At 39.5% G+C, this 71,914-nt stretch overlaps 4 protein-coding genes across 5 annotated transcripts; 3 read left to right on the top strand and 1 right to left on the bottom strand.

Moving 5' to 3' along the window:
• Positions 1 to 36,736: 36,736 nt before the first annotated feature.
• On the top strand, positions 36,737 to 48,754 carry sncb (synuclein, beta). 2 transcript variants are annotated; one of them, XM_026189521.2, is made up of 6 exons: positions 36,737 to 36,974; positions 37,979 to 38,109; positions 42,308 to 42,337; positions 42,598 to 42,683; positions 46,382 to 46,468; positions 47,909 to 48,754. In XM_026189521.2, the coding sequence occupies exons 2-6, from the start codon at positions 37,989 to 37,991 to the stop codon at positions 47,936 to 47,938; spliced, it is 354 nt and encodes a 117-aa protein (XP_026045306.1). In that variant the 5' UTR covers positions 36,737 to 36,974; positions 37,979 to 37,988; the 3' UTR covers positions 47,939 to 48,754. The 2 variants fall into 2 exon arrangements, with proteins under 2 accessions (XP_026045306.1, XP_026045296.1); XM_026189511.2 differs by having other exon boundaries at positions 36,800 to 36,974; positions 37,976 to 38,109.
• Positions 48,755 to 49,057: 303 nt separating this feature from the next.
• Positions 49,058 to 50,419, top strand: adirf (adipogenesis regulatory factor). Its single transcript, XM_080287920.1, has 3 exons — positions 49,058 to 49,218; positions 49,383 to 49,445; positions 49,887 to 50,419. Exons 1-3 carry the CDS (start codon positions 49,140 to 49,142, stop codon positions 49,988 to 49,990), a joined length of 246 nt encoding a protein of 81 aa, XP_080144046.1. The 5' UTR covers positions 49,058 to 49,139; the 3' UTR covers positions 49,991 to 50,419.
• A 153-nt stretch (positions 50,420 to 50,572) lies between these two features.
• Positions 50,573 to 55,883, top strand: gprin1 (G protein regulated inducer of neurite outgrowth 1). The gene is made up of 2 exons (XM_080287902.1): positions 50,573 to 51,840; positions 52,243 to 55,883. Exon 2 carries the CDS (start codon positions 52,273 to 52,275, stop codon positions 54,574 to 54,576), a length of 2,304 nt encoding a protein of 767 aa, XP_080144028.1. The 5' UTR covers positions 50,573 to 51,840; positions 52,243 to 52,272; the 3' UTR covers positions 54,577 to 55,883.
• cdhr2 (cadherin related family member 2) lies at positions 55,503 to 69,983 on the bottom strand. The gene is made up of 31 exons (XM_026189498.2): positions 69,633 to 69,983; positions 68,718 to 68,842; positions 68,369 to 68,425; positions 68,227 to 68,286; positions 67,984 to 68,123; positions 67,836 to 67,889; positions 67,663 to 67,752; positions 67,089 to 67,178; positions 66,875 to 66,997; positions 65,722 to 65,868; positions 65,398 to 65,473; positions 65,214 to 65,323; positions 64,097 to 64,312; positions 63,811 to 63,960; positions 63,525 to 63,686; positions 63,365 to 63,426; positions 63,036 to 63,279; positions 60,694 to 60,933; positions 60,520 to 60,589; positions 59,852 to 60,436; positions 59,688 to 59,762; positions 59,523 to 59,572; positions 59,280 to 59,431; positions 58,973 to 59,069; positions 58,785 to 58,873; positions 58,600 to 58,671; positions 58,283 to 58,418; positions 57,169 to 57,290; positions 56,970 to 57,083; positions 56,793 to 56,870; positions 55,503 to 56,512 (listed from the first exon to the last, which is right to left on the bottom strand). The coding sequence occupies exons 3-31, from the start codon at positions 68,421 to 68,423 to the stop codon at positions 56,335 to 56,337; spliced, it is 3,837 nt and encodes a 1,278-aa protein (XP_026045283.2). The 5' UTR covers positions 68,424 to 68,425; positions 68,718 to 68,842; positions 69,633 to 69,983; the 3' UTR covers positions 55,503 to 56,334.
• Between the last annotated feature and the right edge of the window lie 1,931 nt (positions 69,984 to 71,914).

Raw genomic sequence — 71,914 nt, 5'->3', positions numbered from 1 at the left:
ATTAAAGCTCTGAGCATTAATGATGAATTTGTCACATTATTTGTAGCGGTGTTAGAGAGCCGGAAAAACAAAAAGAATTCATCCAGCACATGAACACATAGTGTACCACAGAGGCTCCCCCCTTACTACAGAAACACTCATGTGAGCCAAATACATTATGCCTACAGTGACTGGTTTTATTAATCAAACTGATTATTCAATGAGTCAGGCACTCACAAACAAGGAAAAATAATGGGTTTGAGCTTTAGCCACCAAAAATGAAAAATATCACCCTTCTGCCTATTGTGATTTGCTGCAATGGATCCGACTAAGTGTCTGCTAACACCCCGGCTGGCTAATTGAGTTAGGTTTATAACGGTGAGTTCCGCGATGAAATTTATGCAACCCATCTGCCACATAAATAAACAATGTCGATCGAGATGAAGTGAATCAGTCAGAAGTTAACTGTCTGACTTTTCAAAAGGTCTCAGCTCTATTCACTATTTGGCATGCCGTCTCAAGACCCTGCCTTTATTCCTTTCACTCTCTGCTCCTTTCAAAGTCCCCCCCTCCTCGACACCCCCCCCTCCTTCTTAGCCTGAGGGCTGCGGAAATCCATGGTGTAATGTGAGCAGCTCTACAGGTTGTCGGCCTTCATCATTTCTCTCCTCACTTTCCTGACACGGAGATAAATGCTTCTCAAGTTATTAGTCGACTATGGCATTTTAGAGTCTCCTCTGTGGAGATCCTGAAATGTTGCTCTTTGCTTCCCGTCGCAATTCATGGTTACCAGGCTAATAAGCAGCGCTATTTTCATAGTGTTGTCACACATAAAGCTTTCATACGCATGCAATAATAGTGATTAAAAAGACTTGTGTATATCAAACTTGATATTTAAAGGCGCAAGAAAGGGAGTCTCATTTGATGGGGAACAGGAGATCAACATGCGCTACAGTATGAATGGCTTCACTGAAAAGGGTTCAGCAAAACTTCAAACCATAGAGGTAAACATAAAGAGCTTAACTCTGCTTTTAGCCCTCCATGATAATGTTTGATGTGTCAGCTCATTGCATTTCTCTCTATTTAGAAATGCAGTCATAGAATAAAATGGATTCCCTTAAGATGTCCCTGAGGGAAGTTCTTCATTTTTTTTCCCTCCTCCTCCATCTGTCAAACTCATAATCTCACTCCAATACACAGCCTGCGGAATATATGAAGCAAGAAGGTTGTCGTAATTGTATATCGAGCTTTTTAGAAGAACAGTTGACAACTACCAAGGGCTAAATTGCTCAGCTGAAGCAGAACCTGTTCTCAAGCAGGACGCAACATCCTCATAATCCAGGTCATGGACAGGAACAAATTCTGATCCACGGGGGCCCCAGATACAAATGCATGCATACAATGGAAAAAAGAGAAAAATACGATTTTGCAAAAGTAATTACTTTCCCTTGCAATCAAGGTATCCTACAGGCATATTGCTAGAAAGAAAAAAGAAATTTACATGGTTAAAACACAAACTGATTACATCTGGACTAATTGCTGATTAATGCAAACATATTTACCACATACTAATATAAAAAATAGACAAAATTCTATTTTGGTCTGTTTTTGCTAATGTAAGACTTTTCTGTTGTTCAAGTTTTAGCATCATAAGCTTATAATCTCTGTTAAGTTTTTGCACATTTATAAGAAAATCTGAAGACATCACCTTTACTTGTGGGAAGCTATAGCTTTGATACTAATTTTGGAAAATTTTAATGACCAAATGAAAAATAACTAATCATGAAAGTGATTAAATTAAACAATTAGGCATCCAGTGCAAGCCTTATTTAAAGATTAAGCTTTTTATTGTGAGCTAAACTGTTGGTGTACTTTGGGAGAGTTACTAGGCCTAGACTTACTAGAGAGAGTTGGGTTTCTTTAGCTGACCTTTTGTTTCTCTGCTGTGCTTAGATGTTTGCTGCCAGCCAGCAATGTCATTTTTTCGATGACTTGCCGGGTAGGCATTGCTAGTAAGTTTTGGCAGGTTGTGTTTTGGTTGTTACTTAAACCTCTCTTCATTGGGCGCACGCTCAATCTGCCTCGTCAATCAGCTTGGCAAATGTCCAACAAATCATGGGTAAACAATGCTTTTGCTGCCGCTGCATCCATGTGGGAAAGACATACCTACAGCTGTGCTTTGATATTTTCCTTAAAGCACTACATCGACTTTCTTAGGATGTGAAGTATGATAGAGATGATGCACAAAGAGCTAGCTTCCCTTGTAGTAAATGCTGGACAAGGTATACTCACCTCGTTTGACCACACTATCCTCTGTGCAGTCCTCAGCCTCCTTTCACTGTGACAGTCTCATCCCAATTCAGCTGACAGGCCTGTTTGCATCAGGTTGCGATCTATTCGAGGAGAGAGCTTTAACCTATCTCGCTCAAAGAAACGTCAAACTCCAGCTCTGCCCCCATCTTTCTCACTGAGTTGTAGAGGTGTGAATTCCCTTAAGGTAGCTTGGCCTGCTGCCCCATCCAGGGCGCAGTGCTTTCTTCCTTCCATTGTAGCTCAACTCTTTGTTGAACCCTTCTAAGATCCAACTATTACAGACAAGCAGATTTTACTATCACGCTAAATTCTTCCAATATTCCATGTCCTGATTCAGTCAGGTGTATGGTTAATGATCATATAGTTATCAGCTGAATCTGTCAGCTTTTATAACCCAGGTAAGCTTGTCAACATCAGAGGCCAACATTATTCATACAAACACTGCAACAGCTTAACAGGATTCCTGCTCACAGCACCATGGAGACAACATCCCTTATTATCACCTGCAGTGGAAGTAGTTTAGATGCCTGTACTCTAATAAAAATATCTAAACCTCAATGCAAAATCCTTGCCCTTATAATGCTCTTTCCATCAAAACCATAAAAACAGTATAACTAGATTGTTAAAAATATAAATACTGATGTATCAGTGTGTCAGCAGCATCCTCCCTATGTTTTGGATCATGGCTAATTAACTTTTTTTGTTAAATGTTGGATAATTTTACCTCTCTGGCTCCACACAGTTTAAATATAAATGTTCTGATGGTGTGAGTTGGATTTATTTACAAGTCTCACAGGACAATATGTACTAAATTAGTCTTTGAACAATGAATTGTGCTTTAGAGGATCTATTTTAAAATGAAATCATGGTCTGTAAAGTGCTGTAACTAGTCACAGATACAATTTATTAGGTTAAGGTACTACAATATTTCCCTCTGTAATGTGGATCAGAGGCAGAGAATAGTAAACATGAGCATGCTGAATCAGTAGGGGAAGGATTCGATTTGTGATATTAGAACCTTTCTGTGAAGTACTGATCAATCACATTTGCACAGGATTTACTGTAGCTGTATGCAGGGGCAGTCAGAGAGTAGGAGGGGAGGAAAGGCATTAGCCAAAAAGCAATCTTGAAGTCTTCAGCTACTGCCTTACCACAATTTAGCTTTTTATGAGCTTTTTTGTTTCTATAAAAATTATTTGCATTTAGAGTCAGATTATGAGCAATGACCAGGACTCTGCGTCTTGGCCCAGATATCTGTCTACTATCTGGACATCAACTGGCTGAAAGCCTGCAAAACATTAGCCACTGCCCTCAGAGGCTAAGTCGTTTGATGATAGCCAATCTTAATTCCCATGCTGACAGTAGCTTAAAATAAAAATTTACAAGTGCAATATAGGAACCCAAGTAATTTTCTGCCACAGTATTACATGTGTACTGCACAGAAACACATAGTTTGAACATCCATCCATCCATTTTCTTAACAGTCTGTCCAGTTCAGCACCACAGCCAAACTGGGGCCCATTCCAGCTATCATAGCCCATGACTCAACCATAGCTGTCACAGGTTGGGTCAATCATGGAAAACTTGGCAACAATGGTGAAAGTCCCCCTTTAACAAGAAGAAACCACCAGCAGAACCAGGCTCAGGGAGGCAGCCATCTGCTGTGAAAAAATAGCACACTTTGACATTATGCTACAACAAATCTACAACAAATTTATTATATCTATTCTTAAATTATTCTTTGTAATTACTGATTTAAATTAAACTTGAAACTCCACAGTGATTTAACTTGAAATGTCATTAGTAACTTAATATTAGGAAATCAATGATCTAAAAACCATATTATAAAATTAGGTTTCCTAACCATCCTCACAGTTTAGTTGGCAGCTATCTATGTTTACCTCATCATGTTTTATCGGTGATCCCAGCTGAGTGTCTCCAGACTCTCTGGGGTCTGTCCTTATTGAGTCACAATATGAACCCCCTTTTCAACCACTGGATGCGGCAGGTCTACTTGAAGTATCTTAAAAACGCCCTGTTCTTGGCTCTCTGCTTTGCCAAGACAATATTTAACTTTCATGCACTGTCAGTTCATACTTTCTCTACCAGTTCCCAGCTGGGGTATATGTTATGTTATACCCTAAATTGAGTGTATGAGTGTACTCATAAGGCTCTTAACCTGTCTCTTGCTTTTGATGTAGATGCTTTTTTCTCTCTTGTGTCTTTAGAGAGCCGAGGAAACTGACTGCATGGTGCACGGATTACACGTGAGGCACATATCAAGGCCCTCAACCCATGCAATCAGCTGTTTACTTGCTTTGTAAATCCGGCTCAAGGCAGCGCACGGCTGAAACAGTCTTTGTCCCTTTGGATCATGCATACTATTACCCCAGCCTTCAGTGCTAGGAGGGCTGATTGCCTTGCAACTCACACTCACATTTGCTCTTTTGGGAGGAAAACAACATCTCGGAATTATTTAAATGACTTTCATTGAGAGATGCCACTGATAAACTAATAACTGTGTTTCTGTCTAACACATTTATTAGATACTGGCATATGAATGTGAGGGGTCCCATTAACCTCTTTTTTCCCTGCTAAGCTGCTGTCAGCATTTGTCAGGGTATTACTTAATATCACCCACTCTGTGCTACACTGAACTGACCAAAATGGAGCATGAGCTTATCTGCATAACCCCACTTTGCAGAGACAAAGAAGTTAAGATACAACAAGTGTTGGCCTTCCACCATCCCAGAGGACTTGTAGCACTGAATTAAATTAAGAAATAGGCCCAAAGTAAGTATGCAGTGTGAAAAGACATTGCTTATGCCAGATGTATTCATCAATTCAGGAAAAATCCCAAAGGATTTAACTTGCAAGTGAGCAGATATTGTATACTGTGTAAATTACTTCATGGTATTTACGGGGTTACAGCAAGAGGATCTTGCACATGAAATAATCTGAGAAGATTAATGTATAGCCTAATGCTAACCCTGTAAAATGAAATTGGTTTAAGTGCGCTTGTCAGGTTGTCCTAGGTTTCAAGGATTATTAAGTGAATTTGCACTGTCGGGGCCATGCTGTACTGAGGCTGTTATAAATGGTGTGTTTCACTCACACCCCAAGTATCCTATCAATCTAACACTATAGACTATCATCAGTACAACAGACCTTGGTGTGTTCATCAGCGCAAAAGAATTGAGTGTCTTCCCTGCTGTTGGATCATAACGGTGCTTCTTTTCTTAGCCATCCATTCATTATATTTCTTTAGAAGTGCTGTGCTGTTTTGTCATATGTTTTCCCATCCCAGAATAGCTATTGTTGAATTACTCATGTAATTTTCCACCACGGCAATCCATTGACTAATGTCTTAATGTATAATACGTGATTTCTATGCTGCTGTTCAGAAAGGCAAAATACTTGTGTTTACTGCTGTAGAATCGGTTTAGTGTTGGATCTCAAAATAGATATTTCCTTTGAAATCCAACAGCAGTGCCTTCTGCAACTCTCCTCTGGTGAGGAGGAACATGTAGTGTGCACCCTGAGCTTAAACATGGCCTTGTGAAGATTTACAGTGATGTCAAGGTTGTTTTAATTCGCTGACCACTGCTGCATAAAAGGGCCATTTGCATCATTACTGCAAGAATAATGAATTAAATATGCAATAACTTAAACAAATACAAATTACAAATGTAAAACAGGAAAACTGCTCTAAATAGAGGATTCCTGCATGGAATTATCGGACTGAGACATTTGATCTTCCAGCTGAGCTTTGAGCTGGTGTCTCTTTGTACAATGACACTTAAGAGCGTATTCGTCTCTAGTGCCAGCACTTCCTGATGCTGTTTTTTTTTTTTTGTATTAGCGATGTCCTCTGAGTGTTAATTAGATGAGCTCCTGATCAATTGTGAGTGAATTGTAATAAAAAATGTGAGTGGTGAGCGTGCCCACACACTGGCTACCGCACTTTGTATCTCCCTTTAGATTGATTTCTGTTCTGTGCAGCAGCAGCAGAGGCAGCTAAATCTCACTGTAATGATCATAGTGTATGAATGTATGTCTCTTCCCTAACTCCTACTAGACATGTTAATCAATCTACATGAAACTTACCATATAAACTGCCTAGAGTACCAAGATTATCAGCATCTATATAGCTTTTAGGAATTGTTTTAATGACACTCAAATCCTTACAAATTATATATATTGTGTGTAGTGGCTGATATCAAATCAAAAAGTGATGTTATGTGTATGTTACATGAACTTTGTGACATTACATGTTTTCTACATGTACGTCGTTGTTCGTAAATACGTTTTGCTCAACAGTTTTTAGTGAAATCTTGTCATGCATGCCTGTAGTGTAGTTATAAGTGCAAATAGTACTTGTAATTGATCATTTTGTCTTGTCACAATAAACATATAGCTTATAAAGTCAAATCATGAAAATCAAAAGAATAACATGTTAAATTAACAAACAAGTCAGTTGTTCAGCAAAGCGAATAAGTGCCGCAGGCCTGATAAAAACCACCAGAACTGTAGATATCTGCACAAGTACGGCAAATCATGAATGGATATGTGATGAGAAGACTGGATTTCAAGCTGTCACTGCAGGACTTGCACATCTGTGCAATCAAGAAATTTCCTAAAGAAATTTTAGCCAAAAGTGAAAGACAAAAGGTTAGTAATTACTACAAAGGAGAAGTTAGATAGTTTTGTACATACTCAGATACAAAGGTGGAACCTTACCGAGAGAACTCTGAGGACAATGGTTGTGTTGCTGACAACACTTTTATCTCATAATGAAACAAAAACACAATCTGTGTTGCACCTGTTAGTGTGTTTCTTTTAATTCCTCTGTGATGTGACATATTAGCACCACAAGGTTTCAGTTCCCATGAGTTCACGATCAGATCGCTGCTGTTCATTAATGATAATTAACAGTTTGAGTTGGTATTCATGACACTTCTATGTGAAGCTGCATCACTGTAGTTGTTGCATGGATGGTAGCACAGCTGTGCGGGGGGAGGGGGGAGGATATGGCATCAAACTCTATGTCAGTGAAAGAAAGAAAAAAACTATGGCTTTGCTGCATGTGCACATAGTGTGATGTTCATAACTTCTCAGTGAAGTGAAGCGCAGAACTTGGAAAAACGCGGCCCTGCTTTACGACAGACCTTATTGATACAACGCTATGAATATCGATTTTTTGACTCCCTAAAGATGCAGTTCTTTGTTACACGCTTGAGAAACATGGACTCTGTTCCTTAACTGGCAAAGGTCCGAAAGAAGGCTGCAATATCAAAGGCAGACCGAGGCGTTTTGTGAATTCCTCCTCCACACTCAAGTGCCTTCCCTTGTTGCTGAATAGAAATGCTTTTGATCTAAAACTTGAGGCTGCAGTGTTCTCAGATGACAATGAATATTACATGGAAACAGCCTTGAGATGCAATCCGGCTTCCTGTCCTCTACGGTGATGTAGCATTTGTCAACAGGAGCCTAGACCACAAGCAGGTCTGCAAAAAAAAAAAAAAAGATTGCAAGACTTTCACAAGATTAGCACTGCTAATGGTTTAACTAGCCTCAGTGACAGCTGCTGTCATCTAATTGAATTCTGTAATTCATCATTCATTCTTGTTTACTGTTGGCACAACAGGTGACAGGCTGGTGAGACATCTCCAAAGAATTAAATGATAAATGAAACCTGAAAATCTCAGTGTGTGTATAGGCCCCCTGCCTACCAAAAGACAGGATGTCTGTGGAGTCGCTTACATCAAAGTCACACTGGAAGTAGCAGGTGAAATTACACAAATCTTTTGAAGCTGCTAAACACCTTATACATCCCTTTCTGCACAGTTCCCCATTAGGTCCCATGCCGACACAAAAAAAGAGTAAGGGGGAAGAAAAAAACCATTGTGAAATGCAATTGCAAGGTGCTCAGGGGTCCGAACACAAACAAATTGCGTAGCATTAGGGCAAATTTTATTTTGCCACGGTAAGTGGTTGCTTTTACATATTGCACTAAAGAGATAATATGTCGATACATTTCCTACAGGCTTTGACATCAGTTCACAGCAAGTGATAATGCTCAAAATCATTCATGCACTTGGACTCAGCCAAATCTAACACCAAAGAACTTTCTCATAGTGTCAAAATTTAACAGCGCTGCACCACCTACACACTAGGCCAATGGGAGCTGCTCAGCTATTGGAAACCCATGCCATGAAGCTAACGGTGCTGATGTTAATGCCAGGAGTTATTTACTCAGCAGACCACAGGCAGTTCTTACACACCAGTGTTAATTTCTTTAACCTATATAGACATCATTTTCGTCAGTGACCTTTTTTTCTGACGAAAAAAAATCACAAAAATGATGCACAAGGACAAATGTTCATGATCTTATTAAAGTCAGATAATAATATTCTGGAGAGACAAGAGCCAATTAGAAATAATTACGTATAGAAACAGTAGGGGGTGTAACAGCAGAAGTAGCTTCCATGCTCTCTGAAAACTCAACAAACTGTCAACGCTTGGTATAAAGAGTAGTAGAGGAGATGAGTGCATTTCACTGTTGATGTCAAGGAAAATAATGTAAACTTTGTGGATCAACTCTCACAAGTAAAAAGCAACAAGCTTTAACACTTTACATTTTAGACACTGTCTTGTTGCAATGGTGACATCTTTTAATGAATGTTTGCAAAGGCAAACTGAATAGCTAGGCCAGGCAAAAGGCCTGAAAACACCTGAATTCAAAGAATTCAGTGGGAAGAAGTGGTATTTCCCAATATTTTTGTCTATATAGTATACACAGAGACATGGATTACAAAGTTCACACAGAGATGTACAGAGCAGTGAGACTGACTGCTCTGTGTCCCAGCTAGCTATAGATGTATACTAATAAATAAAGAGATGTGATATTTGTATAATAAGCATGCTGCCACTTATTTAAATAGCTGCTCAGATTAGCTCACTGTGCTGTAATTAGCCTTTAATGTTGAAATGAATATTTGAAGAGCTTGTAAGGAATGCATTCAGTGCCTGAGCTCCACCTTAAATTCTAAATATAGACTCATTAATAGCACGCCTCCTCTTAGGCTTTATTCTTCCCTCTAAAGCTGTGAAGATACAGTTCCAGCATCTTGAAAGCATCTGCAAATGCAGTGGCACCTGATTACTTTCATCAACTCTTCATTAGTTATGCCTTAATCAGAGATCATAGCAGCTGATGCACCTGGGAGTGGAATGGTTCTAATATGGCTGCTGGCAGAGACGAGCTCTCCAGCTGTTTGCTGCCCTCCAAAGCTGTCAGCCCTCATTTGAGCCAATTGCCCTGTGGAACTCAATAATCAAACCTGTAATAACCTCACACAACCTGAAATGCACTCGTGTGCAGGGCCAGCCAGAGCACATCCCCTTCCCCCCCGCCCTCTTTCTCCCTCTCGCTCGCTCTGTCTCACTTTGTCCAAATGTACATGTGCATACTGAGCGTGATTAATTTCAGCCTCAGTTATTTGACTTCAAAGTGTGCACACCTGCAACTATAATTTTCAAGTTAGTTCACATGGCAGTTCAATGCAGCAAGGTATGTTGCCAAGTCATTAAAAGTAAGCTATTATGTAAAATAGAGTTCATTTGTGTCATCGGAGGCCAAAAGATACCTTTCAGCTTGCCCACTTTGGTGTACAGTAAAGAAACAATTTTACGCAAAAACATCTTTGTGAAAACCGCCACTGTACACAATCTCAGTAAGACACGGGTAACTTTTTATGAACCTGTTTGTGTACCTACCCTGAATAAACATCTGTTGTAAATCATGCACTAAAAGGATTTGTTTATCTCCAGAATGGTTTCCAGTAAAAATGTTATCATCAGCCTCAAAGCAGATGCTATAATGTGTATGAATGTGCTTTTAAGCACTAAATTTGACTGATTTCGCTGTCTGTAATTTTTCAGTGCTTCGGATAGAGAGAGAATTTATTGCTGCGAAGAAATAAAATGTCATAGTGTAAAAGTAAAATCATGCGCAAGGACTGCTGTGGGGGAGATAACTTTGAAGATTTCGCATCGTGCTCCTTTTTAAGGAGCGTCTCATTATGGTGATTTTGATGCTTTATGCAGCCATTACAGTATATACGTGTAGGGATGCTGTAATTCACATAGGAATTCTTGTAAAAGTTGAATGAAAAAAAGAATAACGAATAACTTGGCGCTGTTTTCTTTCTCTGTCCATTTCCCGCGTGGCTCCATGACTCGGAGGCTCCCTGCCTTGTCCTGTAGAATTCTTAATGAAAAGAGTTTAAAGCTAAAACTTTTCTGGACAGCTTCCCTTTTCTACTTTGCTTAACAAGCTAGGTATTCCATTTCACCTGGGAGCTTTCAGATACATTTTAGTCTCCGCAGTGTGATGAGGTGCCAAAACTACCAGGGGAAGGTAACTCTGTGGAGAGTCTGTCAGTATGCTGAGGATCAAAGCCATTTGCAAAGAGCACACACACATCAAACACTGCCATGCAACGTGTTACCTAGCAACCCAAACCAGGTGTTGCAGAGCGTAGGAAATATTAAAGCCTACATTCTTCCTGTTTACTGCAAATACAATTTTAAAGGAAATCGATAATGCTGTGAATGTGTACTGCATGCGAGAGGAGTGGGGAGGCTTTCTTTTTTTCTTCGTCTTCTTTTTTTCTCCTGAACTACGGCAGACAACAGGCGCGAGGAGAAGATAAGAGTGTAATATCAAAACCTGAGAGGGTTGGAAAGAAGATATGAAGTAGTGACGCATATCCTCTGATGGATAACACTAATAATGCCCAGTCTGTCCATTTAAGGACATATTCTTCAAGCACACTGAAGTGAATGCTGTAAAATTATGAGAGACACACACCACGCCAAGATAAGGAAGGTGATACGTGAAGCTAGAAAGGTCTAATTCCACCGAGTGGCCATGTCAGAATAGAGTAAGGCAATTATGTGTGATGCAGCATGGCTGAAAAAGGAAAGAGTGCTTTAAGCACTAAAGTAAGACCAGTGGGTCTTCACACAGCTAAGCCAGCTCTTTATCATGATTAGAACACATCTGTCATATTAGCAGGGAATTAAGCAGTGCTATAGCCTACTGTACAAGACTGAGCAGAAGGCATCCATGCCTGCTGCCGCTGCTGCTGCTGGCAACGACTTTACGAAACCGCTGGCAGTGTGTGAGGTCACACCCTCCCTCTCCACAGCACAAGTCAACTATAACAACATCATGCTATAATGTTGTTCTGGACCACATCATCGCTGCAGGTGCGGATGAATTTATGATATAAGGACATTAAAAACAACAGTGTCCTCGATTACTCGCTCCACTGTCACACCGAGTCAGGTTAGCTTTATTTACCCATAAGTGACGATGGTCATTGCAGGGTGCTAATGTGAAAAACATCAGGAACAATATGTGTGGGTAGCCCACACAGGAACACTTGAGAGAGAGCGCGCAGAGAGTGATGTGGCACAACAGCCGTCCCAGCTTGCCTGTCTTAGCCAGCAGAAACAGGTGTAAGCTGCGAAAGTGCTTGATGAATGTTCTCTTTAGTGCCGGTGACTGACTGCCCTTATTCAAACAGCAGACAGCTCCTCTGGCTAAGTACTCCGGGAGCAGATACTGTACATGGTTCACACAGGCATATCATGCAACCGGGCAGATGCACTCACAGATACACGAACACGTGTGCGAACAGACACATAAATACATTTTTGGAGCGCTGCTGTGTCAGGCTGTTTAGCCTGCTTCGATAAGAGAGACGCGTGATCATTAATTGATTTTTGTTTGTTGATGACAAGTGACAAGAGCGACCCACCTGTAGCCTCGTGTGTATGCATGTGTCCTGATAATTATTGCTCTTCAAGGTTGAATACGCCATGAGAGACTACAAGCCCCTTCACATGACAACTTAATAAAGCCTCAGAAGGACAAAAATAGGTTTAAAGAAGGCAAAAGACAAGTGCACAACATCTCTCTTTTCATGATCTATGAATAGAGTCTGAAACAAAAGGACAGCAGTAGATGGAAGGCTTGGATGATGAAGACAGACTGTTCCCCTCCGGGCTGAAGAGATGACTGACAGAAGCACGGGGTCGCGATCTGACTCCCCCTTGACAAAGGAAATCAAGAATTACATTTAAACAAAGAGCACATCCAAACACGGCTTTCATCTCGTTCACTCCGACTATGAGATGCATGAAAGGAAAACGTGAACACACACTTGCATGCACTCCAAAAGCACAGGCAAACAAGTCAGTAAACACCCTCCTTTAGAGCTGTGCATCCTTTATTATTTTTGCATTATTGCTGGCTTCTGAATCCATCTGCTCCGAACTTTTATCCTGTTTCCTTTTGATCTTTTTGATGCCACACGCAATTATTTCAGATGTATGAGCTAAAAGTGAACTGGCTGCAAAGTTGCCACAGCAAAGGAAAGTTTCCGCATGGAGGGCATCTGAAGGCATTGGCTTCTCTCGAGTCACCTGTGGTGATATTGATGAAGTGATCAACATGATGTGAATGGGAGATGATGAGGGCTTCTTAAAAACTGTCACTCGTGTGCTGGTCTGGGGAGTTGCATGTCTGATGGCCGCTTTTAACCTTTCAGTTGACACCCTGCCACATGTCCCAAAGAAACCAATTAGTCCCTTGTCTGAAGCTTCTCCCCAGCTCAATATGCCAACTCTCATCCAAGCACGCTTTGGTCCGAGCCAGTAGTTATTCACTATTAAACTATTTATTTCTGATTTCTCCACTTTATTTCTGACACTTTTTCTGGATTGTACTGTACATGACAAATATGAAGCTTGCTTTCATTTTCCCTTATGTGCTAACAAATAGAAAATCTTTCAAGACAAGACAAAAGACATTAAAAATAATAAGCAAAGCACAGAAAAACCGTCGAGTGCTTTACAATAAAAATAACTAACTATGGGACAACTGAAGCACAGATAATCTACTAGCACTGATATATAACTGGTTCACTTGGCCCAGCAGGACTGACATCGTGCACAGCAAACCAGAGACTATGTTGTCATCTTACATATGGTGTATACGTTCAGCATTCTTACGCTATGTGCATCCATGCAGCACTTCAAATAACAGGGTGGTGAGTATGCAGCAGCACAACTACGCACCATTAATCACACTTATGTCAAACTCATTCCTGACACACAAAGAAGTGTTTTCCCTGTGGGGTAGCATGAAAAGTACTATAACAGTAGTTTTTGCAGCAAATAAAGAGCTGCACATCACAAACAGAACACGATACATGCGCTAAATTTCATTGCAGTCAAACGCTTCTTGAGGCTGCAACACTAAGCCCTTTTGAGGAAAGAAATCTTCTTGATCTGTCTTCATTCAGTTAGCGTTGCACTGGGGAAAGCTCTGTATGCAAATTTAGCTTCGGTTGTCACAGATTTAAGAATTTTCAACCAACTGGCAGCATGCTGTTTGGCAGGATGGTCTCAGTGGGTGTATGTGGGTGACTTTGATTGTAAGCAATCTTTATAACTTAAAGAGGAACCGATACAGGTGGGGCTCAGGAAACTAGGTATAAAATGAACAGAAGCTGAGTGAATATTTGCTGATGTTACTGCCGCAGCTTTGAAGGAAGAGTCAACCGGAGTCCTTTTTTGTTGTTTGGTGTGTGGTTTGTGTACCTATTCAGCTGCTAAAGTAGTAGTAGTTTCAGGAATTCCAGAAAGAAAAAAAATGGGAACTACTAATATATATGCATACTTGTATTTTTCATGATGTCATTACATAATTAACACATCGTGGAAAAATCAGTGAAACAGTTTTTTGTTTAGTTCTAATGTTTGTTTGTTTTTTATCTAGTACGTTTGCATATGTGTATGTCTCACTTTAACCCTGTTACAGCAGACCTGGACATCATCAGGCCACATCCAGCCCATTGGTTTTTACTGATTAGCCTGTGTGTGATCAATACAAAATTAGGATTTGACAATAAATTATTATACATCATTCAGTTTGTCCCATTTCAGTCTTCAGACAAACTCTATCAGAGAATGGCTTAATGGGTTTCTTTGCCGTTTTGTGGGAATTCACAATACAAGATTTTTGCGTTTACTTTGAAGAGGACTGCTATTTTTTGTTAAATGTAGAAAATGCTCTTGTGTGCAACTGAATGCAGCTTCTCATGCAGTGCAGCCAACATTTTTGAGAAATGTGAGGTTGCTAGACCTGATAGATGTCAGCTCACATTCAAAACAGAAAGACTGATACAGAATGTGGAGTTTCTAGCAGGACATGGTTTTCTATGTATTTATTTGCTGAGGTCAGAGGTAAAGCTGTGTGCTTAGTTTGTGGAGAGCAGTTTGGTGTTTTTGAGGATTACAATTTGAATCCTTTGAATCCTCACCTTTATAAGACTAAACACGCAGAGAAATACAAGAACCTGACTGTTACAGAGCGGGAGTAGACATCTGAACCTTTGCTAGGAAAGCTTCAAAAGCTGCGGGACTTTTTACCAAGCTTTACACATCCAAGCAGTCAGGACCAGCTTTGTAATTTCCCACAAAATCACAAACAAACAGTAAGCCATTCTCTGATGGGGAGTTTTGGTGAACACTGCTGTGCTAATATTCCCGGAGAAGAAAGAAACGTTTGAGAATATGCCCCTCTCTAGGCTAACCATGAGAGGGGCATATGGATCAAGGACATTGTGGGAAATCTGCAATTTAAGTTGAAACAAAGTGGAAATTTTGTATTTTTTCTTCTTGACTTTCAACAAGAGCTATGATGTCCACAGCACAGCCCCGTTTTCTTTGTATGTGGGATAGCGAAAGAGTTTGAGATTACAGAGGAGCTGGCAGCAATGAAAGGGACTACAACAGGGAGTATTTTGTTCACGAGGGTAACAAAACACTCCCTGTTGCCCCATTTTACCCCCGTTTACCCCTATAGGTTGGGCCGAAATGGAGGAAACTGGCAGGTGGTGCAACCGATGACCATCTAAATCTGCCAGAGAAATATACTGGATTTTTCAAGCAGCTGCAAAATAAAGTGACTGAAATGAACCCAGAACTGTAATTCGTATTTTTTCAATGTATCATACACCAAGGGAGTGTGGTGTAAGTCACTTTTAAAAATGAACCCTTTTGTTGTTGCTAAAATAGTTAACTTCATCAGGGAAAGAGCACTGAATCACAAACAGTTTGTTGCACTTTTAATTCGCTAAGCAGAGCACTTCAAATCAGCTTCACTGCTAGATTTTTATTCTTTTCTCAAAGAGAAGAACTTTCCACTCATATGAGACATACTCAGAAGATGTGGGTTGTACAGCCTAGATTTCTCCCTGAATAAGAAAAATGAATAAAAAAACTGCAGATGAGTTACACTACAAGCAACATAGCGACAGCACTTTGTTAAAAGTTAAAAGTCTTTGAAATTTTGCAAATAGTTATAAAATATTCAAATTTTTACTTCCCGCTTTACATTTGCTTGCCTAACTGTAACATCTACTCATACCAGAAAGAGTTTTTAAACTGTATTTGGTATGAGTTTATAGGACAACATCAGTGAGCCAACATTACACTGTGAAACCAAAATGTTGATATAAAATCAAAAATATATTTCAGGTAAACAGATTTTTGTTTTTTTTCTGTTTCCTTTTACTTGTTGACCTTTCAAACAGCACAATTGTTCATTACTTCAGCCTTGCTAAAATCTGTGAGGCTTCAAAATAAGAACATCACTCCTGTCTGTGCCGTCACAGGAATTGACCTGCACTCCTGGTGTCACAGATTCACTGATTTAATATGAAGCAAACTCTGAAACAAGAAGACTTTGGCTGCATCTGAAACTCATGATCATCTGCCAAACATGTCATATATAGCTGTTTTTTATGGAGGACCAGAAGTCTATTTTATAGTTTATATTTTATGTACGCTTAATCCGATTACTTTTTTCAAGTATCGAGTAAAGTAAGGGATTACTATTGCAAAAAAGGTCATTAGATTACTGTTATTTTCTCGTAAGCTCACTCGGTTACTGCATTACTAAACCATGATTTTGTTTGCGAGAGTGTCTCATGACAATGACGCAAGCGTGTGCGGCGTTCGTGGTAACAGACGTTTGCAGATCAACAATGGATGATTTATCGAGTGTGGGAGAGAGCATCGCCGTGCAGCATTTAAAGCATGGAAATACTGACCTTACTTTGAGTTTGATTCCGTAAAACGTTACAAAAACATTAGCCTCTGCTGTACACTGCGTGAGAAGAAAACTTCTTTTTACAGTGAAAAAAACCCTAAACGTCCGAGCAAGTACTTAGCACGCTGCCACGGGAATGTGAAATTCACAGAGACACCCCCGGGTCCCGGACACTGACAGATGAGATGAGATGAGAAATCTTATCTTTTCCATACCAAAGGTGAAAACACCTCAGTAGTGCATACAGATAGTTAAATGTAAAAAAAAAAAAAAAAAAAAAAAAAAAAGCATGGTCACGCTGATTTTCCAATTTTTAGTGCTATAAGTTTTATTGTACATATTCTCATGGGGGCCTGATTTAGAGATAGTAGCTTAGGATCTTATTAGCTGCATATTGTGAAATTGCTTGTCTTCTTCTTTTTTGTGTCTTACCAAAATACTTAATGATAATTTTAGAATGACAATAAATTTAATAAAGAAAAATGTACTCTTTTAATATGAACAATATTACAAACTGACAGACAAATTCATATCTTCCAACCATAGATTTATATCTTCTACACCAAAGCTGCAGTATAATGTAAAACATAATCTGAACAAAAAAAGCACACTTGACCTCTTAAAAGAAAAATGACACAAGTATTCATCTTGAATTTGGTACTACTCACACTAAATAGACATTTCTGTTGTATGAATAAAGATTTTTGCCAATGCAAGTATTGCGTTTCTGTATTTCTGTGTCACTTGGGCAGAAGCACCAGTGCAACAACCCCAAAACAACATTTTTGTCTGTGAGCAGATGCATGCTTCATCAAACTTTAATCACTCCCAAGTGCTGCACTCTTTTAATCGAATACACTCAAGCCAAATGTCCTATTTGTCACAGAGGAAGTGGATAACGTATAAGTGTGATGTTTGACCCTCGTGGAATGAATTGTTCCTATATACTGCAAGCAATTTACAATTGATTTAATCAGTAATGTCTCTCATGACTCCTTTGTCATACTCTCTGTTTTCCATGATAAGCTCTCACCAGCATTTGACTAAAAAACGAACACAGCTTATGCTACAAAAGCACACTGGAAACCAGAGGGATTTTATTTCTTCTGAGTGACCAAGTGATTTATTGTCCAACAGAGAAGCCAACTGGCAACTTCATTACAAGCTAAGCTTTTCAGCTGGGTGAGACACAAAGCAACAAAATGCAGATGTGCACAATTTTTCATATTTTATTGTATAAAAGCTTTACTTTTTCCACATTTCTGCAATATCCAAGCCTATAATGTATATTTAGCATTAAACCTTCATCTCACACTGCAAGAAGAAATGTTTTTTTTTACCTTTTTTTAATTTATCATGATTTGTACAGGATGTACTATACCTACAGGCAACGATTTCAGAAACTCTGGGTAGCAGAATGATATAGAAGAAGGATGTTAGAAATCCATGTGCATTAATTTGACATGTATCAGTCACATCTTAAAAGCAGTCATACCTGATGGAGACTACATCATTCATTGATCAGTTTTAAGTAATGTTACATTATTCAGTTACTCTCCAGAAAAAAGTAATTTGCAGCACTATTTGTTTTGTCACTTTTGCATTACTCGTTAACATGCCCCCGAAAGACACTGTCACGTAATTACCACTTTACAATATAAGCCTTAGGTTACACACTGACAAATCCCTAATGAAGGTTCTAATGAGGACATGCATACAATCTTTCTAATGTTCAAACAACACAAAGCAAAGTTAAAAAACAAGCCTATAAAAGCCCACGAAGCAATCACCACCGCAATTCTTTGTAGAAAGACAGGTAGAAACCAGTTATAGATCAGGCTCTGACTGCTGGGATGGGGTCAGCATAGACTCAGCTTTAACATCACCCTGGGCTCTTGGCTAGCTTTGTGTTAGCATGCTAGTATATGTACATGCTTATAAAGAGCAGTATAATGCAGTTATTTCAATCCTGGAAGCACTCTGCGCTTTACTGTCGCGTTGCAATAAAAATAAAGGTGAAAAATAACAAAAATAAAAGTCATTTGTTCAATGCAAATAAAAAAGATGTAGGCCACATCACCATTTTCCTCCTTCCTGTACATAAACTGATTGTAGTGCAGGTTTTTCTTTCAATCCACCCAGCCTGCAGATAACTGAATACAAGTAATTGCATATTTGTAACTGTAACCAAATTTTTACTGAATTACCAATTTTGGCACGATAATATGTTACATAACTGTGTTACAAAAAAATCTAGCGTGACTGCTCTGCGTCTTCCTTAGTTTCAACATCATAAGAGGCAAGTCTGTTAACTTTGCTAATACTTAGAAAGAACCGATGCTGTTAGGGCCTGTTTGCGTTTTACCTTCTTGTCCTTTTGTGCGATAAAAAATAAAAAATGTGCAATGTTCATGTCTTCATATCTGCTCAAAAGTTTTAAAACACTTTATATTTTAATAAGTGATGTGATTATAGTACAGGAAAAGGGAACATTTGATGAGATTTTTTTTGCCCATCAGTGAGATAACTGAAGAGCTCATGTAACACAAGGAATGAATCAAACAGTCGTTTGATTAGTAGATTTATGTGTGATTACTGAACTTAGTAGAGTGATGTGTTAGATTGCTGCATTGGAGAAAAACTCACTTTGGAAAGTGTTACACACAATATCAGTCCAGTAAAAACTTTGTATTAAATGTATTTATTTGTAAACAGTAAATCTAATTTTGATGAATCACAAATATATTGCTATGACAATAGTATCAGACCACATATTCCCATATATTATCATAAATTCCTTTCTTTTCTATTTAAGCAGTTATAGAACTGAAAAAATGTCCAGAAATCGTGGCCAGAAAGTGTTCTTGTGAGGTCACAGTGACCTTTGGCCTCTGATCACCAAAATGTTATCAGCTTTTCATTAGGTCCAAGTCAACATTTAGCCCCAAAACAAAATGCCTTTCACCGTGGTCCTCAAAAGCGGCAGATCTTACTGACCCCCAAAACTAATTGTTGTCAGTCTTCACTGCAACTTTCTCTGAAAATATTGAGGAGGAAATAGGAGCCACTTGCAACTGTATAGCGGTGAGTGGGCTTCATGTGGCTAGTTGATTAAGAATGGTATTGTAATCTCTTTTGATGGTGGTTAATTGTGCATCGGTGCTAACTGTAAATAGATGAGCCACTCAGGACACAAAGACACACAATGGACATATGTGTGCCTCCCCAAGCCAAAAAAAAAGTCCAGCTTCTTGACACCGGGCTACATGAAGAAAAATAACCCAAATGGCCACTTGTGACCGTGCAGCGACACCGTACAATGTCAACAATCACGTCTGCATTATGCAAAAAGTGGGTAAACAACAGACTGAGGGACACAAATTGGCTCAGCACCAGCTGTCTAATTATCTTTGTGCTGCTCTTGAAAAGCAAACAAACAGTGAAAGCGGGACAGTCTGAAAGCCAGCCAGGCATCGGTTCTAAGTGCTCTGTTTCCCCCAAATCAGATGGGGCGCTCCAATTCTGCTTGCATAGAGAAAGAAGGAGGTTTCAGATAAGACATACAGATTAGATCATAAGTTAAGTCCCCAGAAGGCCTTCGCGCAGTTATTTTGGAAGCACTGTAAAGACTCACAAGAGGCCTAGATAGAATTTACATTTTAATGAATCCTTAGCTGATTGCTGTTATGCAGAGTATCTTGTAAGCGCCTTGTTTAGGCTAACATACATGCATGCACATATACACAAAAAAGCCTGCCTGATGCTCTAGCACAGGCCTGCAGATACAGGTTTGTATCCTTGTGCCCACTAATTTCCTGCTGAGAGACTGATGCAGAAACACACTGTCCTGTACACATAGCAAGGGAGCAGAGGGGACACAGGGGTGCATTACATGACAAAAACACATTCACACTCATGCGAGAATGTGTTTTTGTGGCTGAAAAATAATATAAAAATTGCAATATTCTTACCTGCTTTAGAAAATATACAAAGCAGAGGCCTGAAGCGTCATGTTTTTCAATGTTGCCTGTTCATTCTGATGTATTTTCATCAACAGGATATCTACTGAAAGCCTCGAGGGATTTATTTAAATTCGACACAAAAATGCCCAGTTGGACTCGAGAATGAACTGCTTAGATTTTGGTGAAATGGAACAACGATAAATGATCTGCACTTATACTGCTCTTTCTAATTTCTGCTAGGTCCCACAGAGGGCTTTTAAACATTCGACCATTCGGGATTCAGGACTGCGTAATTAGAGGACACCCCACTCGACCACATAAGCCCATCAAGGTCAAAGGTTAAGGTCACAGGAACTTTATGTCTTCACCTCAAATCCACATTCATGTCAACATGAAATCTCTGTAGCACCTTTAGGGAATTTCTTAAAATATGAAGACTTTATTAGATGTTAGTTGTCACCGGTCACTGTTATGTGTGACACCTATAAAATTGTTGGCTATGCATAATAGCCTATATGTATGGCATGTGCTGCCTGACTGGTTGATGCAGGTATGTCAGAATGGTACAACATTTTTGTATATTACACAGAACATTAGGTGATACAGTTAACTATATATTCGTGGAGCAGGGAATGGGGCCGTCTTTTTATGTTGCAACATCACAGTGACAGGCACATCACTGAGTAGCAGGAGCACAGTGACAAGTGGCACTGTGATGGGTGTTACTGACGAATTTGGCTCGTTGGAAGACGACATGTATCATGTCAGAATCGTCAGGACTCGTCACTTCACTGTCATTTAGCACCAGCCTGTGTGGGAGTGAAGACAAATCCACATTCCTGCGTCGTTATCAGGCACACTGCAGTCGGAGGCGTGAGTAACGATTAGTCACGTACAGTGGTGGCTGCTATTCACTAGTCAATACTAAAAAAGATGCCAGCAATGGCAGCTCCTGCCGTTAATGACATTTTTGGTGAGTGACATCAAACGCGCTACAAAAGGCTGATCCCGGCTGTGAAAAACAAATCCAGCTTGTGCCGTGGGACCCGGAGTGAAACAGAGTCCTGGCAGTCCTTACACTGCTTTAAAAATGATCAGTTCCCTCCCTTGTAAATGGCAGGGGCTCCTGGCATATCCAGAATAGGAAGCATCTTATCTGCAGCACCCCTCTTATCGCTCAGCCCCAGTGGAAACTATTGCCAGGTAGCGGGTTGTCATATGACACACAGCTCTGTGACAAGCCACAGCTCAACATAGTTTGCCACACCACTGGCAGCACCCATGTGATAAAACACAACACAACAGTACTGCAGGGTCTTGATAGCACTGAGGGGAAATATGAACTCAGTGATGATTTATATCTGTCTTATTAAAGAGCTGACCTTGACCATGGGGAAAACTGGATTAGTTGGATTTATTTTTAACAAAGAGATGGGATGTGTTATGCAGAGCCTCTTCTTTTTCACGCTCTCTATTATTTGCCTCACTCTTTCCCTGTCTTGTTTTTACTAGCATCCAAAAGCATGTTCATTGTCCTGTTAAACAAAAGGAAAGGCTGATGCAACAGTCCGTGGCCAGGCGTCTCTCGCTGGCACAACATTAACACAGCAGACACTGACTCGGCACTCGCTGTGGGGTAACACTGCTTGAGCAAACAGCACACATAATGCCAGCACGCTGCTTCATAGACACAGCCTGATGAAAGGATCCTGGAGGTGATTGAAAGGATGAGTGCACGCTCCACCTGCAACTGCAGGTATACATCCTGCTTTTTTCTTTCTTTGGCAGAAATGCAAAAGCAGGTCATTTCTTATACTGCTATGCATGGCCGTTATTAGCTGAGACTATAATCATTTAGATGCACCCGAAGAGGCATTTTACAAAAATAAAGTAAACTTTAAATGCCACTTGCGACACCTTTTGGTGTTCCTGAGCTCACAGAAACAAACCCTTGCTAACATTAACCTTGGCGGTGGTGACCGGGTACAGTTAAAATCCATTTGGAACACTAGTAAGTCCGAAATGAGAAATGATAGTCTCTGAGGATGAAGACCAGTTCTTGAATAAATGAACCGCAAGGTATTTACATCGCTGAATTGGCTGGGGGACATTGAACTGACCTTACATTATAAGGTCACTTCTCCCCTCTCACTTTTCCCACACTCAACATTAGTGCTCCTTAATCTCCTCCTTCTTTTTTCATTCCCATTTTCTCCTCCGCCCTCTACACAGCTCGCTCCTTTTCCCTTACCGTTAGACGTTATCTCAAAGACCAGATCACCATGGCAACAATTAGTCACATCGTCATCGCCCACACTTGCGTTTGATGGCTGTTTTTATTTTTGAGGGTTCGTCGATGCACCCCTACCTCACTGGCAGATCGCCAAGTAACCTGTTCTGGTGAAGAAGGAACAATGTTGCCATCTGTTGGATCCGTGTGTTTGCACACAGTCAGTGACACTGAAAAACACCCAGCATTTCCCGTGATGACTCATGACAGGCAATCACATGCCAATTAAGACCTTCGGCTCCAACCAGGAGCTGTGTGGCTCAACCGTATTTAACAAGTGTGAAACACATCTAGTTCCTCTTCGAAAAGGTCAGCAGACGTTGTAGTATTTTTTTTTCTGCCTTAAAAATAAGAGAAAAGAAAAACAAAGGCGCTCTCTCTCTGTCTCTCTCTGGAGTTCTGTTATATATTCTGCAGGCAGCCACACGCAATGGTGGTATGATACAAGTCTGACTCAGTTAAAAGTAGAGCATGAGTAGCCTGATGACAGCTTGGTTAATTAAACCTAGAAGATATTCAGGCTTACGACCAGGACTCATATTTATTTGTCAGGGCCTGCCATATTGTATATCTCTAAAAGAGCGCTCTCCTGCAGCAGGGTACCAGCTAATGTGAGAGATAATGTATTGGCTGAGATTTTGGCTGAGTGTTACCCTTGAAATCTTGGATCTGTTTCTGCTCTCTGGAGGCGCTAATTAAGTTTTTTTTTCTTCTTCCTCTTTTTTCCCCGAGTCTCACCGTTAAGTGATGTAATACTTCATAGTCACAAATAATTTTCCATGTGGGACAGATCATTGCTCTTGTTATTTATTCTGCTTTCTCAAATCCTTGCCAGGGAAATCTTTACCTCCATATCATGATTTCTTCAGCAGACAGTGCTAAGGAACACACTTCTGAGAGCTAAAGAAAGAGGAAAGAGCTGATTGTTCGGGTTGTAGATCACCCAATATTGGAGGTGGCTGAACTTGTGTCTGCTGGGGGCATTTCTACACTCACACAATAGGTAGGGACCCCTGCTGAGACACAAGCCCAGAGCTACATTTTAATTATTATCCAGCAGAGCTGTTTGGCAAAAAGATATAATTTGCTGTCTTTGCAGCGGGTTAGAATAGTGCTTGTGCACCAAAGATGAATTTTTGCGTCTCTCTCTGACCAGTCACTGGCACACAAGTCTCTCTGTTTTCAAGTTTGCATCAAGAAAAGACAACAGCTTTCCTGTTCTTGGACCGTAAAGCTCTGCTATGGCATGCCAGACTCTAGACGATAAAAGAGACAATTGGTGTGCAGATGCTCAGTGATATTCTGTAAAATGACTCACTATTGTCTTAAGCAGATCTGCTCAGTGAATTTTTTAGCAAAGTTTGCAAACAGCACTACATCCATCAGCCACAACATTAAAACCACCGACAGGTGAAGTGCAGAGCGTCTGTTATCTCGTTACAGCTTTAGTGTTCTGCTGGGAAAGCCTCAGGTCCCGGCATTTATGTGGATGTTACACTGACATGAGCCACCCACAAGAACATTGCTGTAGGCCGAGAACACTCCAACATACTGTTGAACTGTGGCACGAGGAACACAACAAAGATCCCAGTGCCTCCAAACGCTCCTAGATTCCAATGCAGTCGTGCAGCCAAAAAAGATGTGCAGGAACAAACTCCATTGACCCTGCGAGCTATAAGATTCACTTGCCAACCCTCTGCTACTAGGCCCCCCTGACAAGTTCTGGTGACACAGGAGGTACCTACACAAAATTAGGCAAGTTGTTTTGATGTTACAGCTTTGAAGTTCAAATTTTTTGAGAATGAATACTCAGAAAATGGATATTGGAAGGACAGATGAAAAAATAAAATGTGCACATTTCCAAAAACCTTTTTACTCGCACTTTAGATTCTGCATCCTTCAACTCAAAGCACACTCAGCTATTCGTCTTAGTTTACATTTGGATTCAGCACTGCTCCTTTTAAAATAAAAAGGTTGTAGAATGCTTTCCATTTCATTTAATGTCAAAGTATGCTGCATTTTTAAAGTTTCCAAAGTGCTGCTATTTTTGGCTGCATATTGTAACACCCCGCTGCGAGGATAATGATCCCACCCAAAAACCTTGGCTTAAAAACTGTGTGAAATATTTTCGCATTTTATGCTTTGCAAATTAATGCAAGCACCTCATTTCCTTTCATTATTTATTCATTGGGAGCAAATGTTTTCCTCTGTATGCATGCGGATGCTTTTTTCCCCTTCAGAGGACAAAGATACAGTAACCTAGGTAGCATTTCACAAAATTTAAAAAGAAAAATTCTAAAGAAAGACTTTTTCATGTTTCCTGTCCACATAACCTTCCTTTAAATACCAAACTGAAAGAATTATCTTGACAGAGAGGGATAAAAAATTGTTTCTGACTTGTTTTTCAATTATTGCTGAGTTTTCCATGTGAGGCCTCTTTTTTTCTCCAAAGAGATTTGCATAAAGTTTTATGGAGATTACAAGTACAAACACGCTTCAGCTGTTGATCTCTTGCGAGCCTTGCCAGATATCTTCAAACATCCTGAATATCACTGTGACATTATATAACTGATAGAAATCCACATCAAGACAGCTTTGAGTTAAACCTTATTTCGGTCCCCGAAGGTTACAAACATTCATTACTGTGCCAGTTTTTTGGGGGAGGGGGGGTTCAAAGTATTGAACTGAAGCTGATCTGAAGAATGAGTTTCCAAAACAAACATGTAGAAAATGTTTATGTGATTTTAATGAGCTTCCGGTCAAATTTGCATTCTCTGGAATTGCTGTGCTTGCCAATTATCTACAGTAGCTCGTCACACCAGTCACGAGACCGCACACAACTCCATTTAATTAAGTTGTATTCAGATCCATAGCCAGACTGCGCTCATTGTTAAGCCTTTGCCAAACCTTTGAATGTCTGTTGTACTAGACGTCCTCGAGACTGCATTGATCCTCTCGGGTACATTAACCTATCAATGCAGTAGGCACTGTGCATTATGATTAAGCACATGGAAAGGATCCTCGTTCCTCACTCAGAGGTCACAGAGAGGCAGGTAACACAATGTCCTGGCAGCAATATCAATGTGATGGAGTTCATGCTATGCCATATCTATCATGGAGTAAGTATACTGTGATTAACTGTGGCCAGCAGTATCGTGGGGGCTGTTAAACCTATATGGCAAATATGGTAAGTGGGTCTGAGGTATTGATAGGAACACATGGTTATATAAGGGGGGCGAGAGGACAAGGAAATGGCCATCCATCGAGATGCAGCGTAATTAAAGTGCAGGGAGGTGCTTGTGGTTATGACGGGCTCCTTGCCACGTTTCCCACTGACTTTCAACTGGATGAGGAAGGTCAGCACTAAGGTGTTTAGAGCGGTCCCCACAAATTGTTGGACTAAGGCTTGATAATCTCCAAGGCTTTAATGGATCTGAGATCTGTTTACCAAGTGAGTGCACCTTACAAAGTCGTTTGGCAATTGTTTTACCCTCTAACACAATAATAGAACTGGAATTGGCTTCTTGATCAATGACATCAGTGGTTAAGTTGATATATTCAATAAGCGCAACAACCTTGAGCTGCATAGAATCGCCACCCATGTGTGTGTGCGTGCGTGTGCTTGTCTCTGTGTGTGAATGAATCCATCGCGCGCCTGATCTGTGCAGAAGAAATCATAATATTTTACGGGACATATTTGTTATAAGTTCTCCCCAAAATGACTTTAAATGATTTTTGAGGGTGCCTCTCTTCAGTAGATTGACCCGTAGGATATTATATTTGTGAATGAGCATTTATTTGCATTCACAACAAAGTGCATATTGCTGAGTAACTACTGTGTGTTTATCTAACGCCCCCCCCCCCCCCCCAACAGCTGTTTATTTCATCAAAAAAATCTGTATTTCTGTGGGTGCAGGAGATTCCTGTGGTGAATCTACTGTATAAAGAGGATATGAAAAATGTTCTGCACTGTTTTTTTCACTACTAAAGCTGGGAAAAGGAAGCAGTTAGCATGAGGAGGAGAAGGAGCCCTGGCCTATCTGCCTGAGAGTGGATCTAAGGGCTGTAATGTTTCCTCCGGTCTACTCTTGGGCATTAATGGTTGAATGGATAGGATTGGACATGCCTGAAGACTCAACCAGCCTCTAGTTCCGCTCCCAGCAAATCTCAACAGCCCCCATCTTAAGCCCAGATAAGCACTGTGGTCACTGCCCTCCGTAGACTTTGAACAACTCCCGAGTGTAAAAGCCCTTTCTAATTTGTAGCTCATTTAGAAGATACAGCAGTTATGTGGTTTGCTAAGGCACCAAGAGACCAAAACGTGAGAGGAGGGAGCGAGGGAGAGCTTTTATGACAATAATTTTGTTATTGATATACGCAATATTAGAGCAAAACTAATAACTAATAGTTATAGGTAATTATTGTGTATAAGACTGTATGTTTTCAGGCTCTCTGGCTAACATAAAGTGAGAACAAAGGTGAAATGTCTATATGGTTTTATTAGTCTTTAACAAGAGCTACTTGTCACTTGTTATGCCGCATTGCAGCTCAGATGCAGTTGCAAAGTGTCCACTCTTTAGAGCCGTTAAGACAGATTCTTTTTTTTGCATGCCATTTCTTTGTCATCTTAATTTCACTGCAGTAATATCCATAATTCACAGAGAATGTCTCCTTGTCTTTCCCATAAGAAATGAAAAAAAAAAGTTCAGAGATGGATTCCCCCTAAGTTTCATGAAAAAAGTGTCAGATTCTCAGGCGAACAATGAGAACACTATTACAAGACTTGGCACAGAAAAGCCTCAAAGGCCTTGGCACAAAAGCCTGTACAAATTGAGAAGATAGAAGTGCAAACTCATTAGCTTACCAGGTTTCCAATCACAGCATTTTTTTATATGCTGTATGGCTCCGTCTGCAGAGCTCTCATCTGATGAGAGCCACTTTGCATGACTTCAAAGGACACAGTTATGCCTCAGAACTTAAAGGCTGATGTTTCTGTATTGTGTCAGAACATACAGGGCAAGGTATGTTTCACCTTAATGAAAACGTCCATCAACAGACCTTGACATCTTATTTCCATTTATGTGTGGGGTGGAGGGGAGCACAGAAAATGTCACATTGTCATGTACGAGCACTCCTTGCTCTGAGTCGAGTTTTTCTTTCTTTCTTTCTTTTTTGTGCTTCTGCTACAGTGTGATAAACTTCCTTCACCACACTTTCTTCAAGCACCTATGAGAGGGTGAATCTATCTGCTCCTATTTGATATTTCCCAAATGGAATACAATACAGCGCAGAAACAATACTTCACTTTGTGTTTAGGGGCAGAGACAATCGGAATCTCAGATGAATCAGGCAGGTTGATCTCACTTCTGCATGCATTTACAGTGTGGCAATTTTGAAAAGGCCAACTCGGAAATAGTAATGCGCTTCAGTCTTACTTTATATTTGACTACATAATGCTTGTAATACCACAAGCAATACTCCAGCAAAGCAAAGTGTTTGATGACACAGAAGTCGCAGTTGCAACAAAAAAAACTCTTTGTTATGCAAATGAAGCCATTATGGAGATTTTTTTTGGGGGGGGGGGCTCATCACGTCTGAGCATATTTGATATTTGCTCTGGTCCTTGTTTGGTTTTGGGTTTACTTTCTGCTCCTGCCGAATCAAGTATTTTATCTGCTGTTTGAATATTTTTCTTGCACTCAGTCAGAGATTCATTTGCGTAAGTGAGCGGATACAAAGCTGCAGCAACACACACACGCCCTGTGCTCCACTTTTAACCTTTACATACTGTTGACACTAAATTAATTTTTGCCACAAATAAATCTATTATCACCCACTATCATGTCCCATTATGTCTAAGACATGAAAATATATCAGCCACATTGATTTAACTACATGAAAATGAAAATCCCATTCTGGAACTTCTAGCATTCATTATGTAACCATGTGTAAACATTACAGCTGTTATCAACAGCTCTCTGATTAAGAAAAACCCTTCTCATATCTAACATGTAAAACACAAAACATAAGAATCTGTTTATTGCAAACAAGGCTGTGTGTTCACAGTGCATGCGTGTGTGGGACGTGCATGTATTTTTCTCACTCACTGAAAAGGCAGCTTATAATCTTATGACCCGCACAACCCCTCTTTTGATCTCAGTTAGCGCTCAGTGAGTTTAATCTCAATTAGCTTAAAATAAATCTCAGTTACATCAGAATAAATGGATTTGGTTTGTTTGGGGGGGTTTTTTCCATGTCAGATCGACAGGGCTTCAGCTTCCTGATCCACAAAAGCACAGAACCACTACAACTCCTCCTGGGAGTGTTGGTCCATCTTGTAGCTTTTATGGTTGGGCCCAGTCAAGCTCCACTGGCTAAAGCATGGCCACCAGGTGCTGTCCCTTGAGCACCCCGGTTACCCTGACCAGGGTAACCATGCCCAGTAATCTTCTCTTCTTCATATATTTTGTGAATACAAGTTAATACAAGCAAGATATGGACATTCAGGAGGATCTCAGAGATGGGACTCTACTCCTGCACATTATAAGGAGATGGTTGAGGTGGTTCGGGCTTTTGACCAGGACACTGGATCCCACCTTGGTTAAGGTTTTCAAATATGTCCTACTGGCAGGAGACACCAGAGCAGACATGGAGCAAGCTGGAGACATTATATATCTTGGCTAGGTTGGGAACAACTCAGTGTCTCCCTTGATGGATGGATGGATGGATGGATGGATGGATGGATGGATGGATGGATGGATGAAATTTGTTTATTTTTAGGTTATTTAGGTTATTATTATTATTATTATTATTATTATTATTTAACGACATTGTCGGTGCTTGTGCTTGCGGGTACAGATGTTGTGTCTGTGTTGAGTCACCTACTGACCTCCGTGTGACCTCTGTTCCTCATGTACACCATAAATGATCACTCCTGAGCTGTGTTACTGTCTCTTTCGGGATACCACATGACCCCACAAAGGCCATTCTCTGCAAAAACCTGGACAAACACAGAGGGAACACAAACACTTCTTATGTCAAGGTTCCCCATGACCTCTGCCACCACTGTCTCACAAAAAATACACACAAACCCATAAAACCACCATTTTCCTTTATTTGACTTCAAACTGGTGGATTTAAAATCCATATCAAAAGATGCAAATGATGAAATTCAGTCTAGAACAGCCTCGGTGTACAAAAATCTATAGCATCTAGACAAAAGTATACAATCTTTAATTCTTTTCATTTTTGTGAAATTTGAGGGACTTTGGTAAAAAGCCAAAACAAAGAAGAGATTTAAGATATTTTTGCTGCTGTCAAATATCAAAACATGTCAAATATGACCTGAACAATATGTAAGGGTTAATCTTCCCCTTGGGTACACCATATGGGAGATACTGAAAGATACGCTGCTGTCACTCGTGAGTCTGTCTATTTTTGTACAAATATGCCATCTTGCAGGGTGTGTGGGTAAGACATGATCCTATTATCCCATTAATGTCCATGCCTCAGAATCTTTAGCATTCATTTGCAGACTGCTCATCTCCCTACGCCACTTTCATGCTGTTCTGAGAGCAGCTCCTCCATGATGCTGCACTACCATCTGCTGGGGGAACCTACAGGCAGAGTCGATCGCCGCTCACTGTCCCTCTTGCACATCTCTCTCTCTCTCTTTCTATAACAGAGATTGATTTCTCTGTCTGTCACTGATGACATTGTACGACTGCTGTGTTTAAATTAGCGGCAGTCTGATAAGAGAATGTAAATGAATCAAATCTCCCCGGACTCAAAATCTTACAATTCATTGACATAATATATTGAAGTGCTGTAGGAGTTACAAAAGACCTATTGATATGGTTTGAGACTGACAATGACCTATGACAGCTTCCATTTACGATCAGACTGTTGTCTGGGACTGTATTCAAGGAGAGAGCTTGACTCTATGCACAGCAGAGACAGCCGATAGCCACAGCTGTTCGAGTCTTTTTAAAAGGCAGCATAACACATTATGTAATGCAATTATGCATCACAATTAATAGCAGGCAATTGTGCAAGCAACCAGCCAGCTGTGATGGGTTTATATAACTGCCCAAAATTGACAAGTCAAAAAAGGAAAGTGAGCAATGTTTTTCCAGTCAGGAGGAAAATTCACTCCTTACTGGAGGCAGTAAGGCACGCACGAGACACAAGTTCTCCTTTGCCGCTCATGTGGTCAGCCTGGAGACAGTTTAATAAATTGCTATGACATAATATTGCTTCCAGTATGTCACATTGTTAATCTGTATAGCTTGGCTTACGTTCAGGTGCTGTATAAGGAGTTCAATCATTGGTGAAAGTGCTCTCACACAGATTCATCGAGACCGGGCGCATAAAGAAGATGGAGAATTGCTTTGAGCACTTTGTATGTATAATTTGCATAATGCCTTTAATTTTAGCACGCCTGCTATTACACCCAAAGGATAGTTCAATCAGTCGACTATAGGCAGCGTGTGTGTAATGTACATAGTGAATGGGGGCTCGTCAATACAAATATATCATGTTACATAAATTAACACACATTATCAAAAGCATGGGTGTATTCTTAAGGGATATGGACAGCTATAGGTGATTACTGGCACAGTTTTTGTATAACAAACACAAACCTGTGTGATAAAAACAAATAGAACATAAACCCTATCCAAGAGCTGTAAACACGCCACAGTGTTACACTATGTGTGATATAAACAAAGCCATTTGAGCCGAAGGATGTGCTTTCCTCCTTCCGTCCATCTTGACTGTGAGGCAAGAGTTTATCTTGTGCCATTTTGGATGTTGACGCTAAACTTGCTGCTCTTACACATGCAGATGTGAGACACCGAGAGCCAAGGCTTTTCAAGGTGATGTCAGCAGCATCGCTGCCACATCTAACAGCTGCGCACCCTGGCTGCCGAGGACGAGTGGCAGATACAAGGAAATATTTCATTCCTTGCAACGGCGCATATACATTAGAATGAATCGATTCATGCATGTCCTGAGCTGATATGCTCCCTGGTTAGTGCCGGGAATAGTAATCACAGCCCTTGAGAAGACAAACAGTCTCTGCTGCCACCTAGAGGTGTTGCCACTCTGCTTCGTGGATTTATTCATCATTCTTAAAAACATCAAGCTTTTTTTTCTTGACTCAGAGACCCACAGCAAACACTCCTACTTTTTTTTTACTGACAGTTTGTGGCAGACTACAAAATATCCAATGCGGTAAATGTACACAGTCATTCACAGCTGCTTCAAAGAAGGAGTAAAACTCAGAATTGAAGACTTTCACATGCAGTCTTTTATTTTCACTCAGCTTGAGAAGGCGGATGCAGCATGTAGGCGCATGCCATAGGGAAATGACTTGCAGTCTAAACAGCTGTAAATTTCAACTGCATGGTGGCCTCAGTCTATGTCAACATTTTATTACTTAGATTGATTAGAATTATATAATGCTTGCCGTGACTGACTGACTCTACTCAATGGCTCTGTAAAAGGAAAAGCATCGTGCAGGAGCTGGAGTCGTAAAGAAGCCGGGTTCACTGGGGGCTGAAAGGCCCGCTGCCCACTGAGGCTGAGAAATCTGACTGTGCTAGCGATTTTGGAGCTGCACACAGAGAACATTTTATGTCACAATTTATTTCGCAGGATATAACGCATGGTGAGTCACCTTTATTTTTGGCCTGCTGGGTCTGTAGCGCTTGCACAGTCTACTTCAAACACGGCCTGCTACTCATTCACATAAACTTGTGGGCACTAAAGCTGTACAAACACAATGTTCTGCGAGCAGTGAGCATGTCTTCTGCAACATTTACAGGCTAAGGAGCAGATATTATTCAATTTCCACGATTCTGAATTCAGATAAACTGCAGCGAAGGATGAGAGCTGTTTTCTTGAAAGTGTCGTGCGAGGTAATGTGGTGTAGTAAAGGGGCATTTGTTAAATGGATTGGAAAAAAACATGTTCACAAAAGCTGAACACTGGACCCTTATTAGCAACAAACAGCAAGCTCCTCCTATTTAAATACGGTAAACCTACCGAGAGGAGACTTTACATGCTGCTGTTCATTAAAGTGCTGTTAACTGGAAGGGTTTTCAGAAGTTTTCACTGAGGGGAGCCAATCAGGGGTATATCCAACAGTGATGTGTTTACTGGGATAACTGAGCAAAGCTGGATTAACAAAAAAGCAAAACAGACACCTTCCCAGGGAACCCAGATCTTCAGGTTTCACTCCAGATCACAGGTGTACAACCCCTCACACTCAGTCTTTAATTGGTTCAATTTGCAGAAATCTAATATTAATAATACATTCATCATTTAGGAAGTTGCATCAGTTTTGCTATCAAGTAATCAAAACACGAAAAAACTCAGGTAAGGTCCTACATCGGGTAATTCTTTTCTTTTATATGTTCTATGTCTTGTTTTGTTTTTTGCTTGGTTGATTGGGGATTTTCATGTGTGTGTGTGTGTGTGTGTGTGTGTGTGGGGGGGGGGGGGGGGGGGGGGGGGGGGGGCTTTTCGGGATGAAAATCAGTCCATAACAAAACAAGTAACAATTGTGGAAGAAAAACATGTTAAAAGTTAATATTTTAATTTAAAAAAAGAAATTAACTGAAATTAACAAGTTCTTAATGTCATTGTGCCTACCTTATTGTGAGCTTAAACGACAGGGGCATCTGTGTCTTTTCCTGTATGGTTGAGTGGCAGGTCTTAAATCTCAGCATCCGTTTTAACAGTACGCCTACAGTCATTAGTCACCACGATCACAGATGTGAAATCTGTTCGCAGTCCCAGTCTGACTGTATCTGTTAGCATCACAGCTCAAGCGGCACTGATTAGCTTTTGTATTTAAAAATAATTAATTATTGCAACAACAGACCAAATCTGTCAAGTCAGCATGAAATAACAGTTGCTGGATGCTAATAGCCATGAACCAAACATGTTAGATTGATGATGAGTCATTTTAGAAGGTATATGAGTGTATATGAATCACTAAATGATCAGTACTGACATACATAGTTAGTAATGATCACCTCCATTGTTATAAGAAACATGTATCAGCCATATGACCTGACTTAAATCCTCTCTGTGCATTTTATTGACTGTGTCAGTTGATTTGGTAACTTTTATAAAGCCTTCAGGGACTTTAAAAAAAAGAGCCTTGCCTCAAATCTGCCAACTCCAACAAAACCGTCTTCTCTTTGAAGAGATGAATCTCAAGTTGTGCTGCTCTCTGTGTTTGGGGCTCAGCTGTGTCCAGTGGCTGTGATGCATGAAGCCAGTAGAAAGCCATAGAAACAGATGTAACTGCATAAACTGTATTATGAAAACAACATGTTCACTTGTTATAAACACTTAGTGTAAAAAAAAAGCCACCTTAATTCTTTGGTTTGATTTACCTGAAAGAACTGGATTTCTTTCTTTCTTTCTTTCTTTCTTTCTTTCTTTCTTGTTGTGGATATTTGGACATGAACTGCAAAATCTAAGCTTTTATTTTTACACACCACAGAGTGACATCTATTTTACCAGAACAATTTTTTAAAAGCTGCCTTCCAGTGATCTGTAACAAACTGTTAATGCTGAATGTAACTTGCTTACATACTTTTATTTTAAATGTACATGCTAATTATTCCTACAGCCTAGATGTTTGCTGCTGAAAATGTCCTTAAGACCACAAGAGGGCAGATGTGGCTTACATTTACAAACAGCCATGTGCTGAAACCAACATGTGAGTTCCTCTGCTCAGCCTCTGAGGCTGAAAGCAAAATGGAGAAAAAGACATCTGGGCTGACTGTATGTAAAAATTATTGAAGTCTGTTTGTGGATGATTGGAAGGGGGTTTATATCCTCTTTTATGTTGCACCACGTCCTCCGGGGCTGTGTCAATACTGACTGAAGCAGCTCAGCACCATGGACAGAGATTCCCTTCAGCACCACGGACAGCACCGTCCCGTGACTCTTGAACATAAGGACAGGATTTTATTTATTTGTTTGTTTTTTAAAACTGAGGAGTAGATCGCACATTAAATGGTGTAGTTCGTAAGTTGTGGGAGGAGATAACCTTACTGTTTGATTATGCGTTGCGGGCTCTTTATGGGTCACCTTCTCACACAAGCCACAGCCGAGAACAAACGTGAGAGAGCTGGACGATTCAAAGAGATGCGGCTATGTGGGATTTCCTCAGAATGGGGGTTGGGGGGTTCTCGGGATGAAGGAGGGGGGAGGAGGATTTCGCAATCTTTCTCCCATTACAACATGAATCGCGTCAGCGCAAATACGTCAGAAAGGGGGGTAAAAGGGGAGGGGTGGTGTTTAACCCCTTCCCCCCTAAATTGTGCCTGTGAATTGCCTAAATATAATATACTGCTCGAGGAAAATCACGAGTCCATCTGAGGTCATCGTGACTCTGATTGGCTGAGGATCTTTTGCTGTAGTCATAAAATCCGAACATCCATGATAAAATAAAAAATAATTGAATTAAATGGAAAAAAAACTGTTATACTAAGACACGCGTAATAGTCGTCCTGTTGAGTTACTTTTCACAGTAATTAGTTCTACATAAAAAATGTTTTACTTCTGAGAATATCATTAACTTTATTCTTTATGTTTCTGGTAAATAGGGCACGATCTCATTAAGCATCACCATGAATCAGTCCACCCCTACCTCTCGCACAAAGTGGTATCACCCTGATATCACACTCGTGTTGCACATAGCATGCCAATATGCCAAAGAAATGGTTAGATTACAGACAAGAGTCTAGTCTTATCTATCTGAGATAATCTGAGATTACTGTAAGTGAGCTGAATGCAGAAAACAGTTACAGCTGAAGTTGCAGAAATCCATAAAGCACAATATGTGGTTACATTTGTCACTTAAGGCATTTTAAATGGTTATATGCCAGACTGTGGTGTGCAGTACAGCAAATAAAACACTTCGGGTACATGTTATAGTTTAAACAGTACAAATAAGAGTACAAAGGCATGCACATTGCATAAGAAATATTTCGACATATTATATGGTAAATATTTATATAGCGCTTTACTAGTCCCTAAGGACCCCAAAGCGCTTTACATATCCAGTCATCCACCCATTCACACAGGTGATGGCAAGCTACATTGTAGCCACAGCTGCCCTGGGGCGCACTGACAGAGGCGAGGCTGCCGGACACTGGCGCCAACGGGCCCTCTGACCACCACCAGTAGGCAACAGGTGAAGTGTCTTGCCCAAGGACACAACAGCTAAGACTGTCCGAGCCAAGGCTCGAACCGGCAACCTTCCGATTACAAGGCGAACTCCCAACTCTTGAGCCACGATCATCCCATATATAAAGCTCATATATTAAAATGGGTCAAACCTACCATTTTCCGGTAAGATTATAGCAGATTCTTAAATTTGCAGGTTAATTGCATCCAAAATATATAAGACAATGGTGCCTCTGCTTAACATATAGAAAAAACAACAGATAAGCAAAAGTTTTATTTATTTTTTTTACATATAACTAATTTTTAATATTCAAATTGTATTTGATTAGCCATGTTATTATTTAATCCACTGAAATTTGCATCATATTGTCTTGTTCTTTATGTTAAAGATGTGTAATTTATAGGGGATTAAAAACATATTCTGGCGATTGTTAACTGGGTATTAATACAAGTCAGAATGGCTCTTGGATAAGTGGAAGGTGAGATGTTCCAGCAGTTAAATCAAAAATGGAGACCAGCTATAGAAAAACTGAGCTCTAGCAGTTTTTCATTTAATAAAAGTTCACAAACAGAAAGTGATAGATAGATAGATAGATAGATAGATAGATAGATAGATAGATAGATAGATAGATAGATAGATAGATAGATAGATAGATAGATGGATGGATATGCTCAGCAGAGTATGTAGTATGTCCAGAGAAGAAACGTAGATTTTCATGTATTTATTGTCCTAATGACACATGGTGTAACTATTGCAAAAAAAGTGGGCGAGGTAACGTGGAGTGGCCCTTTTTTCCTTGCTGTGACACATGAGGGGATCAATAGGCAATGGTGGAGAGAGGAGAGGGGGAGGGGGGTGTGGGGGGGCGTGATCGTCTCAGCCGCACTGTGAAGGGGGCCGTCCCTGTTGGTGGAGATCTGCCCGAGGAAGGCCCACCTAGTGATCATTTGAAGATATCTCCCATTTAGACGGTAGTTTGACTCGACTGTATCAGAAGGGGACAAGTCGAAGGCTATTTGTAAATAGGTAAGAACACGTTTTTCTACTGCTTAATCCAGTATTATTATTATTCCTGAACATATAGAGGTCACCTCCGTTTGAGAGCCATGTATGTGAGCGTCGTCACTGGAATGTTTGCACCGTGCTTGAAATACTATTAAATGCATTAAAAAAAAAATACTAGTAATGATCGTGATATTTTTTTTTCTGTGTACTGTTTGTTTGTACGTGGAAGATAATGCACGTACAAAAGACACAAAAGCCAGGGGCGGAATGTGAACGTGGGAATCGGTCGACGTGAACTGGTGCATATTTTAATCATTGTTGCATCCTTGACCTGCAGCATCCAGGATGGGACTCGGAGGGACGTGTGTAATGCCAGAATGAAGAATACCAGCTGTTAGTCTGCTTCATCGCGATGTGCCCCCCGCGTGTAATCGGGCAGCCTCGTATCGCTTCCACACCACACAATTCGTCGCTAAAACCGTTATTCGTGCAGAAATCCTATCTTACACCGCGTTTCCCTTCCCCCAGCAACGCCATGTAGCTCTTGGAAATAGATGCCACCTTCTATCGTAATACGCCGTGCAGTCCTTTAAAAAAGGGGGCCCGGCGCAGTCATCCTGTCATCTTTCTGCTACTAAGAGTAGCGTTACAGACGAGCAATAATTAATGAGTTGCCTGCTGGGTTAACCATTTCATTGAAATATTTTTACCTCTGAATATTTCATGCATCGAGGAGGGTGTGAGGGGGAGAAAAATGGGGTTGAATGCATGAGTGAACAGAAGGTTTTTACTACAGCCTGATGGCTGGAGTGTGGCTGTCACGATCCACCACAGGAGGCGGTGCTGCCTTCTCTTCTCATAATGTATGCTCTAATATTAGACTGGAATATATAAAGGTTCATAAAAAATGGATGGGAATAAAATAATTACCCTCCCGTATTAATAATGAGGCTTTAAATGTGTATAAATAAGACAAAGGCTGCACATTGACTGACATCAGCTAATGGTGCTTCTCTCCACAGTAGCTTGGCCAAGATGGATGTGTTTATGAAGGGTTTGTCTAAAGCGAAAGAGGGGATGGCTGTGGCTGCAGAGAAGACCAAGGAAGGAGTTGCAGTTGCTGCTGAAAAGACAAAGGAAGGAGTCATGTTTGTAGGTAAGATGATCACAAATGTATGCTTGCAGATTATTTGCATGCAAATTGTACACACGCCTGTTATCGTCCCGCTACATGCAGGAGCAGCTGTAGAAAAGCTCAAGGAATATTTTATGACTTAGATCATGCAGTATACATCCTGAATCAAATGCTTCAATTATACAGTAGCTCTTCTTACTAACTGTGTAAATCTCTTATACAGGAAACAAACAAGCAGGAGGCTGAACGCATTGTTCGCCTATATATGTTTGTCTTTGTTTGTTCTCAGTTCACAGTTAAGGGACAATATTACAGCTATCCATAGCTCATTGTGTGCAGAAAGTGCATCCAAGTGCCTTCCTTTGATAAATCCAGTGTCGTTCACTTGAGTGGCGGCAGTATAATGAACCAGCCAGCCTCTGAGCTGATCAATATTTTTGTTCTAATGTTGCAAGCCGATTTGGTGTAAAATACCACAGCGTATCAAAAATGAGTAATCCAGCCCTGACTCTCAATTTCAGCAGAATAATAGTAGTGAACTCTGTTTCAAAGTATTTCGTTGTGACGTAGAAGTGTGTGATACAAGGAATCTGGGTGTCCTTGTGGCCTGTCTAGGTTATGGGAAGGAGATGGAAATAGGAGTGGGGGTGGGGCAGCTGATGGTGGGAGCAGCTCCTGCAACATGCCTGTGGATTGGATAGCAGCAGATTGTAAAACAGTGTCAGCAGTCTCCTCCTAGGGACAAACAGACCCTAGGAGGAGCAGGCCTGCTTTTTGTGCTTTTCAGTGCTGGCTAACTTGTCATTGACAGCCTGCAACTAACGAGCAAATCTGTCTGCTGATTTAAAGTGTAGTTGTCAGATATGCAGCTTGCATCATTAACCCAATCTATATCACTTGGTTTCAATCATTAATTAAATAGATGTAGCAATGGAGGGTGATAATACGGTATTTCTCAACATTTAAAACATTTAAATCATTTTCTGTTATGCTGTAAAGGTAGTGCTAATAAATTACTCAAGTAATCAGTGTAATTCATTATGTACTGGTGTCAGTTAAGATTTAATATCCCAGCATTTTTGTTGATAATCTGATGATTTAATGTCTCAAAAAAATTAATCAAAAGTCACATTTTCAGCAGTTGTTCTTATTTTACTCATTTGAGTTGTACAGTTTCCATGATCTTTTATTCTAAAATTTACATTGGTGTCTTCAGATTGGCTGCTTTCTTTTAATCAACATACCAAAAACCAGAACGTGTTCTCTGTGTGAATACATAAGATGAGAAGAGCAGCAAATCCTCACGACTGGTAGAGGATGCCACAAGTGACTCGCGCTGTTAATCAAAAGAGTTGCTGATGAGTTTCCATTGATCGACAAAGTGATTTATCAGGTGCACTTCAGCAGTCTTTATTTGCAACTTTCCCCATCTTGTTTGTGATGACAAATAGTTACTTACGTATTAGTCGGGAGATCAGTGTGACTCAGGAGACGCGGAGCAGGCCTGCTTGGAATTTATTTTGTCAGCTGCTGAGTTGTTGTGAGAGGAACCAAATTTCCAGTGACAGGCCTCCTGCTTGTTTTACAGTCACCAGCTTGTATAATTGATTCCGCAACAATATGATGGGTTACAACATCGAGCACACATCCAGCACAGGTTGTCAAATGTGTTCGCATTTCGGTGGAATCTCATTATCTTACACATTTAGCATAGTGTCCCTGTCACTGATCAGCACCACCAAACGTATCAGACTGTAGTCAAAACATGTGCAGAACCAATTTCATCATGTCCTTGTTAACGCAATGGCAGGAAAGGCTCACTTCTGTGGTGTCTCTGTGGTTCTACATGCCGCTGTTGAATATGGTGGTGCCCTAGAAAGCTGTATGTGATATGCTTGACAGTCCCTCATGGAGGAGGGGTAAGAGTGATCTAATAGGACTGTGGCCCACCTTTTGACAGCTGCTACTGCTGCTGCAGCTGCAAACCACCCAACCACCTGAACTGAGCAGTCAGGCTGAGAAAGGCAAGCAGAGGTGGGAAAGAGAAACCCCTATAGTATAGGATGCTATTCATAAAGCATCTGTTTCCTATTTTTTTATGACAAATTAGTATTTTTTTACAGCATCACATTAAAAACTGTTTTTATTTTGCAGACCCTTGCAGTCACACAGCATCAGTCCGACCATATGGAAATTTAGTTTACACAGTTATCGCTTTTGCTAACATTTGCAGTTCAAAAAAATAGCGTTTATCTGTAATCGGTTTCAACTATATCATTTCATTAGTGCTAATTTGTTCCATCCTTCTTTTCTTTTTTTTACTTAAACACTACAAGAAATCATTATCAACCCTTTTTTCCTGATGATGGAAAATGTTGCAGATGTTTTGTTGAATCCGTAGTCTAAAAATATCCAAAGTCAGTTTGTGAAGAATAATAATTCTAATATCATTTGGCAATCACACCTGCAGCTATCTTCCATTTGTGCTCCATTGCGCAATAGCTGCAATTTACCAAAGCCAAACTTAAATGGAGGCATCACTCAGATGTACTGTATGCTTTGCTTTGAGGCTCGCCTTTTGAAGAGTGGCTTCTGTACTTCATTATTTCTGCTCTTTTTTTGTTGGTTTTTAAAGGCCCTCGGGGACCAATAAGTCCACTGACTGTTGCACAATAAAGAGGATGACAGGGCTTGAGTGATCAGAACTGGATGGGGCCTGCAGTAGATTGCCCCAATAGCATGATGGAGTACAGCGTGTAGATGGATGACAACTGCCAAAGAATATGGATCAGAGGACTGAACAGTGGCTTGGTTGTGGTTTAATAAGTCCTTACAATAAACCAAGAAGCCCGACTACTGTAGCCACCACTGTTCTCCAGGACCTGAGGCAAACAGTGAAAGATAAACAAAAATGATATTACAGTATTTATGAAAAGTAATTGGTTGGCGGTGATGGTCCAAATGTAATCATGTTAATTCAATTTCAGTTTATCACAAGAGGTTTTCTGGACTCTGGAACTTACTGCAGCTTTTTGTCATGTCGACATATAGCACTGGAGGAACAGTATATTAGGAACTGTGCTATCAGGTGGATAATGCTACACTCACAGTAGGAAAACAGTGGCTGGAGACTGCAGTGTGACCAAATTAGTGCAAGCATGTGCAGTGAACCTGTGATCTCATTGCCTTTGCAACAGTTGTGTCGACGACCAGCTGCAGTCAGTTGCTGTCTTCAAAGGGATCTTGGTGCATCAAGATGCAATAAAAAGGGAACAGGAGGGAGTCAGTGTGCTGCTAGTTTGCAAATGTGGTCAAGTTAGCAACTGTTTGCAATTTATTTGTTATAATTAATTAAATCAAATAAACAATCAAAAATCACACCTCTGTTGCCATGTACAAACACAGAGACTCCGAATCTTCCACAAATAGTGATGTAATTGCTGTAGAACCATGATTTAATTGCAAAATGATACGAATGATTGCTTCTGTATAGGAATATATACAGAGTACGGTCAGCTGGGTTGAGTGCCCTACTGAAAAGAGATGTGTTGCAGATGAGTTGCGCTCATCGGTGCTGATTGTAGCATGTTGCTTATCTAACTGCTTTTATTAAATAGATAAAAAATGATTTGCAAACAATTGCGAATCTGTCTGAGAGTGATTGCAGCCAATCTGAGTCACACCACAACTGTTTGGAGGGAGGTTGTTTACCACCAGCTGATCTGTGCAATCGCTATGTTATCAAAAGTTAAGGGTTTTCACACAACCACAGTTTAACAGTTGGTCACCAGTTTTTTTTATTTTGCCAAATGCAAAAAGAAAAAAAAATCAATGCAATCACTGGGCAAACACTGAGCTTACCTAGTTGCAGAGACGTTGCCCTCTTCGTTTTTGTTTTTGTTTTGTTGTTGTTGTTGTTTTGTTTTTTTTTTACTTTTCAGTAGTAAAGAAAAGTACATCGCTTAAAAATGACAAATTTTAACAAATAATAAGGGCAGTCAGATTCAGACTTGACAATCATTTTGATGATTTCATTTAAAGCCATTTGTTGCATTGCTTTTGTCATTAGCATCAGAGAAGTGTAAAGTTATAGCACCTACACACGCATGCGCACACACACATTCACACGAAGAAAACTAATCTCCAAACTTCAAATAGTTAATTATTTGTAAAAGAATCTGTGCCTTTTCTGACTACAGTTTGCTTTTTCTCAATTCAGGTAGCAAGGCCAAAGACAGCGTGGGCACAGGTGAGTTTCCCATCTGCTCGTTACCTCTTTAAATTTCTGTTAACTGGAGTTCGAAGCCTGGTTTCATTACAGTAGTAAAATACTACTGATAACTGGAAAACGGCTAATTTGTCATGTGTAAGTGGTTGTTATGTCCAGTAGTGACATAAGAAGCAACGGAGGACCACAGTCATGCATCTTTTTAATCTATCTGCATTTGTCTCCCTCTCTCTCTCTCTCTCTCTCTCACTATGTGTGTGTGTTTGTGTGTGTGTCTCCAGTGGCTGAAAAGACCACCGGAGCTGTCGGGAACATCGTCGCTGCTACCGGCTTGGTGAAGAAGGACGAGTTCCCAGCTGACATGAACGTATGTGCTGCACGTCCTTACAGTGTAACACGTTGCTTTGTTGCCTGCAGTGAGGCAGAATAGCAGCACTGCATAGTGTTTAAACACACAGGAAATAAATTACCTGTGAACTTGAATTAGGAGTACAGCATTGTTGCCTTATGTGGGATCAGTATTGCATTACAACAAGTGGTGGAAAAAAAAATTTAAACTATTATATGAATGTCATAAGTCTTTAAATTAATTTTTTTTTTCATTAAAAAAAAAAAAAACTTCAGCTTGCATAATTCCTGCAAAATAAAGCATAAAAAAAAAAGAAAATAACATTTTCATTTAGAAGGCATCCATTATAAGATTAATAGGATACACTTAAAACATTTATTTATGATATACCTTACTTTTTATGTTATTCTTTATCAAGCTTTATTGTTGCAATACAGCAGTTCATTTCTACAATATTGGTGGACTTAAGAGACTTGGACTTAAAAAGGAAAATAAAAGCAGAAGACATCATTCTAGTGTCCAAAAGTAGGGAAGCCTCAATTTTCCTATGATGCATTCTCTTATCCATGTGTGTCTGCCAACTTAACTTTGCTTTGAAAAACTGGCTTTTTATGGAAATTTGATCTTTGAGCACAAGCTGAGATTTGATATCTTTAGAAGGAATTCTGTACAGTTTTTACAGGTTGTTTGGCATTCAATGAGTAAATCAAACTGAACGTGCATTACTAGTAGGGTGCACTCTTAAAGATATTCATATTATGACAAACTACCCAGTGTGCGCTAACAATGCAGCAACTTACTCTTATAAGTGACCGGCTTTATTTAGGTCTGCACATGTGCCGGAAAACAAGTGGAAAACAAAAATCTGTTCCAAACGTATGCCTCAATTAGAGCTGGCAACTTGCGCCAAGTTGCACTCATAAAAGCCTGGATAGGATCGTGATGACAGCAGAGCCAGATTTAGACAGCAGGGTCAAATCTGATGAATCTGCATGTCACTTCAAAACAGAATTACTAGTGTGCATTTGGACTGTTTCATTCTGCCGCTGTCAGCAAAAGCATGCACTGTACTAAATGTATATTTCCTGTCTGCACGAGTTTGCTCGTGTCTTTGGTTTAGAGGAATAGTTTTCCATCTGCTGAGGATGAATACTACACTGGCAATTGCTTTTATACAGTTATTATAAAAGAAAAAAACTGGAGATGACTGAAATAGACTTGGGCTTTGTTGCTATATACTCATTTCATTGAAGAGGACTTCTCCAGTCTGCTCTGCACACAGAGCTGCATTCAATGATTATTAAGGATGCAGATCACTGTTCAGGTGTCTTATGACAGAAACAATCTCTCTGTGGGACTATCACCTCTCTTAAAGCAAACACTGCTTTTCCATTAATGCCCTACCCCCACTAACATCACCGAATGCTCTTGCCCATTGACCTCAGTGTCACCCCTTCTATCCCCTGCTTTTATCATTTTTTTTAGGCACTCTGATATTATTATGCAAGGAAAGGCACAAAATCAAGCTGACTTGACACAGCAGCGGTGAAACCTGCTTATAGCAAAGTTTGGACATTTGAGTGGCACATGCTGTGTTAGGATGCTTCTTTTCTATTGTTTTCCTTCCCTTTTAATGACCTGGAGATGCGCTGTCAGTATGTTGACATTTTGTCTATCTCTGTCAGACTGTCAGTGACACAGTGAGGTCCTCATCCGGTCCTAAGCCTTCATCACTCAGAGCTGGACCCTCTCCACTGACTCGCTAATCTAGTAAATCTGACAGCCTGCTCTAATAGGCTTCTCGAAGGCGTTATCTGAGTGATAAAGCTCCTCATTTCAGCACCCTCACAACAGACTGCTAAACTGTTGACACTGTGATCAAATGCACACAGCTACTTTTTGAGTTCAGTTTTGGCTCTGTTGGGCTCTAATCACAAAATTTCCCTTGCACAACCCATTCAGGTGTCACATTTTATAACATTTTATAAAAGCCTTGCCTTGTCTTATCCTTGACTGAATTAAAATTCGTGACCAATCAGAAATACAGATGCAAACAGTCTATTTCATGTTCACTTTTTCTCAGGCAATGATCCATCTGATTAGGGCTGTTCTAGCAATAGTTTTCCCATTGTGCAACCTCGACCATGCTAATCGTGTTGGTGGGCATACAGCAATAACAAGCCTGAGACAGCACACAGGATTACAGGCTGTTCTTTCCTGACCTAATTGACTTGATTAGTGCTGGGTTTAAAAATAAATGTGTGGTGCTGACCCACTAGCTTTGTTTCAGTGGAGCTTTATCTGTTTAAGAAAGCTCTCAGAAGCACTCATCACATGTCGTATGTCCACACAAACCATAGTGTTACACCTGTGTTATACAGATTTCTTTTCTTATTGCTGGTAAAGCAAAACAGCAATGATCTGATCTTACAAACAAGTATCACTCAGGTGTGTGTTCCCCACAGCTGAAAATAGTCCCCATCAAATTTGATATTTTTCTCCTGTTTTGTTCCTGTTTGAGTGAGTTTACTACTACCCACCATTGAGAAGGGCTGTTTTAGAAAGTGATTCTTTTTTGAAATTCACTTTTAAGTGGAAGAAAGAGACAGTTTTGTTTGTGCAAGCTGCTGCGGGGTGGTTCCGTAAGAAGGAAGTACTGACAGATTAATGGACTTTTCTATCTGCACACTGTGCCAGCCTTTTCCTCACACTCCAGTCCCACAGCTCAGTGTCTGCAATAGACTTGCAACAAGACCAAGACTTTAAATCCATACTAACAGCTCTGTATGGCCAAAAAGCTACAGTCAGAATCATGCCACAAACTCATATATAGCATATACTCTTTATAATGTGCTCATTTCAAGCAGTTGATCACCATTTTCGTTTAGGGTTCTTAAATGTTATGCTCACACTGTCAAACAAATCTCACTCAAAAATAGAGCAAGTCCCTACTTCACGGAAAACGCTGGCTAAATATGTTAACAGGACAAATGTTTTGTTTGTAGCTTCTGGCTGTTTGTTGGAGTCATTATATTATATTATATTATATTATATTATATTATATTATATTATATTATATTATATTATATTATATTATATTATATTATATTATATTATATTATATTATGAAGGTTCTGACTTTCCAGAAAGAGTTTTTTACCTTCAATACACTGTCACACCACTGTCACAGGGTTGTTTCATGAAGCACAGCATATGACTCAGATTGATGTTTTTTATGGGATTCTGTCAATCTGTAGGGGACAAAATATCTAAAGAAAACTCTATTGCAGTCCATTAAAAAGTTTCAAAGTAGTGAGTCAGGCAGAGCAATTGTGTCACCCATAGAGCTCTTCAGTTAGCTGAAATCCCACAAGGTTGTCTAATTGTTCAGAAGTGATTTCTAGACTCCTCAGAGAATTGAGAAATTGGACAAACCAAGAAATGTAGTTTTCTCAACCTTGTCTTTTGCAGAACAGACAACCAAAATTGAGAAAAAATGGTACTGTACGGCTATACTTGCAGTACGTTTTATGATTTAATTATTACCAGTTTAACTGTGCCTTGAAAGAGCATTAAAAAATGTCATTTTTGAGAATTCCCTGATGGTAAAAAAAAATAGGTTGACAGTGTATTAATGACGACGTATCTGTATGATTGCTTCTGTTTCTGTAAATCTTTCCTTCTCTGTATCTCTTTATGTTTGTCTCATTTTCTAGCCTGAGGAGTATGGGCAGGAGGCCATGGAGGGCCAAGGAGAGGCAATGCTGGAGCCAGAAGGGGAGACATATGATGAGTCCCAGCAGGTAATCAGCCTACAATACGCAAAGTGTACACATGGCTCTGCTCTGTCATCAAAGTATCACAAGAATCAGCTTTTGAATTGGACTATAATTACATTACAGATCATTTTTGTGTAAAACCCTTTAAAAAAAACTGTGGAGTAGTGGACATCAGGCAGAGATGAGTCCATTCACTTACCGTAGATTGAGGTTCATCAGTATTCACGAGCTCTGCATGGATACACATTTTAGCTGTATTGGATTTCAATGGCACTCCACTTTTGCCCTCCACTTGTGTCCCACACAAACACTACAGCTCACGCTGAGGTACTTTTTTCCTTTCTGTGGAAATGATAACAGAGGACTTAACAAGCCAATTGCCACGCAGCTAGTACAGTGAATATAGCACCACCTACTTTCACTGAGCGTTGGGTGTGTGTCCGTGTGCACGAAGGAGGTATGTGAATCTGACACAGATGGTTATTTTTGGAATTTGGCTGTCAGGGGCGAGACAAACTGTGCAGAACTGATGGCTTTGAGTACAGATTTTAAATAGCGATGGTAGCATATAAAAATATCATACAGTGTACATAATGTCAAAGGGCTGATCGTGCTAGTATGAGAGCACTGATCCTGTGTTATTGCCACTGAATATATACGTTTTCTGAAGCGGGTGAAATAAGATTTATTTTGAGATTTTATGTGATTTCCAATAATAATATATTCTGTGTGTTTACTTTAATAATCCTTAGCATCAGTGGAGTCTTGCACTAGTTGGGAAAAGGAGTAAACCCGAGGCGTTCCCTGAGATCCAAATTCAAAGTGAATTTCTCCACGGATGTGTATCATCCTTGTCCTCCTACTCCTCCGTGTCTCTTTCCCCTCCCCCATCTTTTGCTATACCAGCGGTGTGCAAGCTCGGTCTGAATGGGTGTGGTGATGACGCTCTCTGCCTTCATGCATTGTGGGTAATGTCAGGGTCTCCCTGCATTGCTGTAAATATGGAGTCTGAGTGCTGCAGAGTGAACGAAGCCATCACTGGGAGGATCTGAAAAGAAATCTGTGTCATCCAGTATCACTCAAGGCTTTGTGAATACATTAGATGACATAAGACTGTTGGAGGCTGTGTTATTTATTTATTTTTTTTATGATCATGTGTGGTGGAGGCGTGTGCAGGCTTGCAAGGATATGGAGAGTGTGCTCACGATGCGCATCCTCGATGTAAGTGCAGTGTTGTGCTGCCCTCTGCAGGCTTGAGAGAAGCACTGAAGGAACAGATGAGCTCAGCTTCAACAAAGTGACATCATTACCGTCTGCTGAGACTAATAAACTCTGTATCATATATTCTGCTAAATCACATTAAAGCTGAATATTATTTTAGATGTAGATTTACCTTTAGAGCTTCTGTGTGCTGCAAATTTTACTGGCCATCCTCATAAAAAAACTTGCTCTTCTTTTCCCCAGGAGAGCCAGGACTACGAGCCAGAAGCATAAGAGCATCAGTCGAAGCCACCGTCCAACCAGCAGCACAATAATATTTCTAATAATAAAAAGGACAAATGCTGAAACTATTACAATTATATTCCTGTTGCAAAAAAAAAAGAAAAAAACAATAAAAAAGACAAGCATTCCCACTGAAAAATGTTCTTCCTTCAAGACAAATCTTTTATTATTATATATTGTAAATGTCATGTTCTTAATGTAATGTGTTGGGTGTAGGTATTTATTGAGATGTAGGATTTGTCCTCACGGTCTCATTTCCTTGATTCCCTCCCAATGAAATGAGACCAGAACCAGGGCTTGTGACTTTGTACTTGTGTGTATCTGTATTTAGAAATGTGCAATAGATGTTCATCATCTTCCAATGAGACATTGGGAGTGGTAAAAAATAAATATGACCGGTTGCAAGCAGATATGAATACAATAATATCCTCCTAAGTGTCGACAATGCCTGTTTGTGGAATTCTATTTTTCTTTTTGCATTTCTTTGGAAGTTTAATTTGAACGTTTCTTGAAGTAAGAGTTTTTTACATTGTATCTTTATGATTGCTTGTGAAATCATTCCAGTAAACTATCTGTTAGAAACTGACAGAGTGTACACGTTTGTTTGTGTGGGTGTGTGGGTGTGTGTGTGTGTGTGTTTGTTTGTGTGTACTGAAGATTTTATCAAGTTAAAGTCAATATATTATGTCTTGGAATCATAATGGTTGTCATAACAATATGTGCTTTAAATTGCAGGACTTGTCAATATAAAGGGTTACATGTTAAGCCAGACATACAAATCCTCTGTAAATAAAAGGTTAAAAAATACACATTTGTTAGCGTTGTTTAATAATGTGCAAACTCATTTACTGCGCTGATCGCTCATCGCATTTTAAATCTTTTCTAAAGTTGACCTCAATAAGAATCTATTATGCGTCGCCCTCGCATGTTTATCTTTTTTGCTCACTCTTGTCTGGGGTTTGATTAAAGGATGTGTAAAATCTGCTGAGTAGGCTCTGGCCATTGGCACAATGGTGCCATATTTGGGATTCCAGTCTGATCGTGCCTCTTTGGGTGGGTTTTGTTTTGGTTAATCCAGCTGGAACGTGCAGGCTCGGTGGTGCCGGGCTCAAGCCGAGGGTATTAAACAGCTGCTCCTGCCGCTCTCAGGTCAGAAGGGTGTGTGGAAGCTGCAGGGACAAAGACAGGAGCCATGGCATCATTCAAGAAGTCCTTTGAGGGCCTGAAAAGCACGAGCCACTCAGCCGCTAAAGGAGTCACAGACACTGCAGGTACAGACCGGTGGCTACAAGGTGATACGATCGACATCAGACCTGGAATCAAAAGAGTTGTACTGCAATTAATACAGCATTTTATTTTTCTTTCTAAGAGATTTTGCAGTAAAATGAAGTTTAAAAGCTGTCAGTCACTTTAAAAACCTGTGATGCGTTTCCAGTGCAGGCAGCTGAGGAAGCCGTGCAGCAGGTGGCAGACTCCTCCAAAGAAACAGTCAACAAAGGTAAGGCGCACATTCATTCTTTCTAGCATCATATACTGTAATTAGTTGGTGTTTACTGAGGCATGGATGGCAGACACAAGCTGTCAGTCATATTACTGCCAAATTAGATGTTTAATTGCTAATAAAAGCAGAGCAGTTAAAAGGAAACATGAATTGTAAAAATGAATGCAGTCAAAATAGAAATATTGGAATTATTATAACAGTATGAATAAAATGCAAATTTTATATTGTTTAAAATTAGTTTTAGAAATAATTCCTCGGGTTATTAGAAAAATTTGAAATGTGGAGAAATATCATATTTGACAATCATACAAATGAATGCACTGTGAAAATATTAGTTGAATATTTTTTATTCAACTCTATCCAGTTGAATATTAGCTGAATATTAGAGGATTTGTTGCTTAGCTTACTTCTCTTCTGTTCTGCTCTGACTTATCAAAGCTGCTGAAGAAACCAGCAGGCAGACTCAAGCAGCCATAGGAAAAGCTGCGGGCAAGGCCACGGACACCATCAAGGAGTTTGGGCAGAAAATGGAATCTAAATGATCCCTAAAGAATGGACACTTGTAGCTGAAAGTTAAGCCAACTTGTCTGATCACCCCCTTCAGGCAGGGGAAACTGTTGGGATGGAATTATGCAAACCATATAAACTATTTTTAAAAAGATATAAACTATAGTTATCGATATATATATATATATATATATATATATATATATATATATATATATATATATATATATATATATATATATATATATATATAGAGATAGATAGATAGATAGATAGATAGATAGATATATAGATATATGGATACATATATAGAGAGAAAGAGACATATGGCTTTACGTAGCTAACATTCCAGAAGAAATGTTTATAAACTGTCTTTTCTAATTTTCCATTTGTGCTTTTTTTCTTCTTTTTCTTTTTTGCTTTCTGCCTGTTTTTGCGAAATAAATGAATTCCAACACCTCTTACGGGTTCGTAAAATGTGATATCCTGCCACACTCAGGAGACTTAACACTGTTAGTTGCTCTGCAGGCACGGTATCTATGATGCATCCTGTTTTGTTGCTCTGTGGAGCGCACTCATCAGTGAATCACCACGGTCATCATTATTACCAACACATTGCTGAGAAGATGGCCTTTGGCAGGCTGATGGCCCCTGATGAGAGTGTGATCAGAGCCCGTCTACCTTGGTCCTCAGCAGCACACCTCCCCTGCATCCCACTACGTGGTTGCCAAGCAACAGAACTCTGTGGCAGCCTTCGAATTAACGGCGAGAATACTTATGTCAGTACACGGTGTTCTGGCCAAGCCGCAGCAGCCCACTGCCATGCTACAAGCAAGTCGGTTAGAGATTCTCAAAAAAAAAAAAAAAAAGAAAGAAATGTCCCACTCAATCACTAGAGGCAAGCAGAATTAGAGAGGCTCTAGAGAAATATGTGTCGCAAAGCAGGGAGGTTGGAGGGGAATGACGAATGAGTATAAAATACTTGGTGATTTACAAGTGTTTGTTTGTGTGGGAGGCGAAGCTGCTGCTTCCAGGCTCCTTCAGCTTAAATTCTCTGTTGTGTCTTTCATGTACAGATGCTGCAGAACAACCACTGTTACTAATATCTCTCTGATGTTCTCCACAAGCTTTGAGTTTGCATAGACTTTTTGGAAGTCCTGTAATGAGCCTGTGATCATCTGTCTTCCTGAAGTAGGACATGTTTTAAGCATTTATCTATTTATTTTTTTTCTTTTTTACTAAGCTTAAGATTCTGTTAAACAAACAAACGGGCAAATGTGGCCTTGACGCACACATGTACATGCAGACATACACACACACACACACACACACACACACACACACACAGACACTGCTGTTTTAGTTCAAAACCCTGCTTCATTATTGCTAAGAGAAATCCCACTTCTGCATACTTCACCCTCCCTCCCTCATGATCATTTGTAATGACGTGAGAGTTTTATCACCAATTTATGCCTCCTTTAAAATTTCTCCAGATTAGCCAGTTCACAGGTTTATCTCTGTGCACGTAGCTGCCATTGTGTTTCTATGAGAACCTGAAGTTAATTACTATGATTTACTGCTGATTAGAGAGCTGTAGAGAGATTTTGCCATTACATTACCACTCACTGCCAGAAACCCGACCGTGGTTTCCAGGGAAACTGGAAATGTGAAGCTTTTCAATAGACACAGCCACAGCCTAAAGAGCGAGGATTGCCTAAGATAGATTCTTCTAGAGACAAACCTGTAGCCACTGCAATCAGCATCAATCACCGGGGGGAGATGCACGGACAGATGTTTGTCGCAATCGGTGCTGAGATTTGCAATGTTTGACCCAAATCTGAAGAAGAGTTGTGGAGTGGCTTCAGCCTGACTTTAGACTGCTGAGGTATGTCCTAATTTTCTGAGATCTCCTTTTGTAATCATGCTTGTTTTATAGTTACATTTTGAAAACAATTCTGAATTCATGTGCACGCTGTTTGTGTTATGTAATTATGGACTAGAATAGAATTCAGACAGGAGCTGATAATGAGATATTTTTGGGCATGAAGATTTGACTTTGTCTCTTTTTAAAGTATTTAAAAAGATAGTCCTGCGATATTAAAGTAAGTGTGCAAACAATTCTGATCAAGTAGTAGCAGTGATGCTCCTGTGTCTATTTGAATAACTGAATAATATCAATTTCGTTTCGTATCGCATGACAGAATATTTTTATCTTCCGCTTGTGCTTGTGCTTGTTCCCGATGATTAACTGCGCGGACACTTTCACACTGCTGTGTTATTCCTGCAGGTAATTCTAGCCCTTTAATGCGGAGACAGAATGGGAAGCCTTAAGGATGAGATGAGAGGTGTCACGGAGGACCACCAGCCTTGCGAGAAGACGGATAATGGGGGGCGTCCGGGAGGCTCAGATAGCACTGCTGCGCCTGAAGGACCTCAACTGTACAGGAGTCAAGAGTCAACCACTCAAGGGGACTATCAGCCGGCACTACAGGGGAATGTCAGCTCTGTTGAGGAGAAAGAGAAAAACCTAATATCTAAAGATCAAGTGCTTTCAGGGGGGGATTATAGCAATGCTGACCTAACAGACACTGAACGAGTTAAAAACTGCACACAGATCGATGCCATGCCTGCAACAGAAGAGCACAATAAAACAACGACAGCAGCTACAAATAACGATGCAAAGGTGACGATCAAGTTTCTGAGTGATGGAGATGGAAAACCTGAAATTCAAGAGGAAAACTTTGAAGATCAAAATCTCAACAGAGGAAAAGATGCAGGAATTGAGAAAATCTCAGTTGCTGTGCCATCAACTCCAGACCCTTATGACCCACGCTCCCCGGCCCCTTTTGGGCAGCACCACATGCGCACACAGGTGAGCCTCGAGGTGGTCCAGTGCTGCTCGGCAGCAACCAGCCCCATGACTCCTCCAGAGGGCAGCCATTCCTTCTTCTTCCCAAGTTCTTTTGGGAAACCTCAAGCCGTGGGCACTGACACTAAAGATGCAGAGTTGCAGGTGGGTCAGAAAGTGGAGTTCTGCTCTGTCGCCACATCCCCCATGACCCCCAAATCCCCATATAGCATGGCTTTCCCAGAGGTTATCGGGAGAGAGCCAGTGCAAAGGGACGAGAAAGTGAAAAAGAATGAGGAGCAGAGGGAGAGTGGTCAGCAGGAGAAAAAAGTTTCAGCAGATGCTGTGTCAGAAACAACTGAAACTTTAAAATTTACTACATCAAAGGAGATGACTGAGAGTTCCACCAATGGAGTGGATGCTGAGTTAATAGGCGCACATGTAAGTGTGGAGGGTAGCAATCAGCAGTGTAAGCAGCAGAGGATGGGAAGTATGGATCAAGACATTACAATCTTGGTGACCCAGTATGGCAACAACGAGGAGGAAGAAACGGACGAGGCTGAGTCGTTTTTTTATTCTGTTGAACCGGAGATGGTCAAAATAGATGAAGATGAGGTTGGAGAAAGCTGCAGTGATATAAAGAGGAAGGAAGGAAAGTCCTTCAGTGAAAGTGTTCACAGGAGCACAAACGATCCACAAACTAAAGTACCTTCTGCTGCTGTCAGCGAACATCCGAAAACATGCACAGGATCCGAGCAGTCAGAGGTCGAAAACAAAGATGCACGTGAAGAAGAGAGAGTTGTTTCTGCAAAAAAATCCCCCATCCCTGAATCACCGGCTCCCTTTGGCTGCCATAACATCCGCACACAGGTGAGCCTGGAGGTAGTACAGTGTCAGTCTGTGGCCACCAGCCCCATGACCCCACCTGAGGGGGACCAGGCCTTCTATTTCCCCACCTCTTTTGGAAAATGTGGGGCTGTGGGCACAGAGACTAAAGATGCTGAGTTGCAGGTGGGTCAGCAGGTGGAATTTCGCTCTGTCGCTACCGCACCCATGACCCCGAGAACTCCCACGATTATGACTTTCCCTCAGGTCATGAAGGAGCCTAGCATAGAGGAGAAGATAGTGGAGGAGGAAGAGGAAAAGAAAGAAGAGGCAACAGAGGAGAAAGAGGAAAAGAAAGAGGAGGCAAAGAAGGAGAAAGAGGAAAAGAAAGAGGAGGCGACGGAAGAGAAAGAGGAAAAGAAAGAGGAGGCGACAGAGGAGAAAGAGGTAAAGAAAGAGGAGGCAATGGAGGAGAAAGAGGTAAAGAAAGAGGAGGTGATGGAGGAGAAAGAGGAGAAAGTAACCCAAGAGAGAAAGGTGGAGGGAGTTGAAGAGAACACAAAGGAGGAAATCAACTGTAAGGAGAAAGATGAGGAGAAATGCGAGGAGCCAGTGCAGGAGGTGAGCTGGGATGAGAAGGGGATGACGTGGGAGGTGTATGGAGCTGTGGTGGAAGTAGCCGTGCTGGGCTCTGCCATCCAGAAACACCTGGAGAAGCAGGTGAAGAAGCAGAAGAGGCAATCCTCCATGCCACCGCCTCCTCCGCTCAACCCCACAGCTACACCCCTGACCCCCGAGATAGCCCAGGGGGGTTCAGGTAAGGGTCGTGCAGGGAGAAGAGGGGAGCATGATGGGAAAGCGGGCCGACGCAGAAGAAACCCCTTCCGCCTGCTGATGGAGAACATGCAGCAGCCACACTGTTGCTCCAGAGCTCATACCACTGAGTGACAGGAGAGAAAGTTTACATGGGATCTGATACACGTGGTTGTTATCCAGTGCATCCACTGAATGACGTCGTCTCGATGGTGTGAGAAAAAGAAGGACAAAATTCACACCTTCGCTCAAGACAAGCAAGCACAAAAGCATTTAATATGAAGTTTGCGCCGAGAAGCATTAACCGCTGAGAAAGCAGCCATAAATTATGATTTCTCTTTTTATCCCCCACACACCCCACCCTCGCTGATTGGTATCTTATTCACAAATCTCTCTGCACACACCGACAGAGTGATGATGGACGTTTGGGGAAATGAGAGCGATGCGTCAGCGTCATCATCAGCCTGGCTCTCCTCCTTTAGTGTTTTTCGCTGAAACCATCCACTGACTCATTTTAGCTGTTGGTGCTTTTTTTGTTGTTGTTTTTTCCACTCACCTCACACAATGTGAAGCCATGGCAACCAGCTTTTCTCCTGGTTGCTAAAAAGCTTGTTAAGCTTCGACAGAGAGAGAGAGAGAGATGATAGTGTAATGACAGGTTTTGAGTGTGATTTGTGACCTGGTGGCCTGGGGGATATTTAAATCGATTAAGTGTTGCCTTGATCTCTTTGTAAGAGGAGTCTCTACTGTCAGTGCAGGCTTTTGTATGTCTTATATATTGCTTTAGATTTGGCAGTGTTTTGACTTGTTTGTATTGTGAAAAGTGTAAAAAAAAAAAAAAGACAAAAAAACTGATGACGCGTACAATCACCTTTCGAGGAAAGTAATGACTCCTGATATCAGGGTATTTTTAGTCATGAGTGCTCACAGTATTTTAATGCCATAATCTGTGATCCTGTTGTAAATTATGCGAAGGCAATGATTTTAAGCGTGTTTTAAACAAGCGGTTGTTACAGTGTCAGTGAATGTCCGTGTTCACCAGCATTAACTTCAGGTCCACATTCAAAGGATCAGAATTTATTCATGGATTGCACTTGTGTTACATTCATTTAGGTGTCAGTAAACAGTGAATAATCTTTTCAATCTGCTGCTTGTTGGAAGTCACTCTGCATGAGTTTTTTTTTTCTCTTCATCAAGAATTTCATAGCAAACACTGACAAATTAAAACAGGGAAAGAGAGAGCGAGATTTTGTCAGACACACAGTTATAAATAAGGGTTTCATTCATACACTGACATTTTGAAACCTTTTTTTTTTAATTTATCTGTTTTTCTTGATTTCTGTGTTGGTATAACTTTAAGAAACAGTTTCTTTCAAAAGCAATTCAAACCCTTTTTAAACCACTGCTTATTATAATAACAAAAATAAAGTGATTCACATGTGCATCAAGCAAGAAGTTTGTGTGTTTAACCACTGCTGCTATTCATTTTTTTATACTGCATGGATTGAAACTGTCTCTACAGAAAGATAAAGGAAGAGTTTGATATTTTTAGGCCATCGATATTGATTTCACTTTCATACCTATGTACAAACTATGAGGCTACAGCAAACAAGCAGTTCGCATACTTCAGCTCTCTGACTGGATTGGAATAAGGTCTTTGAAATCATTACACTTTTATACAATTAGATCTTTTTCACAAAATAGGATCCCCCTTTTGGTTCAGTTTTATGCTTGTAAAGGGTGTTTAGGCTTCAAAGTTAAATCTGTAATACAGAAATGGCTATTTGAAGATGAAGTCTTCATCAAGAACTATATAATAAGTTTGATTTGGTATGCCTGATTACAAAGAAGCTACATTTGTCTAGCTGAGGCATCTGGCCTTCACTATTTACATTACAAATCTGTGGTGTCAAATACAGGGTTGCTGTACCCCATGAGGGGGTTGTCAGTGCTTTGGTTTTGGTCAGCCAGGGTCAGTGCTTCATGCAAAGGCTCAGTGTACCCTGGTGGATCCTCTTTCGGATGTCGAGCACTTTCCAAGTCAGAGTCGTCGGAGTTGAAGCTTAGATGGCTTTGGTGGAAAAACAAAGAGAAAGAGGGAGACAATATGAACAAATGATCATTTCAAGGTTTTTGATTTAAAAACAACAATCACATGGCATTGCTGGAAGCACAGAGCCAGCTCTGTCACAACATGCTGTAGTGGGCACAGCTACAGAGTGGTGAGCGCAGCTGCGTTTCACCGTGAGCCACCTTATCAAACTGTGTTGATCAAGCCAGTAACTGCTCTCTGTAGGCAGTGGACCGATTTACAGACAGGGTTCTTTGTTTCCTTGTTGTTTTTGTTTTACCTGTGTTTGTCATCATCAGAGCTGCTCTCTTCTAACTCGATGGTTGTGTCGATGTTCAGGTTGAGCACAGGATTAGCACTATCAGAGAGAAGTGACACATGTTAGAAGGCAAACTTATACATTAGGTTTCATACCATTGCCTATTTCATTTATCTGAATAAGGTTTTGTCTCCTCACCCTTCCATAGTGTACTTGTTGGTTCCAGGTAGCATAAGACCATTTTTCTGGTTGTCATAATTCATACTGGATGCAGATTCTGCAGCTTTAGCAGCCTTAAGCTTCCTTCTGTAGCTGTAGGGTGGAATGATGAGTGGTCAGTACACAGACTCCCTGCTGGTCATAGTTGTTTGAAATCATAGGTATCACATTTTCTTACTTTCTGCGAGTGCAGAGGAGTGAAGTGGTGAGGACAAGAAGTACAATGACAAGGCCTGCCACAATCCCCAGCAGGACATATTTTACTGTGTCCACCGTTTTTTCTTCCTCGGGAGCAGTCCCCTAAAAACAGAGGTTTCAGGTTTCGAGTTTCATATGTAGATTATATTTACACTAACCTCACAATTTTCACATGTCCTTTAATACTGATCAGACTTATCAGACCTCTTACTAATCTGGAGTTAATTGTTTTGTAAAATGAACCAAAGGGATTGCTACTGCTGTCTCCTTTAACCAGATTTTAAATGTCTTTATCCCTGTAAAATATATTTTACTTTACTTTTCTAAATCTACATTAAAAAATTGTTTTTACACCCTCAATATACACAAAGCAATAATTTTGAGTAAAATGCAACTGTAATATATAAAATTTATAAAAAGGTTTATTTATTCAAATAATTAAAAAATGTGACTTCATTTGACAAGATTCCATTAAATGTAGCATTTTACATTGTACTTACGTAATAAAATTCCATGAAAAAATGTACATGTAAAAAATCAGTTACATTTTTTTTTGGGTTTTTATTGATGTTTTTTTGGGGGGGTGGGGGGGTCAACACTGATATTAAAGTAATTTAATATAAGTAATTTTTCCATATAGCCAATATAATTCAAATGCACCATCCCTTACATACACTGTAATGTTACATACACTGAGTCATTAATCTCAACGTAGTTACGGCTGTTTCTGAAGATCACGTGATCCACCTTTATGGGAAATCAAATGCCTTTTAATATTTAATAAATATAAATCCTAAATTATTGAAAATTAGGCATGTTTTTTAAAAGTGATACACATGAAACAATTCTGAATTTAACCTGCTGGTGGAGCCAGAGTGCTTGTTGGAGCACACATTGAACTTGGTGAAAAGAATCAGTGAACTATCCCCTGCCCCTGTGCTGACTCTGAAATACTTTGTATTAGACTGCCAACAGCAATTTATTAAAAAAGAAGAATAAAAAAAATGATGACAAAATGACCAAGAGGATATAAAGAAGAGGCAGAAAAATAGTTGTTGTTTTTTGCCGTGTTTAAAAAATAAAACCGTACTTACAATGTTATCTAGCCCAAGCTCTATCAGCTTAGGAAAGTGTTCCGCATCAGAGAGCATTATTTCCACTTGAACAGAGGTAAGGGCCGTTCCATTGGCATAGACAAAATAAGCTACCACAATAGTTTTCTCTGTAGCCCTGAGAGAACCATTAAAACACACACACACATACACATAAATTAAATCAACACATTTCAGCTGTTTAAAACCTAAAACCTGGAGTTGCTGCCATTGACATTTTGTCTACATGTGCAATTGCACCACCTAGTGAGGAAAAACAAAGCATAGGAGTAAGCAAGGAGATATGAAAGGGAACTTACCTGGATGTCTCACTGTTGTAAGGCCTAAGAGCAACAATTTCAACAGCAGCCTTAGTGGCAGTCATAAGTGCTCTAAGAGTCCCAGAAGATGACGGGGGGAAGAAAATGGGTAGATTTAAGTGGTGACTGAATGAAAATTAGCAGATTAGATCAGATATAGTCTTTACTAATGATTCAGACATTACCTCTTGATCTCACTGAGCTTTTTTTCAACCTCAATCTGATTATTTGCAAACCTGAGTTCGACTTTGTAGGATTCATCGACTGTGAAAATCTGCAGTTATAAAAAGAATGCAAACATTGGTGTGTGCTGCAAGTTTTACAGCCTGTTTTCAATATACAACACAGGGTAAGCAAATCCCACGTCACTTACATCCAGCACGGTGCTAGAGGACAGGCCGCCGGGATCAGTCGCAGAGACTGTTACCAAATACTTCCCCTTCAGTGTCAAATCAAGTGTCTGTGTAGATCTGTGGATAGTTGAAGGGAAGCACACCCATAAGAACCATAAAAATGCACCCATGACAATATCATTTTGGAAAAAACAACACGTGCATGGGCTCCTATTATCCCTGCTCGAGTATAAATGTAAATATATAAGTAAAAGTAAAAACACCGACACTTGTGAGAAAAACCAGAGCAGACTGAGTTGTGACTGCAGGAGACAATTTTGTACTCACTGAATAATCCCAACATAGCGGTCATTTTGCTGTGTGGTGACAGCCTCAAACAGTGCCCCCTTGTCACTTATTTCATTGTTGGTGTTTTGGAATTTCACATCTGTCACTTTAAACTCGATCTGACTGTTTATGCCACTGTCACGATCTGTAGCCTATGAAAGACATGAAGTAGAGCATCATGCTTCATGCATCGTTAACATGCCGAAATGAGGTCAGGTGTTTTTGCTTTTCAGTCGTACTCACAGTGACCCCTGCAACTGATGTCCCTTTGCTTGCACTTTCTGACACCACAACTATAAAAGAAGAAGAAAAAAATCAGCGTTGGACTCATATAATGTTTTAAAAATTTAGGGCGATATGTGAAAGAACGTGGCCCTGTTGGTAAGTACTGCAGACGAGAGGACTCACCAAACACCTGACTGTCTGAGAAAATGAATTCTGGGGCATTGTCATTGATGTCTTCAATGTTGATCACCATTAGGCCTGAAGAGAAATGACAGTGAACCAGCTTTTATGTAAGCTGTTTGTTTTAATGGCTTACTCTTATTATCAGCAAACAACCCATTACTGACCTGTCGTGGCGCTGTTGTTATATCCCTTCTCTGTGTTAATGTCCACCACCTGAGCCTCTACAATCGCCTGGTCGCATTTTTCATAATCCACCGTGAACTTAGGGTTGACCCTGACCTCTCCGTTTGGATCCAGGACAAACAAGTCGCAGAAATCCAGGCTGTTATTGCATCTGCATTTGACGGATTCCAGCTCAAAGACCAGAGAATGACTCCCGTCTTTATCTTCCGCTTTAAAACTCCCAACAGCTTCCACTACTGTGGTGTTCTCCTTCACTGTCATAGATGCTATTGGCGTGAACTCAGGTCGCTCATCATTTACATCAAGTACATCTACGTCCACCATCACTGTAGCTTTATTTGACTCCAGATCTGCTGCCTCTACCCTCATATTAAACTTTTTGGGGCCTTTCTCATAGTCCAGCTCAATGTCTGGGTCCACAGTGATGTTTCCCATGAAACCTCTTGTGGCAGCGAAGGTTCGAATGATGAAGTTCCCAAAGCTCCCATCGACAATGCTGAAAGAGATGCGATTAAACTCTGCTGTTTGGTCCAAATCCTCAGCTTCAACAGAGCCAACAAATGCACCTAAATGAATGATAAATATGAATTAAAACCCTGACAAGTTAAGTTGTAAACACTTAAAACATTTTGCGGTGTGAAATACTTGCCTTTTTCTCCTTCTTTAACAGAGAATTTGTAAGATGGGGCAAAAATTGTTGGCGTGTTATCATTGATGTCCTGAAATGGATCATAAAGAAGAAGAAACACTGGCAGTCATCAGCTGTACCAGCATTTATACCATCTCTTGTAACTTGGTACTGTCAACTTGCTAAAATACCTACCTGTACATTGATGGTAACTGTGACATTGGTGGATAGCGGGGGTTCACCCTGGTCTGTAGCAGTCACTACAAGTTTAATCTCCCCTTCCAGCATTGGATCCAGGGCCTCACGATCCAGTTCAACATGGTTTGTCAAAACACCGGTTTCAGGGTCTATAGTGAAGTTCTTACTGTATGTGCTTGACACGATACCATACACAATTTGGCTGTTTGGAGTATTGGGCTCATCTCCATCAGTAGCCTGTCCAAAGCAGAGAAACATCAGAAGAGACACTTTTAGGAAGATGATTTTCTTTGCTGATACTGCAAAAATGCAATAAAGCCTGAAAACAAAATTTATGGCCAAATGCTGAATTTAATCCAGTAATGCCATGTATCGTATAAACTTTTAAGGCTACAAAAGTACAATATTGACCAAAACCTCATATATGTAACCTGAAATGTAATTTCTTTTTTAATATAATTTGTCAGAAGGTCCAACAAACATTCCAGTTTCAAAAAAATACAATTTTCTGGAAATGATTTCATGGATCAGCCTTGACAGGGTTAAGTCATTTGATTAAATGTACATTTTTGATGTAATGTTGTTACATTGTGTAAAACAGTGTAAAACATTTATTGGAATCTGGTCAAATGAAATGTACCTGATTGGTATACATCTAGTTTATACCAAGCATATTTTCCTTAATAATTAATCATTTATTTCAGTCACATTTAAATTATTTTAAATTAAAAGTGATGTTTCATATTTATGATGACATGTTTTGACTGTGTATGCATTTGAAAATTATAACTCCCTGTCAATTTCTTGGAAAGTTTTTTTAAAATAATATTTTAGTCCTGGCTACACACTTTATTCATGTCACATGACAGGCCATGATATTGGGTGATGCAAATTTCTCCAGAAATGTATGTTTGGATCAGACTTCACTAGACTCTTATACATATGCTAAATCCATATTTCTTAATTTTAATGGAATTTAGCAGATTTTAAAAATATATATATGTTATTAAAAAGCTCTGAACTAAGAGTTTAAGGTCAGATACAATGCACTGTAAAAAAAAAAATCCTAATATAAAAGTATTTTACTGTGTATTTTACAGTTTTGTACTGTTCTTCTAGAATATCATTAAATCTGCATCAATAGACTGTGATTTCACATTTCAAATGTAAATTAACGTAAAATTACTGTAATGTAATAAAACATAATTTTCTTGTTTTTTAAATGTATTTGTCTGTACATATGCATATTTAGATTGTTAAAATACATTCACAAATATTTGTCCGTTATTTGAAAGATTGGACTGTTAAATTCAAATGTAATGCTATGGAAAAATATATAAAATTATTCTTATAAACTTTTTTTAGAAAGTTGGCAGTTCGCCTTGTAATCAGAAGGTTGCCGGTTCGAGCCCCGGCTCAGACACTCTCGGTCATTGTGTCCTTGGGCAAGAAACTTCACCTACCACCTACTGGTGATGGCCAGAGGGGAATTATAAAGTGGAATTGTAAAGCGCTTTGAGGGTTTCAAAATGCACTATATGAATGCAATCCATTATTATTTAAACCAACTCTTAACTGTATATTTCTGTACATTTAAGTATCATTATTCATATTGCCGCATTCATTGACCTTGTTTATAGGTAATTTCATTGTTTAATCACATTAAATTGTTCCTAATTTAATGTTTAAAAGCACTTGAAAAAAGCAAAATCCCATGTAAAATTAGGGCAACAAATTGTATTTTCATTACTGGAAATAACCGTATTTTTATGAGTAAGTTATTTTCTGTTATTTTATGGTATTGTTTTTTGGCGCCCAGCTGCCGGAATATTACTGTTTTTTTAAAGATGTTTTTTCTAACAGTGTGACTGTTGTTCCATATAAACCCTTCACTTTGAAAATTATGACCATAGCTGCAGCCTCATGAACTTTTTGCTGTCTCTGCCTACCAACATTAACATGCACAATAAAGCGCTTTTCATTTTTCAGCAACATGAAACCTGTTATTTGTGTTCATGTCTTCTAGGCTCTTCAAAGTAGAAGTGATAAGTAAATGTATGTATGAGAAGTCTTGAGGCAACTGTTGTTGTGATTTGGTGCTATATAAATAAAGTTGAATTGAATGGAATGGAATTGAAGTCATTGCCTTTAAGCAGTTAATTCCTGCCAGCCAATGGGGATGCCTTTATTAATGCATATAAAGACTATACTACACTATTATTTGATAGCCCCACCACCACCACCTGCTGCTGCTGTTTTCCCCCCCAAAATGAAAAAAATAAATTAATCAAAATTAATTTGACAGCTATTGTCCTTAGTGCTCACCCTGCCAAACTTACCTCTATTTTGACTTCAAGCTCTTGGCCCTCTCTAACAAAAGCCACGTAAGAATCTCTGTTCATGACTGGAGGCTTGTCATTAATGTCAGTCAGTGTGATCTCCAGTACTGTAGAGCCAGGCTTGCCATCTGTGTCTCTGGCCTGTAGGGTCGCTGTATACAGAGATCTGAGCTCACGATCCAGGAGCTCTTGGCTTTTCACATAAACTTTGCCTGTGCGTGACTCCACGTCAAAGTAAGGTAATCTGAAACATAGCATAGACTGTTGGAGAGGTGTTGCGTGCAAGACAAAGACAGAATTACTGCAGCAGGCCACAAGTGAAGACGTACATGCTGTCGGGAAAAAGTTTGTATGTCAGGTTGCCTTTATCCATTGTGTCTGGATCATCTGCCTAAAAGAGAGAAAACAAAACAACGTGTGAGAGTTTCTGAAACAAAAGAATAAAAGCTCCGGATGTCTGAGAGAGAATTCAGACTGCAAGGAACTTACGGTGATTATGGCCAATTCTGTCCCAATGGGTGAATGCTCTGACACATTTAACCTGTATGTGTCCTGTTTGAAGGTTGGACTGTTGTCATTGGCATCCTTGATGTTTATAGTGACTTGAGCAGTGGAGCTGAAGGCGGGTTTATATTGATCTACAGCAGTCACCTGCACCATGATATGAGCAACTCATTGGAATTGTAAAGAGTTTTAAAAGTCACAAACATGAGTGGTATTGGCACATGCAATGGTTTGTATGTATATATATGGCTTATTTTAATTACATTTTTACCTGCAAAGTCATTTGCCGTTTTTTTTCAAAATCCAGATTTTCGGGCTGCCTGATCATGATCTGAACGATGCTGTCTACAGTGGTAAATTGAGGTTCCACAGAAAACACGGCTTTGTCCTCTCCATCCAAGATTAGCTGAGTGTTGGAAATCTGTAAAATCCCAGGACCCAAAAGTTTTATGTTTGATCCATAATGTTACACAGAGCTGATATTGATGGGGGGGGGGGGGGGGGGGGGGGGGACTGGAGACCTCATCCTATAGATGATGAATGGTCTGTTTCCTTACCTTGTCGGGATCTTTGACAGTCATGCCGATGTTAATAAATCCCAGTGAGTGCTCCAAGATCTCACCAGTGAATTCAGTTGCTGTTACACAGTCGTCCCCTGAGTCTCCACACTTGTAAAACTCTGGCTTATTGTCATTGTCATCAAGGATGTTGATCTGCACAGTTGTTGTGACGCTGGCACGAACCCCGTGGATGTTTTCTTTAGACTCAGTGGCCTTAAATAGGCCAAAATGAATTTTATTTTTTCAATATTCAAGATATTGTTAAAAAGATTAAATATATTTAATATTTCTCAATATTTTTTATGATTAATTATAATAATAATATTAAATTAAATGGTCTAAAGAAGAAGATCATAAATGTTTTTGTGGGGGGTTTTCTTGCATCATTGAGAAGTTGCTCCTGTGTAATGGTGGGTTCCACCATGACACCATCTGCTCTTTGTTTTCAGCGACCCTGAGCTCAGCCTCCCATTCTGCTCACACCAGTTCCCATCTGTATTTTGAATGTGCTCTCTAAGGTCACTGTAAACACCTTCAAAAACTGCTACTAGTGCAACTTTGGTGAAAAACTGTTATGCAAAGTTTAAAAAAAAATCCCCCCAAAACAATGAGAAAACATTGTCACCATTAGTTTCATGAGTTTTGTGAAGATTTGTCTTCCTCAACCTTCAAAATGGTCTTATCACAGTTTATGTCATGTTTGCTTGAGTTGTAAAAACAACCTTTGATTTGGGTTCTTAAAGACGCTCCGTCTTTAAGGAAGTTTCTGGTGCTACACAGAGAGGTTCAACCTGCCTTTCATTGCTGCTAGGTCTTATTAAGATAAGAGAATTTTATACTTGCTGGTCAATACGTCATAATGATTCTAGGGAGTGGTCTTGTTCTGTGTTAAGTCTTGACAAAATGTTGAGTTATTCCTTTAAATCTTAATACATAAAACTAAAAAATGAGTGACTGAAAAATGTCAGAGAAAGCTCAGTTTGGTCACAGTGAAACTGTAATGTGCTGTAATCTGTATGAACTTCATGTGATAACTTTAGTTAGTACTAATGGACAAGCTTACTGTAGTAACACACACAGAGAGAAGGAAATTGACAATGAAATAAAAATGTACCTTCACAGTCAGAGTTACAGTGTCACCAATAACTTCTCTGTCAATTTCTGACAGTACAGATATGACACCATCACTGGTTGAGATTTTAAACAGGCCAGCTTCTGATGACTCTGTAAAATAATGTGGAAATTACATATTATACTACCACTCACAAGCTAAAAGCAAAAAAAATACTGTAGCTTACCTTCAATGCTATAGCTGATTGCATCACTGACTCCTATGTCTGGGTCCACAGCAGTCACTTTAAGCACAGATGTGTCCTATCAAAGGAAAGAAAATGTTTATGAAATGTGAAGCATTTGAAAGTCTTTTATAAAAAATATGTCAACTCAAAGCAGGCTCAGTGCCTTCTATTACCACAGAAGTGTGGTAATAGTAACAAACAAACTGTAACAAAAAGTTGTCAAAGTCTTTGTATACACTGGGTCATATATTGTACTATCAGAAAAATCTTTGTTTGCCTTACAATAATTCTTTGAAATCATTGGTCAGGTTTAGCAGCACTCACCACAGGTGAATGCTCTCTAACACTTCCAACATAGGGAACGCCGATGAACTGAGGGTCAAGATCTGGGACATCCTCAACAGTAACGAAGGAATAAACAGTGCTCGACAAGTATTTTGTATCAGATTCATGACACTTGCCTCCACCATCCTGTTAGAAAACATTTTTAAAAATCTCTTAGTTTTTTTGATGATCAGATAAATCTAGAATACATTAAAACAGATTAAATATAACAGATAAACATGACACCTAAACTCAAAGATGCTGAAAATGTGTTATTCACTTTTGACAGGGCTATCAAATTATAAAAAACAAACAAAGTAAGTAAATAGTATGACCACTGTTACAATAAGCAAAGGCTTGTGACTGTGACTTTCACATAATTAAATTAATAGTGAATATTCATCATTTCTCTTTATCAAACTGACAAAGCAACATAATTTTTTATGCCTGAATGCTCTAGCTTCATTTACACTTTCTTATTAGGAGTAAATAACAGCGCAATTCACTGCTTAACAAACAAAAATCTGACTCTGGATGTTACAATATGCCCCCGTGTGTTATGTTACGTTAGCGGTTAGTTGTTTTAGTGTTCTTAGCTGCAGGTTTATTTAGGAGGACACATATAAAGTTATGTTTCAATTGTTTTGGAAACATCTCTAATCGATTTCTTATCAAACAGTTATATAAGAAAAATGGCGCCAGTCATATATCTGTTTATTATGATGTTTCAGCAGCACCAGAGTGGGTCAAAGAACCAAAGCAGAAGGAAACAGCTAGCGTGCTTCTCGTTAAACCAGTAGCGGTCTAAAGGTCACAAAACTGCCAACCCATCACACTAAAGGTCACTTAAATTGTGTACTTATTTAATTATTATAATTTAATGATTTACAATGTATTTAATTATATTTATTTATCTACTATCCACAATCTAAAATGTAAAAATAAAAAGCAGCATTTGAACAAAAGACTGGCTGATACAGATACAAGGAAGGGAAATTCACAACATGCCAAACTTTTCCTTTAAGAAATTAGGAACCACAAGAATATACAAAGCTGCTTTAACGTTAGGGCAACCTTTGCTATTTACACTTTTCTTTAACCAATATTAGTATCATAAGGTAACGCATGTTTAAACTTGAACAATCATACTTACACTGGCATTGATCTTCAGCCGATAGTAAGTACTCAGTGAGGTATAATTCAGGGGCTTGATCAGTTTGACATCACCACTTTCTCTTACAATGCTGAACAGACTAAACCCATCATTTGGGATTACCTGGAAAAAACAGGTAAACAGTGCTTTACAGGTTCATGGAACACCTCTATTGAATATCATTACATTTTATGTTTTCCTAAAGGAAGCTTACTTCATCAATGGCGTATGTAACAATGCCAGCAGTTCCTGTATCAGCATCAGTGGCTGATGCTTTAAACAAAGTTGTGCCTACAGGAGTATTCTGTTGATAAAACAGAAAAACAAAACAGAATTATAAAAACAGAAATTATTCACTTCGTAAACAAATGATTGTGTTTATTTTTTCCTTGATGATGAGCCAGTGGTAAATGGACTGCTTCTTTCATAGCACTTTTCTACTCTATCTGAGCACTCAAAACACTTTATAAAACATGCAACCCATTCATACAAATACTTTTTTCCTATGCTGCAGTGCAGTCACACTCAAATGAATGAATCAGAGAGCTACTTGGGGTTAGCATATTTGGCATGCAGCCTGAAGCAGCCAAGGATCAGACCGGTAAGCTTCCAATTAGGAGATGACCTGCTCTCCCTCCTGAGCTAGAATAACCCCAAAGAATGCTTTTCTCTCACAGCAACATGAAATGGTTAAATGGACATTATTTACTAACAAGTAAGATGCTGTGACAGAAAAAAAAATCACAAAACCATTTGTATAGTAATTCATTTAAATATATTTGCCTTACTTCTGGAACACTTGTGTCATAAGAAGGCCTCTGAAAGATGGGTGCGTTGTCATTGGCATCAAGTAATATTATGGTTAAGTCTCCGGTTCTCTGTAACACATGATGCACTCTGTGAATATAATGGACAAACTGGCATTAAAGAAATAAATTTTACTAAGTTAGATGTCACTTACATAATTAGGGCCATCGGAAACACCAGCTTCAAGTGTCAAATACCCTAGAGAAATCTAGAAGAGAGAATTGATCAAATGTATAAGTGCACATGCTTAACCGAAATTGTGTTTTTTCCAATAAAGGGTCGCTGCTCTATGTCTGCCACACCTCTCTATCAAGAGGCCTTGCAACAGATACAACCCCTGTAGATTCTTCAACTCTGAAGTTTTGAGCATTGGGCCCAATGAGTGTGTAAGTCAGTATGTCACCATCTGGATCTGATGCAGTTATAGTAAATCCCGGTTGATCTGAAGAACAACAACATGGAAACATATATTAAAAGAAAATGGGCAAAAGAGACATATTACAAACATGTTTAAAAAAAAAGAAGTTAAAACAAATTTAACATACCAACAGGGGTGTCTTCACACACTTCATAAACAAGTTCGGTGAATTCAGGACCTCTATTTGCTGCATAAGATTTGAAGATTAAATGTTGACATGAAGATAAGAAAAGCAAAAATGAATCATCAAACATCAAATGAACACACACCATTAGTTAGGCTGATCAGGCATAATAACAGTATGCTTCCTGCAATCCGCTCCATGCCTGCGAATCAAAAGAGACAATTTTATAAAAGTAGCAAATATTTGATTTTTGTTCTTAGTGTCACCATGAAATGGTAAAACCTTAAAGACAATTGCTCAGTTCACTTATCAGTATGCTAACAGGTTCATAATGACAATGTTCAGTTATTGGTTTTTACACTGACCACCTTACTAGTTATTAGTTCTAATCGCAAATTCTAGCTGAGGCAAAAAAAAAATTTAATCTTTAGAAAAACAACAAAATCATTAAATGTCATGATGCAAACAGAAATATAAGAAGGTGAATCACATACTGGATGACGCTGGTAGTACGCAGCTCTTGTCCTGATTTTTGTAGGCTGAAATTCAGCAGCCAATTGTTATTACAGCCACACCCAAACTGTTCACGGCATAGCAGGTGGTGAAAACACCTGGAAATCTTTGTTTACAGAGAGAACACAGCAGAACCTTTTTATAATATGAAACCTCAAACATTTACATTTTTGCTGTCCCCTTATATTAACTTAAAAAAGTGGACACCGTATTTTGACTATTTTTTAAAAACCTACTTTGGAACTTCATATGATTGTTGGGTTTTTCTCTGTATCTATGAAGCGCCTTGAGGCGACTTATGTTGTGATTTGGCGCTATATAAATAAAATTGAATTGAATTGAATTGAATTGAACTTTGCATTAAGCTTTAAGTAATTTTACATACATTTAAAAAAAGATGTAAAGACAGTTTAGTTCATTTTCAACTGTTAAAAAATTTGGTTGGCAGTTTTACACTTTGATGATGATGATATACATATATATATATATATATATATATATATATATATATATATATATATATATATATATATATATATATATATATATATATATATATATATATATATATATATATAACCTTGAATAATTAAGATATAAAAATTAAGAATGACCTCATATAAACAAGTCTTTACTTGAATATGTAAGCCCTTTGTTTTAAGGGCTTTACCACTTTTTTTCGCTACTGTTCTAGGAAAGAAAAAACACCAAAAAAACTGATCAGCTTATTTCAGGTTTCAGGTGTTCGAAGCAACACACTGGATTGATATTACGTATTGTTCGTTATTATCTTCTTCTTTTCTTAATTATCTAAACATTATATAGTAATTACATAGTAACTAAATACATATACTAATGCTCTAAAAAATAAATCCAAATGCATAAGACAAACTTACCAGCCAACATTCACAGAGGGCTTCTTCTTTACTGATGTCTGGATGAGACCTTTGACTCTTGTTCCTCTTAGTGATTGTCGTCTCGCAGCAGTAAATATAAATGATTAACATGCACCAGTGACGTCCAGCAAATATGATAGCATTTTAATCCACTTCCTTGTTTGCTTGTTAAAAAAGAAAAAAAATGTTTTAACTGTTTTCTAATAAGTAAAACAGAAAAACTTCACACAGTTGAAGCTGGTCTCAACTATGACTTCACGCTAGCTGTTTAAGCGTAGAAACAAGCTCCTCACCAGTAACAAATGGCACTGAGCCATACTGGGCCACAAGTGTCCAAACGAGAACCCCACAAGTATCTGAAATGCCCTTTTGTCTAAATGAGTGGTGCTGCTGTCATGGCAACAATACTCTTCTGATTGCTTAGGTTTGGAAACCCAGGGCTTACTAATGCCCATGCCTTCAGAACCAATCAGAGATTCAGTCCCTTATCCAGAAACTACAGTTCCAGGCCCTAATGAGCTCTTCCCAGTGAAGCTCCACAACCCATCCAGTCTACTCTACTCATTAAAGGGTATCACACAAAGGATTATGCTCTCTTTTATCCACTGGCTTCATTCATAATGAGGCAATATACTGAAAACAACATCTTCACTGTGACTGAAACAAATGCCAGTAAATTAAGTGTTGAGAATGGGGCTATTAATAAAAATACATTTGAAAAACACTAGCATGAACAAATGTGCAGAATGCTCAAAAGAAAATTCCTGATATACATGTTATATATATCAGACAAGTTTCTTATTTATTTCTGTCAAAAACAAATTAAATTTAAAGAAAAAGAAACACACAGCCTAAAGATATATCTTACTTGTGGTAATATCTAATGTAACACTGACTTTATTCAGTGGTTTACTGAATAAGCAAAAAAATAAATAAATATTTGCATATTAGTACAAAAGAAGTTTGCTACAGCTTTCCAAGAGTCATTTGAAAAGTAACATTTTAAAATAAACAGCAACTGAAATTTTTAAGATATATAAAGGAGAAAAGCTTTCCACCAAGTCCTGAATGCATGTTTTTTTCAAGAAGCTTACCACGGCCGCCATATTGATTTGGCATGTTATCATGCTAGTACTGTCCCTAAACTCACTGTCTGTGTCTACTATTAATCCACTGGATCCACTGAATTACTGATGCTTACCAGTAACTATAAAAACATTGATGAAAAATTATTCCAAATACTTGGTTTGCTTTGAGCTAAATGATAATGCCAGTGACAATAGTGATGCTAAAAATGCTAATGCTAAGCAGGTATTGTCTTCGTCATATTATTACATGGTGTTAGTTTTGTGGTAGCTTAAAGGTTCACAAAGTTTATCCTGTATGCCACAAGAGTGGCTAAGCCAAATCTGGTAGAAAAGAAACACTTTGCATTTTTATTTTTTTACAGAAAACATAAATGTCAGCCTCTTGATAGTGTCACAGGAAGTCAGCGGACAGTCAGCAGAGGCTGAAAAAGAATCAGTCCTCCAGGAGCTGTTCTCAATAGATATAAATGTGAAGATTTATTTTATGATGAAGAAAAATGTGTGGAACTCTTCATTTAAGCAAACGTGTAGTCAAACGATGATATGCAGAAAAAAATAGAGCAATATTATAATTCACAGGCTGACATAAAGTGATTAAGACAAGATACTGGCGACAAAGAATTTGTTCCAAGACTCTTATCCAGTTCGACTTTGGTTTATGACCTACAGCATTTAACACAGCACTGCCACTCCCTGAGCAGCAATAGAAATATATGAATGGGCGGTAACAGAATAAAACTCTTCCTTAGCAATTCCAGTAAACAGAAACATAATTTTTTTTAAAGAAAAAAGAGTGATCTCAGGGTTACGCAAACTGTTGAACCCACACAGTCCAATACTGAGAAGATAAATGTTGATAAACTAGATCATGATTTAAGGCATATGATTGTGTAACAAAATGGACAAGAGAATGACTGAATTCCAAAACAAACAAAAAAATCGATTTGCAGTGACAGGTTTCTAGGAAATTATATGAGTATTGATAAAAATTGGACAAATCAGCCCTTTCTTCTCACCTAATTTGATACCTTCCTTGTTGGATGAATGGTGTCCTATTTTTCCCCCCACATTTTTCTGACTTCTCGTTTCCTCGTTTCCTCAAGAAACAAGATCAATGTACCACAGTTTGTTTTATTTGATTTTATTGTGTATGTTTTTAATAACTTTACTTTTTAAAAATGGAATAAGACAAAT

Source organism: Astatotilapia calliptera, chromosome 2 (assembly GCF_964374335.1).
Source record: "Astatotilapia calliptera chromosome 2, fAstCal68.1, whole genome shotgun sequence".
NCBI lineage: Eukaryota > Metazoa > Chordata > Actinopteri > Cichliformes > Cichlidae > Astatotilapia > Astatotilapia calliptera.
This window is presented reverse-complemented; position numbering and strand designations above follow the sequence as displayed.

Excerpts from the sequence above, each read along its gene's own strand:
- sncb (XM_026189521.2), top strand. The coding sequence starts at position 37,989 with ATGGATGTGTTTATGAAGGGTTTGTCTAAAGCGAAAGAGGGGATGGCT. Across the intron at positions 42,338-42,597 it reads CAAAGACAGCGTGGGCACAG|TGGCTGAAAAGACCACCGGA; the intron begins GTGAGTTTCCCA and ends GTGTGTCTCCAG. Across the intron at positions 42,684-46,381 it reads AGTTCCCAGCTGACATGAAC|CCTGAGGAGTATGGGCAGGA; the intron begins GTATGTGCTGCA and ends CTCATTTTCTAG.
- gprin1 (XM_080287902.1), top strand. The coding sequence starts at position 52,273 with ATGGGAAGCCTTAAGGATGAGATGAGAGGTGTCACGGAGGACCACCAG.
- adirf (XM_080287920.1), top strand. The coding sequence starts at position 49,140 with ATGGCATCATTCAAGAAGTCCTTTGAGGGCCTGAAAAGCACGAGCCAC. Across the intron at positions 49,219-49,382 it reads AGGAGTCACAGACACTGCAG|TGCAGGCAGCTGAGGAAGCC; the intron begins GTACAGACCGGT and ends ATGCGTTTCCAG. Across the intron at positions 49,446-49,886 it reads CAAAGAAACAGTCAACAAAG|CTGCTGAAGAAACCAGCAGG; the intron begins GTAAGGCGCACA and ends GACTTATCAAAG.
- cdhr2 (XM_026189498.2), bottom strand. The coding sequence starts at position 68,423 with ATGGAGCGGATTGCAGGAAGCATACTGTTATTATGCCTGATCAGCCTA. Across the intron at positions 68,287-68,368 it reads CCTGATCAGCCTAACTAATG|CAAATAGAGGTCCTGAATTC; the intron begins GTGTGTGTTCAT and ends AATCTTATGCAG. Across the intron at positions 57,084-57,168 it reads CTCCTCTGCACTCGCAGAAA|CTACAGAAGGAAGCTTAAGG; the intron begins GTAAGAAAATGT and ends TCCACCCTACAG.